At 43.1% G+C, this 65,208-nt stretch overlaps 4 protein-coding genes across 7 annotated transcripts; 2 read left to right on the top strand and 2 right to left on the bottom strand.

The window, feature by feature from the left end:
• Nucleotides 1-10,368: 10,368 nt before the first annotated feature.
• On the bottom strand, nucleotides 10,369-42,568 carry LOC112266865 (gap junction delta-2 protein). Its single transcript, XM_024444752.2, has 2 exons — nucleotides 41,381-42,568; nucleotides 10,369-16,955 (listed from the first exon to the last, which is right to left on the bottom strand). Exons 1-2 carry the CDS (start codon nucleotides 41,449-41,451, stop codon nucleotides 16,112-16,114), a joined length of 915 nt encoding a protein of 304 aa, XP_024300520.1. The 5' UTR covers nucleotides 41,452-42,568; the 3' UTR covers nucleotides 10,369-16,111.
• Nucleotides 42,569-45,601: 3,033 nt separating this feature from the next.
• Nucleotides 45,602-53,554, bottom strand: LOC112266864 (ribosome biogenesis protein NOP53). Of its 2 annotated transcripts, XM_024444750.2 has the most exons (14): nucleotides 53,349-53,554; nucleotides 52,743-52,822; nucleotides 50,365-50,651; nucleotides 49,776-49,852; nucleotides 49,578-49,674; nucleotides 48,852-49,051; nucleotides 48,703-48,758; nucleotides 48,453-48,548; nucleotides 48,204-48,305; nucleotides 47,951-48,094; nucleotides 47,674-47,849; nucleotides 47,277-47,343; nucleotides 46,952-47,028; nucleotides 45,602-46,353 (listed from the first exon to the last, which is right to left on the bottom strand). In XM_024444750.2, exons 3-14 carry the CDS (start codon nucleotides 50,568-50,570, stop codon nucleotides 46,293-46,295), a joined length of 1,359 nt encoding a protein of 452 aa, XP_024300518.2. In that variant the 5' UTR covers nucleotides 50,571-50,651; nucleotides 52,743-52,822; nucleotides 53,349-53,554; the 3' UTR covers nucleotides 45,602-46,292. The 2 variants fall into 2 exon arrangements, with proteins under 2 accessions (XP_024300518.2, XP_042153166.1); XM_042297232.1 differs by lacking the exons at nucleotides 52,743-52,822; nucleotides 53,349-53,554 and having other exon boundaries at nucleotides 50,365-50,664.
• A 547-nt stretch (nucleotides 53,555-54,101) lies between these two features.
• On the top strand, nucleotides 54,102-56,932 carry LOC112266862 (histone H3.3A). The gene is made up of 4 exons (XM_024444747.2): nucleotides 54,102-54,243; nucleotides 55,464-55,607; nucleotides 55,735-55,888; nucleotides 56,363-56,932. Exons 2-4 carry the CDS (start codon nucleotides 55,480-55,482, stop codon nucleotides 56,489-56,491), a joined length of 411 nt encoding a protein of 136 aa, XP_024300515.1. The 5' UTR covers nucleotides 54,102-54,243; nucleotides 55,464-55,479; the 3' UTR covers nucleotides 56,492-56,932.
• Nucleotides 56,933-57,309: 377 nt separating this feature from the next.
• LOC112266863 (histone H3.3A) lies at nucleotides 57,310-61,103 on the top strand. Of its 3 annotated transcripts, none has more exons than XM_042297231.1 (4): nucleotides 57,310-57,619; nucleotides 59,077-59,220; nucleotides 59,436-59,589; nucleotides 59,800-61,103. In XM_042297231.1, exons 2-4 carry the CDS (start codon nucleotides 59,093-59,095, stop codon nucleotides 59,926-59,928), a joined length of 411 nt encoding a protein of 136 aa, XP_042153165.1. In that variant the 5' UTR covers nucleotides 57,310-57,619; nucleotides 59,077-59,092; the 3' UTR covers nucleotides 59,929-61,103. The 3 variants fall into 3 exon arrangements, with proteins under 3 accessions (XP_042153165.1, XP_024300516.1, XP_024300517.1); XM_024444748.2 differs by lacking the exon at nucleotides 57,310-57,619 and adding an exon at nucleotides 58,104-58,243; XM_024444749.2 differs by lacking the exon at nucleotides 57,310-57,619 and adding an exon at nucleotides 58,141-58,239.
• The last annotated feature ends 4,105 nt before the right edge of the window (nucleotides 61,104-65,208 follow it).

The following is a 65,208-nucleotide window of genomic DNA, read 5'->3' as shown; positions in this document are numbered from 1 at the left end:
ATTGCACTTGATTCTAAGAAATGCTATTTTTATTGACTTGGCCAAAGCTTTTGATACGGTAGACCATTCCATTCTTGTGGGCCGGCTAAGGAGTATTGGTGTCTCTGAGGGGTCTGGTCTGGTTTGCTAACTACCTCTCTCAAAGAGTGCCTGTCACCAAGGTTGTACCCCAAGGCTCGATCCTCGGCCCCACGCTCTTCTCAATTTACATCAACAACATAGCTCAGGCAGTAGGAAGCTCTCTCATCCATTTATATGCAGATGATACAGTCTTATACTCAGCTGGCCCTTCCCCGGATTTTGTGTTAAATGCTCTACAACAAAGCTTTCTTAGTGTCCAACAAGCTTTCTCTACCCTTAACCTTGTGCTGAACACCTCCAAAACAAAGGTCATGTGGTTTAGTAAGAAGAATGCCCTTCTCCCCACAGGTGTGAATACTACCTCTGAGGGTTTAGAGCTTGAAGTAGTCTGGACAAATACTTGGGAGTATGGCCAGATGGTACACTGTCCTTCTCTCAGCACATATTAAAGCTGCAGACTAAAGTTAAATCTAGACTTGGTTTCCTCTATCGTAATCGCTCCTCTTTCACCCCAGCTGCCAAACTAACCCTGATTCAGATGACCATCCTACCCATGCTAGATTACGGAGATGTAATTTATAGATAGGCAGGTAAGGGTGCTCTCGAGGGGCTAGATGTTCTTTACCATTCGGCCATCAGATTTGCCACCAATGCTCCTTATATCATCACTGCACTCTATAATCCTCTGTAAACTGGTCATCTCTGTATACCCGTCGCAAGACCCACTGGTTGATGCTTATTTATAAAACCCTCTTAGGCCTCACTCCCCCCTATCTGAGATATCTACTGCAGCCCTCATCCTCCACATACAACACCCGTTCTGCCAGTCACATTCTGTTAAAGTTCCCCAAAGCACACACATCCCTGGGTTGCTCGTCTTTTCAGTTCGCTGCAGCTAGCGACTGGAACGAGCTGCAACAAACACTCAAACTGGACAGTTTTATCTCAATCTCTTCATTCAAAGACTCAATCATGGACACTCTTACTGCCAGTTGTGGCTGCTTTGCGTGATGTATTGTTGTCTCAACCTTCTTGCCCTTTGTGCTGTTGTCTGTGCCCAATAATGTTTGTACCATGTTTTGTGCTGCTACCATGTTGTGCTGCAGTCATGTTATGTTGCTACCATGTTATGTTGCTACCATGCTGTGTTGTCATGTGTTGCTGCCACGCTATGTTGTTGTTGCCTTAGGTCTCTCTTTATGTAGTGTTGTCTCTCTTGTCGTGATGTGTGTTTTGTCCTACATTTTTATTTCATTTATTTATATTTTTAATCCCAGCCCCCGTCCCAGAAGGAGGCCTTTTGCCTTCTGGTAGGCCGTCATTGTAAATAACAATTTGTTCTTAACTGACTTGCCTACTTAAATAAAGGTTAAATAAATCAAAATAAAATATTCCCTTGCGTTGTATTATTCACTTCCTTTCCCACACTCTCTCCCTCTGCCCTTGATTTGTTTCAAATCTCTCTCAATCTGTTCTTCCCTCTTTCGTTCCCCCATTTCCCATATACCTTTTTTGTCTCTCTCCCACAACTTTTCCCACAACAAGCCCTAAGTCCCATTCCTCTTTCTTTTTCACATCCTTTCCCCACCTTCCCCAACGTGTAAATTCAGCATCACTGGGATATCGTTTTCTTTTCCTTTCTCCTCAGTCCCCCTCTATCTCAATACTCTGCTAGTCAGCAGGATCTATAATGCACCATGCTGCTTCTAGTGTGAAGTTGGCTGTGTGAAAACACTCTAATGCACACACACACACACACACACATCTTTATCTCTCTCTCTCTCTCTCTCTCTCTCGTACACACACTGACACACACACACCAAACGTGTATATGGCCAAGTTATCGTTACTCACTGTGTATTTATTATTACTTGTGTTATTATGTGTTATTACTTTTGTATTATTTCTCAATGTTATTTCTCTCTGCATTGTTGGAAAAGGACCTGTATGTAAGCATTTCACTGTTGTTTACGAAGCATGTGACAAGTAAAATGTGATTTGATTTGACACACATATTTAGGAAGCAATACAAATGACATTGGCTAATAAAATGCTTTATGACATATTAATGTTCTATCAGGGTATGCCAGGAGTCATCGTCAATCATATATGCTGTCTTCTCCTAGCTGATAATTGTTTTTGTACGGCCAAGAGAAGACTGGCTCCTCCTATGCTTAGTGAGCAATTTCACCAATCTGATCTGTCTATTCAAAGCGTCTTAGCGAAAAACCCAATGGTTAAAGTGCATGCTTTGTTTTACGGAGTCAAATCCCATTTTCAAAGTCCCTTGGCTTTACTTATTTAAAGATATTCAAAATGCCCATTTCTAATATCTTCATCTCTACGAGGCCTATATATCACAATATGGCATTGACCTGTTATGTGAGAGCAAGTGTCATACTATGGATTATGGATTTGTTGTATAAGCCTCCAGTCTGAACTCTCATTCACCCGTCCCTTGTTATTGGGCGGCCATGTGCTCTCTCAGGTGATAAGCTGTTTAATGACTGTCTAATTACAGTAAGGTAGCGGAAAGGTCAGGCGATTAACAGCAGCCTCATTAGGCCATCTTGACATCCTGCTACTGTCATCCACCCAGATATTACTGTCACGGGATTCATCCCAAGTGGCACCCTGTTCCAATGTAGCATAGTGCACTGTAAAAGCCATAAGGTGCCATTTGGGATGCAGACACACTAACAGGAAGACAGGAGGATAGTCAGTGCCCCTGGCTGCAGACTGGCTGGCCTTTCTGAGGGGCCTTTCTGAGGGGCCATGGTGGTGAGGGGACAGACTGACAGATACAGCCTTCACTCACTTTCTTATCCATAGTTGTGAAAGTCAACCCATACCTCTGGTGCTCCCTGCCTTTCTCCACTCTCTATCTCTTCTCTCTCTGTTTTCTCTTCTTGTCACGATCGTCGTATGAAGCGGACCAAAGCGTGGCGTGGTATGAATGCATTCCTTTTATTGAATGACAAAAAACCCCACGTAAACTGAACAAGCTAACAAAACAACAAACGAACGTTACCGCTAATGAAACATAGTGCTAACATGCAACTAGACATAGACAATCACCCACAAACAAACAGTTAAACCCAGGCTACCTAAGTATGATTCTCAATCAGAGACAACTAATGACACCTGCCTCTGATTGAGAACCATACTAGGCCGAAACATAGAAATCCCAAAATCATAGAAAAACAAACATAGACTGCCCACCCCAACTCACGCCCTGACCATACTAAATAACGACAAAACAAAGGAAATAAAGGTCAGAACGTGACACTTCTCTTCTCTCTCTGCAGCTTATTGTCTCCCCACTCTCCTCGACTACTCATTAATTCACTCTGACACAACCATAATGTCCTTCCCTCCTTCCCGCCACCACCCATCTCTCTCTGTCCTCCTCTCCTCCATATTTGCTGTCAGGGGTGTACTCTGTCATGTTGAAGGGTCTTGGTTGAAATGTAATTAGCTTTACACATATTTCATAGCAATTCCTAATGAGAGTGGTAGGTTGATGTCATTAAATCACCAAGGATTGGACTAGAGAGTAGCCTAGTAGCCATCTCCTCCTCCTCCTCCTCCACTTTGAGATATGGATACCCAGTCACAGACTGGAAATAGACTGGGGTTAGGATCATTATCTTTCTATTAGAGAGGAAAACAAAGACAATCTATTCTGATTTTCCAGAATGGGGCTAGTATCGAACCCGGGAAAGACAAGAATACACAAAACAAAACAAAACAAATGTCTCAGAGGTCCATCTTTGAGTACCCCAGAAAGCATGTCCGTGTTTTAATTAAGCACGGCCCTCCGATGCTCCCCGTTGTTTCTGATGTGACTGACCTTCCTATTGATTTTGTAATGATGTTATCTGAAGCTGCTCTCGGCCAAAACCACTTTAAGCTTGCTTCGCTGTATTTTCAGTATTTCTCTCATCCTTAGAAACAACCACTATATCAAGCCTTATGCGTTTTGGTGTGTATATGTGTGTGTGTGTGTGTGTGTATGTGTGTGTATATGTGAGAGATAGATACTGTTATTGAAATTGACTGTACATACAAGGAAAATGTAGAAACCGAGCTTTTTCTTAATCCATTTATGATCCCTCTTGAAAAATGAAAACACTCTTGTAAAATCCTCAGTTTTACCATAACCTAATAAAGCCAATAGACAGACAATATATTCATGAAAGATTATGGTAATGAATACTATAACTGCATATTCAGCAATGGAAAAATGGAAAAGACTATTTTAAGGTGAAAATGGCAGGATGTTCTGCTTCGCGTGAGTAGTCTTAGAGATAGGCACGTTAACAAAGAATGTCTATCAAATGCAACACTTGGAATTGTGTTGTAATACATCAAATTGAAGCTGACCGTTCAACTATTCAAAAAATATGGATTTGTTGTCATAATTTATGAGTGGGGGGGGGATTATTCTGTGCTACCGTTAATGCATAGATGCGGATTTAGTTCCTGCATTTAAAATGATACAAAATCCATGGAGAATGTAACTACAGCCATTGTGTTGAATCATGGAACGCTGTATCAGGTCTGCTTGAGTAGTGCGTTTGACTCTGTGTGTCACATGTGCTCCCGCTTCGGCCTCTAGGTCACCAGGCTGCTCTTTATGGCTCGCACACCTGTCACCATCGTTACGCGCACCTGTCACCATCGTTACGCGCACCTGTCACCATCGTTACGCGCACCTGCGCGTCATCAGACTCCCCTGGACTCCATCAGCTCCCTGATTACCTTCCCTATGTATGTCACTCCCTTTGGTTCCTTCCGCAGGCGTTGTTGTTCCTGTGTCAGTTTTATGCCTGTGCGTTTGTTCGTGTGTTCTTGTTTTGGATTATGTTACGTTTGTTTATTAAAACACTCCCTGAACTTGCTTCCCGACTCACTCCTTACACTGTGGACCCTATTAATCTACAGTATGATTTTGGTGAATATTGTATCTCTCCCGTGGGTTGTTATGTAAACTCGTAAATCCACAATATTCAATTCCTTGCGTAAAACTTTATGGATTGAGGCTTATTTTCAATGGAAGACAATTCAACCCCCCAACAGCACAACAACAAGACACAATCATCACCCATCAAACACTCTCAGATCTCCTGTTTCACAAGGACTATCACCACTGTCTGCCATAGTATTCCCTATGGCCCTAAAGACTTAGCAAGGCAGCAGAAGCGGTTCTATAAGTGAGGGGCCAGCCTTAAAAGCAGAGGATCTCAGAGGATCTAAGAATTACATAAGGACTGTACAGCTCTCAGAGTTATTATGACAGAGAGTCCAGTGGTCTTTTGGGAGATAATGTAGGCCTATATTGTCTCCCCCTGTTCCTTCTGGTTATGTAAGGACTGTCTTGTTTACAATGGGTTAGAGTTGGGTCGGTTTTAGGGTCAGAGGAATACAAGTTATGGAACCTGATATACAGGATGTAAACAGATCTTTTTATTAGTGTGACAAATTGTAAGATGCAAAGTGTTTAGGGATTTTTCTATCCTTGTGTTAACTTGTAGATGTGTAGCCTATAGTATCTGTAGATGTGTAGATGTGTAGCCTATAGTATCTGTAGATGTGTAGATGTGTAGCCTATAGTATCTGTAGATGTGTAGATGTGTAGCCTATAGTATCTGTAGATGTGTAGATGTGTAGCCTATAGTATCTGTAGATGTGTAGATGTGTAGCCTATAGTATCTGTAGATGTGTAGATGTGTAGCCTATAGTATCTATAGATGTGTAGATGTGTAGCCTATAGTATCTGTAGATGTGTAGATGTGTAGCCTATAGTATCTGTAGATGTGTAGATGTGTAGCCTATAGTATCTGTAGATGTGTAGCCTATAGTATCTGTAGATGTGTAGATGTGTAGCCTATAGTATCTGTAGATGTGTAGATTTGTAGCCTATAGTATCTGTAGATGTGTAGATGTGTAGCCTATAGTATCTGTAGATGTGTAGATGTGTAGCCTATAGTATCTGTAGATGTGTAGATGTGTAGCCCATAGTATCTGTAGATGTGTAGATGTGTAGCCCATAGTATCTGTAGATGTGTAGATGTGTAGCCTATAGTATCTGTAGATGTGTAGATGTGTAGCCTATAGTATCTGTAGATGTGTAGATGTGTAGCCTATAGTATCTGTAGATGTGTAGATGTGTAGCCTATAGTATCTATAGATGTGTAGATGTGTAGCCTATAGTATCTGTAGATGTGTAGATGTGTAGCCTATAGTATCTGTAGATGTGTAGCTGTGTAGCCTATAGTATCTGTAGATGTGTAGATGTGTAGCCTATAGTATCTGTAGATGTGTAGATGTGTAGCCTATAGTATCTGTAGATGTGTAGATGTGTAGCCCATAGTATCTGTAGATGTGTAGATGTGTAGCCCATAGTATCTGTAGATGTGTAGATGTGTAGCCTATAGTATCTGTAGATGTGTAGATGTGTAGCCTATAGTATCTGTAGATGTGTAGATGTGTAGCCTATAGTATCTGTAGATGTGTAGATGTGTAGCCTATAGTATCTGTAGATGTGTAGATGTGTAGCCTATAGTATCTGTAGATGTGTAGATGTGTAGCCTATAGTATCTGTAGATGTGTAGATGTGTAGCCTATAGTATCTGTAGATGTGTAGATGTGTAGCCTATAGTATCTGTAGATGTGTAGATGTGTAGCCTATAGTATCTGTAGATGTGTAGATGTGTAGCCTATAGTATCTGTAGATGTGTAGATGTGTAGCCTATAGTATCTGTAGATGTGTAGATGTGTAGCCTATAGTATCTGTAGATGTGTAGATGTGTAGCCTATAGTATCTGTAGATGTGTAGATGTGTAGCCTATAGTATCTGTAGATGTGTAGATGTGTAGCCTATAGTATCTGTAGATGTGTAGATGTGTAGCCTATAGTATCTGTAGATGTGTAGATGTGTAGCCTATAGTATCTGTAGATGTGTATATGTGTAGCCTATAGTATCCCAGCTCTGCTCTAAGTGGTCCGTCCCCGGCCTTCACTGCTTGTCAGCCTGATGACTCTCTGCCACGTCGATATGCAGGCTGGCGTGCGGCGCTGAGGAGAGGGCCAGACATCGCCCGTGTCATTCCACGGCAACCTTGCCAACCCATCAGTGTGTGTGAGAGTGAGCGAGGGCGCCAAGGAAGGCTGGTGTTTGGTGTGTGCCGCTAAGATCTGCTGCTTCCTATTAGGGCACACTTCACTTCCTCTCAGCCACCCCACAGCGACGGCCTCTGTCTCTCTTTCTCTGTCTCAGCCTCTCACTTGCACTTTCTTTGTCTCTCTCTTCCTCTCTCTTACATTCACATTCTCTCTCCCTCTCCCTCTCTCTCTCTCTCTCTCTCCTGCTCAGTTTGTCTCCTCTCCTTTCTCCTCGGTCTCTTAATGACCATCTCACCGCTTCTACCTTTTATCATTTCCTCTTTTCTTTGCTTGTCACCCTCAATGAAGTTCCCCTTAATGCTCTTTGTTCTCCTCACCTCTCTCTCTGAACACCCTCTATTGGTTCCTGTAGTAGTGTCCCCTCCCCTTCCTCCCTCCTTCTCCCCTGTCTTGTGGCCCACCCCTCCCTGCTTCTCAGCTGCTCCCCTGAAGACAAGGCAGGAGCACTCAGGCAGAACATCCAGCTTGTTCCCAGCTCTGCAGCCCTCTAACCCTCTTCCTCCACCCCTCTCCTCCTCCTCCTTCCCTGAGTTGTCCTCTAGCCCTCTACTGCATCCTCACACTGCCCCTTTCTACTCTCCTCTACCCCTTCCCTTCTTCATCTGCTCACCCTGTTACTTTCTTCCCCCATTCCTCTCCTCCTATATCTTTAACCCTCTCTCCTCTTCGAACCGTCTTACCCGCAACCCCCTCTTCTTCTGTCCTTGTTCTCAGTCCACTAATCCTCTTCTCCTCCTCCCTTTCTCATCAGCACCAGGAAACATGCTTGTTTTCATCAGGGTACATTGTAACATTGATGGTAATGTACTTGTTTGCACATAGAGTTTTTGTTTCTCTTTGTTCTATGCACACATTTGATCATCCATATTAGATGCTGCTCTGCAGTGTATTGCATCATATGTATTTTTTAAGATAGATGACAGATAAACCTACATGGGCATATTACTGGGATAGTTGTAATGATGTAATGATTTGCCAGCTGGTGAATGTATTGATTGTTATTGATTGTTATGAAGATGGTTTTGATCATGGCGATGATGATGATGATTACATTTGTGATGAATGACACGGGGAGGGTGAGGATGATGATGATAATAATGATGATGAAGATGGCGGAGATGTTTATGATGACACTAGTCTTGATGATGATGGGTAGGGCAGTGATGATGAGGATGACGATGAAGATGACGAGATGGCTGCTGATGTTCATTATGATACTAGTCTTGGTGATAATGATGATGAGGACGAAGGCCATATTGCTGATGGTGATGACACTGGCTGTCACAGTGGTCAGGAAGTGACGCTGTCCCCCGGCCATCTGTCTGCAGATTAATCCTTGCTGCGCTTAGAGATATTACTGCCAGGCTTATCGCCATGGCAACCGGCCCTCAATCCCAATTCAGTATGGCGACATCAGAGACACACACATACACACACACACTGCACACACTGCTTAGTGCAACAGACATAAAAGAGGAATGCACACACACACACAAATGTACACGCAAGCTCACACCGAGGTTATAATAGTTTTGTGTTTATCTATTTTTTATTTAAGTTGACCAGAGCTAGCTGCTATCCCACTGGTGCCAATGCGAAAGCCGTAGGATTTTGCCGAATATTAAAGGTTGTCCATAAAAAAACACAGTAACTGTAGTACACAACAACCTCTCCCTCAATGTGATCAAGACAAAGGAGATGATTGTGGACTACAGGAAAAAGAGGACCGAGTACGGCCCCATTCTTATCGACGGGGCTGCAGTGGAGCAAGTTGAGAGCTTCAAGTTCCTTGGTGTCCACATCACCAACAAACTAACATGGTCTAAACACACCAACACAGTCGTGAAAAGGGCCCGACCGAACCTATTCCCCCTCCGGAGACTGAAAAGATTTGGCATGGACCCTCAGATCCTCAAAAGGTTCTACAGCTGCACCATTGAGAGCATGGTATGGCAACTGCTCGGCCTCCGACTGCAAGGCATTACAGAGGGTAGTGCGAATGGCCCAGTACATCACTGGGGCCAAGCTTCCTGCCATCCAGGACCTCTATAACAGGCATCTACATGTACATACTACCTCAACTAACCGGTGCCCCTGCACATTGACTCTGTACCGGTACCCTCATGTATATATTGTTATTTTTTACTGCTCCTCTTTTACTTGTTACTTTTATCTCTTATTCTTATCCATATTTTTTGAAACTGCATTGTTGGTTAGGGGCTTGTAAGTAAGCATTTCACTGTAAGGTCTACTACACCTATTGTATTTGGCACATGAGACTTTTCTGAGCATTCTGAGCCCAAATGGACATTTTTCCAATAAATAGATTAGGAGGAAAAACAACTTAGTTGTCAAAGTGCCTGAAGCAGTCGTCTCTGCCTGCTAGTCGCTAGGCTACCCGAGAAAGCAAGCTCATGGGAGAGGGGTAACGCCCACTTACACAGACCTGAACCGTGACCCTTTTTTTCAATGGGAAACTGCCTTTCTGCCTCATCTCAATTCCTCCATAATCTCTGGTGATAGCTAGTGATAGTGATGCATAAACTAGATTCAGTAGTTTGAAAACCCCATTGAAAACCTAGATTGAAAGTTTAGGGAAAAACACTCAAACTGAACATAATTCATGTGCTTTTTATTGATTTTAAGTTTGTTTTGGAGTCAAAGATAATAGTTTCAGTATAGTTTTAGTTTTTCCAAACGTGTTTGTTAATTATTTAAATGAATTTAGTTTGCTATGATTCGTTTTTGTTTTAGTTCCCTATAATAACCTTGCCCCGCAAACACACACAGCATTCTCTCCTCCCTTTCCCTCGCTATTATCACGGATGCCATAAGTGCGAGCAACGATTTGGAATTGTTATTGTTTTTGGTCAGCTTTACCATTTCACCAGCAGCACATGTTGATGTGTCATGTGATAATATTATGCTTTAGTTTTTTCGATTCCATTCACCTGGACATTCTGACATCTCAGTATCCCATCTCTCTCTCTCTCTCTGTCTCTCACACACACCAACACATGCAGAACATTGTTTTGACATTTTGACACCAACATCCCTTCAGATAGGGGCTGCACACTATCAATCACCATAAGGTCAAGCTCAGCGTGTGCAACATTCAAGGTTTTATTCAGTCTTCACATACAAGTACACAAGTCAGAAACAATGGTCAAGAAGCCTTCAAATAAGGTCAGTTGGATATAAAATTAAATCTGCAGTCAAAACAACAGATTTTCCATTAAAAATCACAAACAAGTGGTTTTTATTTTATTTCTTGGCATATTTAATTTTTTTAAATCCATGTAGATGTTGGAGATATACAGAGCTATGATGAAACAATTAGATGTTCTTCTACAGCTTATACGTCTCCCTTTCTGCTCCTTTAAGGACACACATACCTGACGTTCAGTCATTTTAGTACCCTGTGGTTGCAACCGAGCCAAATATAGACATTACCTCGTCCTCGACCCACTCTCGTACCCGAACGCGTTCTTGAAATGATTTTTTATGCCGGAACCGTAACAACCACTCCTGTAAGGAAGCCTAAATTCATTTTACAGTGCAGCGGTGTTGTTGATCAAGAATCAATAGCTTTTTAAAAAATCGTTTGACTCTAGCTCGCTAACTATGCTACTTTATGACACATAGGGCCACTGTGTCAGGTGAGGGGACTGCTGCGGTACACGTAGGCTATACGAACTAGTAGGCGTTTTCCCCACACTAAAGCTTCCCTTCTGAAAAACCTCACAGCCTTAGCCCCGTCCTCACTAGATCTAGTAGCTCTCGGTTGAATGAAATGACCTCATCACTATTGAGATTAAAGGGTTGGAAATTGCCCCCATAAACTAAATAAATATGCCTAATCCAGCTCGATGTGGCTGTTTGTCGACTACATCAGCACAATGCATCGAGTGCACTTATAGCACGTCGAAGCCTCGGACCAGTGGGTGTCATGTCCTTCACATAACAAGACAGAGTTGGCTTCATCATGGCTCCGACTCTCAGAGTGGAGAGTGGGATGCTAAAGGAATGTAAACAAGTATCATCATTCGTGGGGGGACGTCATGTTCGCTGTTGCCTTGTGTAGATATTCCTGAGCTAGAGTTCCGATGTGTTCGTCTTTCAGGCTAGTGAAGTTGACGGCACCGCGTATCACCCATTGGCACAAGGATAAAGGTTTGATTAAGTCCTTGAGCAACAGACACCACGTCCTCTTAGGGAGATAAATATTGGGATAGCGGTATGTTATGTTTCTATGGCGAAGGGGGATGAAGGAGACCAAGACACTCTCTGTGCTGAAACTATAAAGCCCTTGTTTATAAAACCTTCAACACAGCCGGTCTCGTTAAAATGTTTAGACGGGTCCCTTTGTCTCCAGAGTGGGCGGTGCCAGACCTGATGACTTTACCCTGGGTCTGTTACCTCTCCACACCCCCCATGCCACTGGTTTGATGCAGCCCTACATGTGAGGTTAGGACAGGAGGCGCTGGTGGAAGTAGTGCGCTAGAGTGACAGTACAGCAGGTATTTAAAAGTGTCACAACTTCCAGGCTTTGCTCTCTGCCACCACAGATGGTGTCCGTTCCTGCCAATTGGAAGAGTTGTCTGTCCTTGCTTGAGAGGTCCTTGCTTCCATCTCCTAGGAAATAGTTATCTGAACTTGCCTGGTAAATTACGTCACTGATTCAATGCATCACAGGGTGAGGGTAGATTAGCACCAATGTTTCAGGCTAGAGGGCTGGTTGAGGCTTGGATACAAGAAGTTATGTAACAATACTAATGTGTGTACTGATTGACAATACTTTATATGCCCGTTTGAGCTATATGCTGTTTCCTGTTTTAAGAAAGGATGCAGGTGTTGTCTGATAACGTTTAGAAAAGTTTTGTTGAATTAATTGTAGAAATATGAATAAAAACCTAGTTTTAAAAGATTGCTAATCATTTAGAAGTGCATAATTCCTGAGACTGTTTGTATGATGTGCAGTAGCCCTCAATGTGTTGACCTGAAGCAGAGGGCTACACAGTCCCCATAATGTTACTGTGTCGTAGGGCTTCACTGATTCATTCATCAGAGCTAATTAATTAGATCGTAATTCATTTACATTACTCTGGATTGTTGTTTCCTCTATTTTGTCAATGTAGTGTTTATTTACCCTGAAACATTTGTCTTACAGTACACAAAAGTATAATTCAGAGTATTCACATCTTAAGTGTTGTTATTTTAAATATTTTATAGCAGGTAATTCAAAGTATCTCAAAATGGTGGTAAAAAACAGCAGGGCTGAACCCTACGCTACTCTGTTTAGAAATGACAGTTGGTACTGACTTGTAAAAGAGTTGGAAATTAGAGATTCCTGACATCAAGACTTAATACACGTTTTATCTCAAAAGCTTGGACAACGACTAAAAAAACCTCTTCTTTTTTTAAGAGAGTTTTTAAAAAACAGGTAGAAACATGCTTATTCTAGCCATTGTACATGCCTTAAAAAAGAATACATTTGAAAGCCCATGTAATTTGCATATCACTTTGGCAAGGGAGGGATACAATACTAGTGCATTACATTTCAACACACCGTCCCAGTTTGCACATTTCAAATGTTTTGTTCTTTACATAGGGAAAAAAAAGACTTTTTCCAATTTGTCTTTCAATTACATCACTGTACAAAAAAAAGAGCAACAGACAATAAAATGAATCCACAAGTCAGGAAAAAAAGGAAACAAATCAAAAAAAGAAAATTGCATAATTTTCACATATAGACTGGAGAGACCATTGGACCGCTAGAACCCTGTGAAGTGTTCACTTTGGGACGTGTCCTCATCCCAACCCTGTTATATACCCCTCAATGAGACCAGACAGGAGAGCAGTGGGGAGAGTCCTGTATATCCATACTATACTTCAGACCAACCTTACCAAGCCATTTCTTAAAGACAAGGGCCCAGGATCATTTAAAGAAAGCCCGGCCTTAACCTCCTATTATTACACCCTCTCAGCGGTCTTCTGAGAACAAGGCTCCGCCACATCCAATCCCACGGACATTCAACGAGCTCTGAAGAAGGGGACTAATTCTATACTAGAGATTACCGACTGGTATCAGAGGGTGAATCACAGACGAGCCTGAATGAATAAAGAGTCTTCGTTGGCCACTTCACCAGTCACACCTCAATAAGACTATACCACCACGTCAGTAGTGTGCTCAGTGAGGATAGAGAGGAGGAGCATGGATAGCTGGACTCATACATAGAGATACAACACTAGAGGCTGATTTCATAGAGCCCCAAAGCTCTAGAAGGGAACAATTTGTCAGCCATCTTACATGGGGACAGTTCTGAACCATTCTATCTCCATAAACTTGGTTGTAAATCCTCTGTAATTGAATGACTAGACTAGACAAAGGCAAGGCCTTTGTTTTTAGAGGCCTTGGCTCTGTCTGAGCGATGTCATGGCTTTCTGTCGTTCTGTTTAGGACATTGTTCATTTCCTGTTCTTTTCAAACAAATGTGCAACTAAAGGCTTTCTGGCTTTCCATATTCCACTGGTAGTGGCATCCATATTTCCCCTATCATGTCTGTTTTCTCTGCTTGGCTTGCGTCATATACATTTTGAGTGGTGTGAAATGCATGCTGGGACTGTTCCTCCCTGTCCTCCCCTCTCGGCTGGAGTTAGTTTGGCCCGGGCCCAGTCGGTGTCACTGTAAACTCAAACATCTCCAACCTGGGCTGTCTACTCTGTTTTACAGTGTACCAGACGCAAGTGCCAAAAGAACACGTAGTGTTGATGTCAATGTCTACCAGCAACTCCCCCCTCTCCCTCTTCTCTCTCCTGCTCCCTACAGAGTGTTTCAGAGATTACACACTCCAGGCTGTGTGTCCCTTGGCAGTGCTTGGGGTGACCCCCATTACAGGGTTCCCATATGATCGTGGGGTAGAACACAAGGAGAATGTTCCGGCCAAAGCATTTCCATTCAAGCAGAACCATGCTGATGGGGATTCTGTCTCTGGATGGGACATAAACCAAGGAGCACACACGCATGCAAGCACACACACTCAGGCACAGTGTACAGTATGGTGAAGCACCTCGCCGGTCATGTTTGGCCTTATTATTATTTCATCGCCATGGACACTACTACTGCTCAGTGTACAAACCACTCCCTCAATATATCCACAACAAGGACCCCCCTCACCTCCACCTCCCATGTCTGGCCTCACTGCAGGGTCAAAGGCCATTGTGCTGTAAATGTGGGATCCCTTTTAGAGCGTACCACTATTGTAGAAAAGCTGAACCCTGTGTTCAGTGGCGTTGAGCGAGTGTGTTGGGCTTTTATTGCTGGTGCTACAGAGCTTTTCCCAACGAGAGTTCCTTTCTCTCTCCCGTCTGTCTTCAAGGATCATGGTGCAGCGCTTATTGTCCTTGGTACTTTCCTCAGTCTCTTAAAGGCATGCCTGCTGATCACCACATATGAGAGAGATGCAGCACAAACCAGTAGATGAACATTGTTCTCTGTCAGGAGCACCATTCATGACAACACTTAGTTCCTTTTAGAAGCACTGCTTGTGTACATGCCTTTTTCAAATACCTCTTGCAATCCTCCTCTCAGACACGAATTCAGTTCCATCGATCGGAGGCAAAATGCTTTGAAATGAACAAGAACAAAGTAACCTCATAAAACCCAACCATGTTTTTTTGGCCTCCCCTCCCTCCATAAAGACAAATACATCTATTTTGACATACTCTCTCACCTAAAAGAGGAAATACTATGCAGGAACTTTCAAACAAGAAGTAAATCCAAAGGACGGTACCAACTTTGTCACGAACAGAATAAATCAGCTCATAATAATGATATCATAAACATATAAATTAGTAATACAATGATCTGGTCCTTCACCATAGAGATTGCAAGGAGAAGATTCCTCTTTTACTCTCTCTTATTACCTATTTCTCGCTCTCATTTTATTTCTATCTTTATTTCAGTCAGTCACAAACACACGCAACACATTGGAATGCTGGAGAGATGTTGGTGGGGGGTGTTGGTGTGGAGGGGAACGGTTTGTGACTGTGGAGGTGTCGTTTATGCGTGACCTCCTTGGGTTTATCTCTAAAGTTTACACCAAGGAGAAAGAGGAGAAGACATTACTGTCATCCACCCTCAGTCTCAACGGTGCAGGTGCCAGCATTGGAGAAGTAGAGGAAAAATGTTTTCAATATTCCTTCATGGTGTTTGTGTTAATAATTGTTTGCCAGGAGACAAAATGTAAACAGCAGTTTCTTCTGGCACCTGCTCCAGGAATCCCGAACACTGGCTCTCTCCGTCATCGTCATCTCTGGAGACTAGCTTGAGAGGAACATCATTCTCTCTCCACACCAGCAAAGAGGGGCTAGAGAGTCGACACCGTGTGTGCTGCTTGTGGAGAGTCGGATCATCGTTGCGACAGCTCTTCCGCTCCTTCTCAGTTAACGACCCCTCCTCACGACCCCTCCTACTCTCTTCATCATGGATGACATAAGCCAGAACAGCATCATGACATAGCCTACCCTTCGGTCCCCTTCTCCACCCCACCGCATCTTGCCCGGAAACCCTACAACAGCCAGAAGCCTCTCCTTGAAGACTTCCGTACAGCACTTTGGGAACGTCCCAATAAAACAAAATCACATGACAAGGTGACAAGAACAGGTGCAGCTGGTCTCATAATAAATAAAAAATACAGCAAATATTCCTTGGCAGCTTTTTTTCACGTCCCCCTCCTCCTCTTTCCATTACAACTCTAAAAAGAGAGAGTGGAATGGAGTGGTCGCCCCACTCGTTCCCTACCCTGCCCCCTCACTTACCCAGAGTATAGCCCTGTCTCCATCAGACGTAGGCGGATTCGCTGGACTGGGTCCTGCCCATGTTGGGGGGCTGCGACATGTGGGTCATGTCCTTCTTGCGGATCTCGCAGATGGACTTGCGGCGGGCCTGCACGCCCCGGATGGCTGCCTTGATCTTCTTCCAGCCCAGGTGGTTGAGCTCTGCCAGGTTGAGCAGCACACAGATGCCGCTCACGGCGAACATGAAGACCAGGAAGACCGTCTTCTCGGTGGGCCGCGACACGTAGCACTCCACCTCCTTCACGCAGGGGTAGCGGTCGCACTCGAAGATGCCCGGCACGCTGAAGCCGTATAGGAAGTACTGTCCCACCAGAAAGCCGATCTCCAGTGCGTTACGGAACACCACCTGGATAATGTAGAAGCGCGAGATGCCCTCCTGCTGGCGCTGCTTGGACTTCTTGCCATGTGTGAGCCCCCGCGGCACATTGGGGATCTCCTTGACCTCCATGCAGTCATGCTCGTCCTTCCCGCCAGCGTCGCCGTGGTGCACCAGGATGCCGTTGATGTTACGAAGCTTCCTGGTGCCACTTTGCCCGTAATCCGAACGCTCCAGCAGCGGGTAGAGGAAGGAGTAGCGTCTGTCACGCTGCTTGGCCGACTGGTGCACAGAGTAGGTGATGAAGCACAGGCTGGGCGTACACACCAGAATGATCTGGAAGACCCAGTAGCGGATGTGGGAGATGGGGAAGGCCTTGTCGTAGCAGGCCTGGTTGCAGCCCGGCTGCAGGGTGTTGCAGATGAACATGGTCTGCTCGTCCTCGTACACCGTCTCGCCAACGATGGCCACGATCAGGATCCGAAAGATCACCACCACGGTCAGAAGAATCCTGTATGAAAGAGGCACACACAGAGAGACAGAGAGCGACAGAGACAGAGAGTGAGAGAGAGAGAACTTGGATAAGAGATGTGAAGTTGTGGGAATTATGAGTAGTGAGTGATAGGTAAGGATGTCACTGTTCCTTTAGATGAGGTAGAACAAGGGATTCATCTGGAGCACATTCATCTGCTGAGCACAATATCTACAGAGCATTCAGAAAGTATTCAGCCCTGTTTACTCTTTCCACATTTTGTTACGTTACAGCCTTATTCTAAATTGGATTAAATCGTTTTTTCCCCCCTCCTCATCAATCTACACACTATACCCCATAACGACAAAGAAAAAACAGGTATATTGATGTAGAACAACAATTATTTAATCAATTTTAGAATAAGGCTGTAAAGTAACAAAATGTGGAAAAAGTCAAGGGGACTGAATACTTTACGAATGCTTATAGTTGTCTATAACCTCTACTTCACTCTTCCTATTCAAGTTCAACCCATATCCTAAAGCACATCAAACCAGACTTCCCAGAACACTGCACTTTGTTCTCCCACCATCATTCACCTTTTGTGTACAGGAAGTAAGCACAGCATGTATGAAATACTGTTAAACCAACTTAAAATACAATATCCAAAAGTGTTGTGGGGAGGGGGGTAAGAGTGTAATACATTTTACAATGAGGCTGTAACGTAACAAAATGTGGAAAAGTCAAGGTGTCTGCATACTTTCCGAATGCACTGTATATTAGAGAAATAACAATTATTACGTGAATATTTTTTCTGTGCGACTTCCAGTCATTTTATCTCCAGCGCAACAGTCATTTAAAACAGGGACATGACACATCTCTCTGCTTCATGGTCTAATTTTAGCATCAGGCTCATTTAACACGTAACCCTCATCCCAGTCCCTGCTAAAGTGGATCTTGCTGTAATTAATTTTGTAACACACAATCTCTGTCTTCCCATTTTTCCTTTCCCCTTAGCAACCGATGACACTATGCACCTCGTCGGTGGTTTACATGCTATTTCTGTGCGTGTGACAGCGGGGGGAGAGAGAGATTACTGTGGTATTGGGGGTGTGAAGCAATTCACTGTGATTTTTCAGCGGTGTGCTTAATGTGACATGTTGAGACGTATGTATACAAGCGCGTGTGCGCTGCTTTTGTATAGCGTAGGGCTACGATTTCATTATGCGTGTGGGCTTCAGAGGCACCCTCCTTTTTCACTGTCAATGGAACTCAGACACTCTCACTCAAAGCTCTCTTCTCATTCATTTTTCATACAAACACAGCAGGCATTTTTAACGCAAGCCTTTTGTGTGGCGTAGCCTGCAGCTCTCGAAGAGTTCAGAGCAATTCACACTCGAATTGAACCTGTATTATAAATGATCATTTTTACTCCGCGGGCACAGATTTACCCACCTGCGTCTGACAATACCAATCCATTGGTCCTGGAACTCATTAACAATATTGTGACAACTTTTATGAAGTGATGACAATAGAACAAAGTGGGATTGTCACCTTAGTTGCCAAATAGTTGGATGCGGTTCGGCTGATGTGGGTGAATTGGTAACCTACCAATCGGAGCGGTTTTACTAGCCTGCACATGCCACAGCTGTGGTTTCAAGGGGCATATTTCATCTGACCCAAAGTCAGCCGCTACTCACATGTAGGCCTACCTCTCATCATAGACAGAGACTGCAGAGGTAAAAAAAAAAAAATGTGCCTGGAAATAAATGATTATTAATATTTAAAGAAGACATGCTCTCAATCCGCCCACCTGTCATCTGATGTGCCGGATGGAAACGCAGTAGAGAAAAAATGAAATGCTTTTCCCCTTGGCGCCAGTTTAGGGCTGAGTATTCACTGTAGCAGTTCTAGAGCATTGTGCCAGCTAGCGCACTGTATCAGTCACAGGATGTGAAAAAGGTATGATACGGTACAGAGGAAAAACATCAAGTTACTGTCAAATTAGTTACAGACAGAGATTAAAAGTCACAAAAAAATGCAGAAGCTAGAGATTTCCTTGAATAAAAAAATGCCATGAGAGAACAAAATCTCATCAGGGAGAATGAATTATATAATGGCTTCCACAGGCAACCCCACAACCTTAATCTGCACCAGGGCCAATGGAGGATTCTTGCATTAGGCCTAGTAGTTTGTTTAATGCCATCGAATAGCTTTAGATTATCTATGCCCATAACCCCCACCTGCTTCTTCTCCTCTTTTTCCCTCACTATCTCTCTTTCTGTCTTTTCTCCCTGTCTTTCTGTGCTCCTGCTCCTACCATCCCACTCCCTCCTAACCCCCCTCTCTTTCCCTCCCCACCTCTGCCTGGCACTACAACAGAATCAGCTCCAAATAGAGACTATTTCCCTTTTTTTTGGGAACCATTTTTGCTACCATTGTCGGCAGACCCTGTTTAACATTAAAAGGAAATCTCCTTTGTGAATCTTGCAAAAACGTCCAAAACGATCTGAGTTGTCCTCCGGTCCTCCCCCTCAACAGCCTGCATTTGTTTGTCGTTAAATGAACACCCTGTCTGTGTTTTCATCAAATCCCCAGTGATTACATCAAAACATTATGCCCAGAACCCAAACTGCTTCTTTTAATTTGATCACGGTTTCTCTCTCAAATTTGAGGACAAAAGCCAGGGGGAGGTTTATTTGTATCTGCAGTGATCAGTAACTAACAGTGTGCACCAACATGTGGAATTATACATTATTTTTCGGAGTGAAGCGTTGTCACAACTGTCTGCGCACAAACCACTGAGCAGCTTGCATTGTTTGCCTGCTAAAAAAGAAATACAGAGATGCCATTTGAAGTGATGCCGCTGTACCATTGTTGTTATGGAGGAAGAACAGCCCCTGTTATACCGTACGGTCATGAATGTCGCTCTTCCCTAAGTGTGACTTACCGATTCAACAGTGTTTCAACAGTAACCCCTGGAGATAATATGTTGATTGAGGAAAGTGGGTACGAGAGGAAGGAGGGGGGGGGCTACCTGGTGCCTTTACCCACAAATCCCCTCCCTCCCCTCCTCTCTCGCCTCGCACCCAACTTCCTCTGCCAGTTACCATGGCAACAGCCGATGGGAAGAAAAACGAGAGGTGCTCATGAGCTCTGATTTGAGCCAAGGACCAGCTAAAGTGAAGAAAGGCAACTTAACTACCCAGCAAGCGGAGAGAAAAAAAAACACCAGCAATAACAATGCTACCAAATCAAACTGGAACTGTCATCAGTGGATGGAAGCCAGACAACAATCATTCCACACCCAGGTGAGAACATCTCTCACAACCTGTTGTGTAGAATGGTGCAGACATGGTTGATCTGTGATGGAATCTTATTGATAACCACGAACACGACCGATATATACTAATATAAAAAGACACGAGAAGTGTATGTGTTCCATCTGTCTTGTCCAATGCATAGGCTCCCGAGTGGCGCAGCGGTCTAAGGCACTGCATCTCAGTGCAAGAGGCGTCACTACAGGCCCTGGTTTGAATCCAGGCTGTATCACATCCGGCCGTGATTGAGAGTCCCATAGGGCGGCGCGCAATTGGCCCAGCGTCGTCTGGGTTTGGCCGGGGTAGGCCGTCATTGTAAATAAGAATTTGTTCTTAACTGACTTGCCTAGTTAAATAAAGGTTAAATAAATAAATTGGCTAGGTCATGTTATTAGAAAGTATTCAAGTCCTTTTCAGTAGGTGATGGCTGAAAAAGCGATCCATACAAAAGAAGCTGTGAAGAGTCAAAGCTGGCTTGTTTGCCCTATGATTTAAGCGTTCCCCATGATACTGCTGTGTAATCCTCTTAAAGGGCTCCCTCTTTCCCTGGCTTCTGCTGCTGCTTTACCTGGTCTCATCCCTTTAACTCTCTCTATAAAGTATTTCCCTCGCTTCCCCATGTCTGTCTTGTGTCAGGCTAACAAGGTTGAGCATCAATAGGGCCTGGTTGACTTGACAGCAGGCCATTTGGCACCTTGCCCACAGCTACAGTACGTCTTGCTTCAGGTGAGGTCAGAATCTTGTCCGTTTAGCCAATACTGTATTGACTCTCCCCAGAGAATGTAGCCTATTTCCTCAGCTGCTCACACACGTCCCCACACGTCCACACACGCACACGCCCCCCACACACACACACACACACACGCCCCCCCACACACACACACCCACACACACATACACATCCCCACACACACACATACACACACACACACACACACACACACACACACACACACACACACACACTCACACGTCCATACATATACACACATGCAGTGTATGAAATCGTACACACATGCTTACACACGTACTGTATATAAAACATCACCATCAGCACAGACACACTTATATTAATACACAGCCACATACCCAGTCAAGCATACACACAAAATACATGATGCAAATAGTCTGATATAATTATTACTGGGCTGTCCATTACCAATCCACCCACTTTAGAGACCACGGGAAGAACACAGGAATGTCAGACATTACAGACACAATCAGCTTTCTAATGCTCAGCAACAGCTGTGTGTGTGAGTGTCTTTGCGTATCTGTTTACTTGGGTGTGTCTTTGCGTATCTGTTGGCTTGTGTGTGTTTGCGTGTGTGTGAGTGAGGATGGCACTCTGTTGGCAGGGGAGCAGCTCCCCTCTGCTCCTTCTGTCACCGACTGGAATGTGACAGAGATGGAGGAGGTCCAGGATAGCCCTCAAGACCGGAACACACCCTCCGTGGCAGAGCCAGTACACACTGCTCAGTGCTAAGTGTGTGTGTGTGTGTGTGTGTGTGTGTCACTGGGTGTGGGTTTTTGTGTGGTTTGGTGTGACAGATATAGAGCCAGTATTGTATGTGTGTGTAGATGGGTAGAAGGTAATGATCCGTGTCTGTGTTTTTTGTGTGTCTATATAGGTCTACAGTCTATGCCGTACGGATGTAAATCTCATTTGTAGACCTCTGACGCGAGACAGTACCCACTATCTACTTCTCATTAGGTCCTACTACTGGCCTGAAAACAAACACACTATCCCTGTGCAGCTGATCAGTACTGAGAGACAGACTGGGGTCATGGCACAGTGGTGTCCTCTCTCGATGGACACACAAGGGCACTAGAGTGACTGGAGCTTCATTTTGTACTGATGATTTAATTATACACAGCACAGCCGTGATTAATCCATATTTACCACACGAGTAGCTCCAAGTACACTCACAGTCTCACGGCAGTCCTTTACAGAGTCCCAGAGACCTCCACTCCACAGTAATCAACTGGTAACAGTATAGGTGTGCTATAGGACTGGTATCGTCATGGCAACACAGACATCAGAGTAGAGTGCTGGGTTTGGGAAGGTCATGAGGTGTGAGCTGGGAAGAGAGCAACAGTCAGCGATCGGGGTGGGAGCACGGCTATAATCCACATTTAATCTGCTGTTTTGGACAATCCAGTGTGGCCCATGCCAACACCAAAACCCAAATCACTCTGTCACACATGCTGGAAGCATTCTCCACTGACTCCCAGCCACACATGGTTAGCACACACTCCTCTATCGCTCCTAAATCTATTCTAAACATGTACAGTACAGAGAAGTATTATTCATATATTCTAAACATGTACAGTACAGAGAAGTATTATTCATATATTCTAAACATGTACAGTACAGAGAAGTATTATTCATATATTCTAAACATGTACAGTACAGAGAAGTATTATTCATATATTCTAAACATGTACAGTACAGAGAAGTATTATTCATATATTCTAAACATGTACAGTACAGAGAAGTAAGCAAGGACCCCAGACATTATGATTCACGAGACATGTCACATCAAGATTGATGTGTACAGTTAGTGAATCAATGTAAAAATAACAAATTGCTAGTTGTGCATTTCAGTGTGATGAACGTCTACATTTTGGGTGAAGGTTGTGCATTTTAATGCTTGTGTGTTTACCTGTTTATAGGTGGGGGGAGAGAGAGGGAAAGAGAAAAAGAGTGGAGGAGAGGTCAGTGACTCTGGCTGTTGAAGGGCTGTTAATGAGGGTTCAGTCCATGAGTCAGCGCTTATGACTTCCAGGGGTTATAAATGACCGTAAGACTGACCTTAAATGACCGTAAGACTCACAGGGAGAGAATAGAATAGACACAGTGTCCCAGACCACTCTTAGGCCACTCTTAATTATTATCTTATTAACGCATGTCAACAACTCAAACAGTCATGGAGCCATAGATTCAGAGAGAGACATACCATGGTTTAGGCCTCACACTAGTGTTGGGCTCTCCACAACAGAACAGTGAGTTTTCATTATCTTACTTAGCAAGAAGCATATGAAAGGTTGTATCAGTTTGTTAAGAGCCTTTTCCCTTTGTTCTAAGCTTCCATAGACTCATAATGAGATCCACTGATTGTACAAAGGCACCAGCGCTCTCGCTCTATCTGTGAGGTTGAGATGGTTGAAGTGTCTGTGGGTATTGATTTGCACCTGGTGCAGATCATATCTTTCCCATACATCTCTGACACATTGTCTTATACCGCCTCTCAATGTTTATCTATTTTAATAAGGTCTCTCTCTCTCTCTCTCTCTCTCTCTCTCTCTCTCTCTCTCTCTCTCTTTCTCATTCCCTGAACAGATAGAACTAGAAGGCCTTGAGAGGGAGGGCGGAACTGAGACAACCTGCATCTTATCATTCTGCTGCAATGTTTGGGCTATAGGCATGATGAGGGCAGATATGGCATTGGTCTCTCTCTCCACCTTCTCTCTCTCTCTCTCTCTGTATGTCTCCTTCTCTCTCTCCACCTCCCCTCTCTCTCTCTGTATGTCTCCTATTTCTCCACCTCTCTCTCCCTCTTTCCCTCTCTCCCTCTCTCTCTCTCTTGCTCTCTCTCATTCCCTGAACAGATAGAACTAGAAGGCCTTGAGAGGGAGGGCGGAACTGAGACACAACCTGCATCTTATCATTCTGCTGCAATGTTTGGGCTATAGGCATGATGAGGGCATGGGGAGATATGGCATTAGTGTGTGTGTGTTTGTCCACTGTGTCCAACGTTGTCCCTCAGGGCTGACAGTAGCAGTTGTCAGGCCTGTGAGAGTGAGCCAGACAGCTCAGTCACACACGCACACACTTAATCACGCACACAAACACACACAAAAGGTGTGATGACAAAAGGTGTGATGCTCCCATCTGAGGCCTAAGGAGATCAGACACATGAACCACTGCTCTCTCCCTGTGTGTGTGTGTGTGTGTGTGTGTGTGTGTGTGTGTGTGTGTGTGTGTGTGTGTGTGTGTGTGTGTGTGTGTGTGTGTGTGTGTGTGTGTGTGTGTGTGTGTGTGTGTGTGTGTGTGTGTGTGTGTGTGTGTGTGTATAATACATGTCCCAAATGTTTGTAACACAATTTACTTGGAAAAAGTGGAAATCAATTCAGTATATTCTTGCCAGTCAAATGACCTCTCTCTCTCTGCAGCATGGTGAAGCTGAATAGTTAATGGGAAGATAAGTTAATTTGATAACGTGTTAGGTGGAGTGTGAAGTCATTGTCACATTTAGCATGTGGTTATTCATATTTGGCTGCTAACAGTGTGTGGCTTACTCAGTTTTGGCAGTGTAAACATTTGCCTGAGAGTGTAAGGGTAAATATAGCATCCGCACTGCAATTTGCTTACGCTTGTGTTTGTATGTTTGGCCAGCCATCTGGCTGTATGACTGTGTGTGTGTGTGTGTGTGTGTTGGGGGGCGAACTTGTGAGTCAAATGAGGATCTGTTTCACAAGTGTCTGTTTATGTTTGTCTATCTGTGTTGGAGGGAGCGTGGTCCTTTATTGGTCTGTGTAAGGTGTTTCACTGGTGTTTGTGTGCGTGAATAAGTCTGTATTTGTGTGTGTGTGTGTGTGTGTGTGTGTGTGTGTGTGTGTGTGTGTGTGTGAGCTGTCTGGCTCTCTCATCAGCTTCTATAACTTTGACTCAACCACACACAGCAGCTGCTGCTGTCAGCCCTGAGGGACAATGTTGGACACAGTGGACAAACACACACACACTGTAAAGGTTCCCTTGTGGTGAAGGAGAGGCGGACCAAAACGCAGCGTGGTGGTTATTCATGTTCTTTAATAAAGACACTAGACATGAATAAACTAACAAAAACAATAAACGTGGAAAACCAAAAACAGCCCTATCTGGTGCAAAACACAGAGACAGGAACAATCACCCACAAACACACTTTGAAACCCAGGCTACCTAAATATGGTTCCCAATCAGAGACAATGACTAACACCTGCCTCTGATTGAGAACCATATCAGGCCAGACATAGAAATAGACAAACAAGACATCCAACATAGAATGCCCACTCAGATCACACCCTGACCAACCAAAACATAGAAACATAACAAAGCAAACTATGGTCAGGGTGTGACACACACACAAATGCCATATCTCCCCAAGCCCTCATCATGCCTATAGCCCAAACATTGCAGCAGAATGATAAGATGCAGATTGTGTCTCAGTTCCACCCTCCCTCTCAAGGCCTTCTAGTTCTATCTGTTCAGGGAACAAGAGAGAGAGAGAGAGAGAGAGAGACCTTATTAAAAATAGATAAACATTGAGAGGCGCTATAAGACAATGTGTCAGAGATGTATGGGAAAGATATGATCTGCACCAGGTGCAAATCAATACCCACAGACACTCATGGATGCTTAGAACAAAGGGAAAATGCTCCTAACAAACTGATACAACCTTTCATATGCTTCTTGCTAAGTAAGATAAAGAAAACTCACTGTTCTGTTGTGGAGAGCCCAACACTAGTGTGAGGCCTAAACCATGGTATGTCTCTCTCTGAATCTATGGCTCCATGACTGTTTGAGTTGTTGACATGCGTTAATAAGATAATAATTAAGAGTGGCCTAAGAGTGGTCTGAGACACTGTGTCTATTCTATTCTCTCCCTGTGAGTCTTACGGTCATTTAAGGTCAGTCTTACGGTCATTTATAACCCCTGGAAGTCATAAGTGCTGACTCATGGACTGAACCCTCATTAACAGCCCTTCAACAGCCAGAGTCACTGACCTCTCCTCCACTCTTTTTCTCTAACCCCCCCCCCCCTCTCTCTTAGGATTCCTAATCATCTGTTGATTGTTTACCCAGCTGTTTGGGGTACAGTAAATAGTCGAGTGGAGCCTTCACACCTGGATTAATCCAGTCAGATAGAACCCCATTGAGAGAAAATCACTCAGAAGTCTCTGAATGTAACAGCTGTGTATAGGATATCTTCCGGCTTTTTCAAAGTGACATGGTTTATCCAAACACTCATCCATACACCCATACACAAAAGACAAGGGTTTATCTGTATGACTTTAACAGTGATGACAGGGAGCTTAGCGTTAAAGGATTGGAAGGATGAGTAATTGGAATAATGGATAGAAAATAAGAAACGGTGAGAGAGGAGGAATGAGTTGTGGGAGGAAAGGGTGAAAAGAGAGATATGGAATGAGAACAGAAAACTGGACAAATCAAGAAAGAAACATCCAGTGGAGAATAAGGGAAATGAGAATATATTTGCATCGAAATGCATTTGTACACATTTTTATACGCCATGGTGCATGTTGATAGACACATTTATTGGCTGTAGGGCAGGGGTCAGCAACAGGTGTCCCGACCAACATTAAAATGTTGGTGCCCCAACGTTTTTTGGGGGGGTGGATTTTATACTGAACAAAAATATAAACGCAACATGTAAAGTGTTGGTCCCAAGTTTCATAAGCTGAAGTAAAAGATCCCAAAACTTTTCCATACGCACAAAAAGCTTATTTCTCTCAAATTTTGTGCACAAATTTGTTTAAGTCATTGTTAGTGAGCATTTCTCCACCTGACAGGTGTGGCATATTAAGAAGCTAATTAAACAGCATGATTATTACACCTTGTGCTGGGGATAGTAATAGACCACTCTAAAATGTGAAGTTTTGTCACACAACACAATAATACAGATGTCTCAAGTTTTGAGGGAGCATGCAATTGGCATGCTGACTGCAGGAATGTCCACCAGAGCTGATGCCATTGAATTTAATGTTAATTTCTCTACCATAAGCCACCTCCAATGTTGTTTTAGAGACTTTGGCAGATCATCCAACTGGCCTCACAACCGCAGACTAGGTGTAACCTAGCCCAGGACTTCCACATCCGGGTTCTTCACCTGCAGGATAGTCTGAGACCAGCCACCCGGACAGTGAATGAAACTGTGGGTTTGCACAACCAAAGAATTTCCACACAAACTGTCAGAAACAGTCTCAGGGAAGCTCATCTGCATGCTCGGTGTCGTAACCGACTTTGGTGGGCCAATGCTCAACTTTGACGGCTACTGGCACGCTGAAGAAGTTGGCTCTTCACAGATGAATCCCGGTTTCAACTGCACCGGGCAGATGGCAGACATTGTGAACAGAGTGCCCCATTGTGGTGGTGGGCTTATGATATGGGAAGGCATAAGCTACGAACACAATCAGCTTTAATATTGCAGATAGATTGTAGCTTCCATCAAAGTAATTGTCTGCATCATTTCCAATCCCCCATATGCATTTTTTGTAAATATATATACAGTACATTTGGAAAAATATTCAGACTGCTTGACTTTTTCCACATTTTGTTACGTTACCTTATTCTAAAACGGATTAAATAGTTTCTACACACAATACCCCAGAATGACAAAGCAAAAACTTCTTTCTTTTTTAAAAATTTTTGCAAATTTATATAAACTCTGAATCTGAAATATCACATTTACATAAGTATTCAGACCCTTTACTCAGTACATTGTTGAAGCACCTTTGGCAGCGATTACAGCCTCAAGTCTTCTTGGGTATGACTCTACAAGCCTGGCACACCTGTATTTGGGGAGTTTCTCCCGTTCCTCTCTGCAGATCCTCTCAAGCTCTGTCAGGTTGGATGGGGAGCATCGCTGCACAGCTACAGTTGAAGTCGGAAGTTTACACTTAGGTTGGAATAATTAAAACTCGTTTTTTCAACAACTCCACAAATTTCTTGTTAACAAACTATAGTTTTGGCAAGTCGGTTAGGACATCTACTTTGTGCATGACACAAGTCATTTTCCCAACAATTGTTTACAGACAGATTATTTCACTTACCATTCACTGTATCACAATTCCAGTGGATCAGAAGTTTACACACACTAAGTTGACTGTGCCTTTAAACAGCTTGGAATATTCCAGAAAATGTTCATGGCTTTAGAAGCTTCTAATTGACATAATTTGAGCCAATTGGAGGTGTACCTGTGGATGTATTTCAAGGCCTACCTTCAAACCCAGTGCCTCTTTGCTTGACATCATGGAAAAATCAAAAGAATTCAGCAAAGACCTCAGAAAAAAATTGTAGACCTCCACAAGTCTGGTTCATCCTTGGGAGCAAGCCGTCATACCGCTCAGGAAGGAGACGCATTCTGTCTCCTAGAGATGAACGTACTTTGGTGCAAAAAGTACAAATCAATCCCAGAACAACAGCAAAGGACCTTGTGAAGATGCTGGAGGAAACTGGTACAAAAGTAACTAAATCCACAGTAAAACGAGTCCAATATCGACATAACCTGAAAGGCTGCTCAGCTAGGAAGAAACCACTGCTCCAAAACCGCCATAAAAAAGACAGAAAACAGTTTGAAACTGCACATGGGGACAAATATCTTACTTTTTGGAGAAATGTCCTCTGGTCTGATGAAACAAAAATAGAAGTGTTTGGCCATAATGACCATCGTTATGTTTGGAGGAAAAAGGGGGAGGATTGCAAGCCGAAGAACACCAGCCCAACCTTGAACCACGGAGGTGGCAGCATCATGTTGTGGGGGTGCTTTGCTGCAGGAGGGACTAGTACACTTCACAAAATAGATGGCTTCATGAGGATGAAAGATTATGTGGATATATTGAAGCAACATCTCAAGACATCAGTCAGGAAGTTAAAGCTTGGTCGCAAATGGGTCTTCCAAATGGACAATGACCCCAAGCATACTTCCAAAGTTATGGCAAAATGGCTTAAGGACAACAAAGTCAAGGTATTGGAGTGGCCATCACAAAGCCCTGACCTCAATCCTATAGAACATTTGTGGGCAGAACTGAAAAAGCTTGTGCGAGCAAGGAGGCCTACAAACCTGACTCAGTTACACAAGCTCTGTCAGGAGGAATGGGCCAAAATTCACCCAACTTATTGTGGGAAGCTTGTGGAAGGCTACCCGAAACAATTGACCCAAGTTAAACAATTTAAAGGCAATACACTCAATTAGTATTTGGTAGCATGTAAACTTCTGACCCACTGGGAATGTGATGAAAGAAAATAAACCTGAAATAAATGACTCAACTATTATTCTGACATTTCACATTCTTAAAATAAAGTGGTGATCCTAACTGACCTAAGAGAGGGAATTTTTACTAGGATTAAATGTCAGGAATTGTGAAAATACTTTAAATGTATTTGACTAAGGTGTATGTTAACTTCCGACTTCAACTGTATTTTCAGGTCTCTCCAGAGAAGTTCGATTGCGTTTAAGTCCGGCTCTGGCTGGGTCACTCAAGGACATTCAGAGACTTGTCCCGAAGCCACGCCAGCATTGTCTTGGCTGTGTGCTTAGGGTCGTTGTCCTGTTGGAAGGTGAACCTTCACCCCAGTCTGAGGTCCTGAGCACTCTGGAGCAAGTTTTCATCTAGGATCTTTCTGTACTTTGGTCCGTTCATTGTTCCCTTGATCCTGACTAGTCTCCCAGTCCCTGCCGCTGAACAACATCCCCACAGCATGATGCTGCCACCACCATGCTTCACTGTAGGAATGGTGCCAGGTTTCCTTCAGATGTGACACTTGGCATTCAGGCCAAAGAGTTAAATGGTGGTTTCATCAGACCAGAGAATCTTGTTTCTCATGGTCTGAAAGTCCTTTAGGTGCTTTTTGGCAAGCCCAAGCGGGCTGTCATGTGCCTTTTACTGAGGAGTGGCTTCCATCTGGCCACTCTACCATAAAGGCCTGATTGGTGGAGTGCTGCAGAATTGGTTGTCCCCCTGGAAGGTTCTCCCATCTCCACAGAGGAACTCTGGAGTTTAGCTGTGCAGACAGCTCTAGGAAGAGTCTTGGTGGTTCCAAACTTTTTCCATTTAAGAATGATGGAGGCCACTGTGTTCTTGGGGACCGTCAATGCTGCAAAACTTTTTTTGTATCCTTCCCAAGATCTGGGATCCCGAGTGGCGCAGCCGTCGAAGGCACTGCATGTCAGTGCTAGAGGGGTCACTCCCGACCCTGGTTCGATTACAGGCTGTATCACAACCGGCCGTGATTGGGTGGTGCACAATTGGCCCAGCGTCGTCTGGGTTAGGGTTTGGCCGGGGTAGGCCGTCATTGTAAATAAGGATTTGTTCTTAACTGACTTGCCTAGTTAAATTTAAAAAATGTGCCTCGATACAATCCTGTTGCGGAGCTCTACGGATAATTCCTTCAACCTCATGGCTTGGTTTTTTCTCTAACATGCACTGTCAAATGTGGGACCTTATATAGACAGGTGTGTGCCATTCCAAATCATATTCATTCAATTGGATTTACCACAGGTGGACTCCAATCAAGTTATAGAAACATCTCATGGATGATCAATGGAAACAGGATGCACCTGAGCTCAATTTCGAGTCTCATAGCAAAGGGTCTGAATACCTCTGTAAATAAGGTATTTCAAAGTTTTAAAAAATGGTATTCATTTGCAAACCTTTCTAAAAACCTGTTTTCGCTTTGTCATTATGGGGTATTGTGTATAGATTGATAAGGGAAAAATAGAATTAAACCATTTTAAAATAAGGCTGTAACGTAACAAAATGTGGAAAAACTGAAGGGGTCTGAATACTTTCCGAATGCAGTGTATACATATATATATATATATATATATATATATATATATATATATATATATATATATATATAAAAATAATAGTGAAGACATCAAAACTATGAAATAACATATATGGAATCATGTAGTAACCACAGTGTTAAACAAATCAAAATATATTTTAGATTCTTCAAAGTTGTCACAACGCTATTATCAAGGAATAAGGTGGCTACTTTGAAGAATATAAAATATATTTTCATTTGTTCAACACTTTTTTGCTAACTACATGATTCCATGTGTTATTTCATAGTTTAGATGTCTTCACTATTATTCTACAATGTAGAAAATAGTCAAATAAACTAATAACACACAAACAATTATACGTTTTCATGTTATTGAACACACCGTGTTAACATTCACAGAGCAGGGTGGGGAAAGTATGTGAACCCTTGGATTTAATAACAGGTTGACTCTCCTTTGGCAGCAATAACCTCAAACAAACGTTTACTGTAGTTGCGGATCAGACCTGCACAAAGGTCAGGAGGGATTTTGGACCATTCCTATTTACAAAACAGTTTCAGATCAGCAATATTCTTGGGATGTCTGGTGTGAACTGCTCTCTGGAGGGCAGGCCACAGCATCTCAATCGGGTTGAGGTCAGGACTCTGACTGGGCCACTCCAGAAGGCTTATTTTTTTTCTGTTGTTGATTTACTTCTGTGTTTTGGGTCGTTGTCCTGTTGCGTCATCCAACTTCTGTTGAGCGTCAATTGGCAGACAGATAGCCTTACATTCTCCTGCAAAATGTCTTGATCAACTTGGGAATTAATTTTCCCGTCGATGATAGCAAGCTGTCCAGGCCCTGAGGCAGCCCCAAACCATGATGCTCCCTCCACCATAGTTTACAGTTGGGATTAGGTTTTGATGTTGGGGTGCTGTGCCTTTTTTCCCCCACACATAGTGTGGTTTGTTCCTTCCAAACAACTCAACTGTAGTTTAATATGTCCACAGAATATTTTGCCAGAAGCGCTGTGGAACATCTAAGTGCTCTTTTGCGAACTTCAGACGCGCAACAATGTTTTAATTGGACAGCAGTGGCTTCTTCCATGGTGTCCTCCCATGATCACCATTCCTGGTTAGTGTTTTACGTATATGGTACTCATCAACAGAGATGTTAGCATGTTCCAGAGATTTCTGTCTTTAGCTGACACTAGGATTCTTCTTAACCTCATTGAGCATTCTGCACTGTGCTCTTGCAGTCATCTTTGCAGGATGGCCACTCCTAGAGAGTAGCAACGGTGCTGAACTTTCTCCATTTATAAACAATTTGTCTTACCGTGGACTTATGAACATCAAGGCTTTTAGAGATACTTTTGTAACCCTTTCCAGTTTTATGCAAGTTAACAATTCTTAATCTTAATTTTGTTCGAGGCATGGTTCACATCAGGCAATGCTTTTTGTGAATAGAAAACTCAAATTCTTGAGTGTTTTTTATAGGGCAGGGCAGCTCTAACCAACATCTCCAATCTCGTCTCATTGATTGGACTCCAGGTTAGCTGACACCTGACTCTAATTAGCTTTTGGAGAAGTCATTAGCCTAGGAGGTCACACTTTTTCCAACCTACACTCACTGTGAATGTTTAAATTATGTATTTAATATAGACAAGAAAAATACAATAATGTGTGTGTTATTATTTGAAGCACACTGTGTTTGTCTGTTGTTGTGATTTAGATGAAGATCAGATCAAATTGTATGACTCATTTATGCAGAAATCCAGGTGATTCCAAAGGGTTCACATACTTTTCCTTGCCACTGTCTCTTTTAAAAATATATTTTCCTTTATTATGTTCCCCTAACTGTACCACCCATCCCCCTAATTGGAGTAAACTAACGGGCAACAATACTTAGGCTTCTACTTCCAGCTTATACATACTATATACATTTTACAGACATAATGTCTTTTTCTCTTCTTTTTTTATCCCATCCTTCAGCTACCCTCATCCCCTCCCATCTATCGCTGAAGACCATCCAGTTTTGCTTTCTAGCTGGCATATATTTTTGACTGTGCCGTTTCACAAAAATTCTGAACCAATTTTACGGACCCAGTATATTTTACATTAGTTAACTTGTTGTTTTTAGTCCCACCCTTCAGCTCCACTCAACCCCTCCCATCTATCTCTTAACACCATCCAGTTTTGATTTCTATTTGCCATATATTTTTCAACTGTGCTGTGATGTTTCACAAAAGTTCTGAACCTTTCCAGTTGCGTTTTATTGATGGCAATTTGATACCCTGACGAGATTCTGAGGCCCATTGTCGGGCCATTCATCCGCCGCCATCGCCTCATGTTTCAGAATGATGCATGGCCCCATGTCACAAGGATCTGTACACAATTCCTGGAAGCTGAAAATGTCCCAGTTCTTCCAGACATTGAGCATGTTTGGGATGCTCTGGATCAACGTGTAAGATGGCATGTTCTAGTTCCCGCCAATATCCAGCAACTTTTCACAGACATTGAAGATGAGTGGGACTACATTCCACAGGCCACAATCAATAGCCTGATCGACTCTATGCGAAGGAGATGTGTCGTTGCTGCATGAGGCAAGTGGTGGTCACACCAGATACTGACTGGTTTTCTGATCCACGCCCCTATCTTTTTTTTAAGGTATCTGTGACCAATATGCATATCTGTATTACCAGTCAATGTGAAATCTATAGATTAGGTCCTAATGAATTTATTTCAAAATATTGATTTCCTATATGAACTGTAACTCAGTAAAATGAACTGTAAAATCTTTTAAACTGTTGCATGTTCCATTTATATTCTTGTTCAGTGTAGTTTTTGGTTTAAAAAAAGACCAGGAATTCAGCTGGAAAAAATATGTAATTTAGGAAGTCTGTTCCCAAGTATTCCCACTAATAAAAAAAGAGACATATATATATATATATATATATATATATATATATATATATATATATATATATATATATATATATATATATAGTGTACAAATTCTCATTATTTTCCAGCCCTCCTACCATTCGCTCCGATCTAGTTGCCTACCCATGCTGTAAGGGGAATAAGCGACTGTAAACACTAGGGGCCAATGTATCTGAAATGAGGACGGTAATAAATAGACCTGTGTGGGACTCCGCAATGACATTACCCTGAGGCAAGGCACAGGGTATGCCATGCCATGTAGGCTTGCTCCTCTACCTACAGTGCCTTGCAAAAGTGTTCATATCCCTTGGTGTTTTTCCTATTTTGTTGCATTACAACCTGTAATTTAAATGGATTTTTATTTGGATTTCATATAATGGACATACACAAAATAGTCCAAATTCGTGAAGTGAAATGAAAAAAATAACTTGTTTCAAAAAATTATAAAAAATAAAAAACAGAAAAGTGGTGCGTGCTATGTACACTGCTCAAACACTTAAACAACACAATGTAACTCCAAGTCAATCACACTTCTGTGAAATCAAACTGTCCACTTAGGAAGTAACACTGATTGACAATAAATGTCACATGCTGTTGTGCAAATGGAATAGACAACAGGTGGAAATTATAGGCAATTAGCAAGACACCCCTAATAAAGGAGTAGTTCTGCAGGTGGTGACCACAGACCACTTCTCAGTTCCTATGCTTCCTGGCTGATGTTTTGGTCACTTTTGAATGCTGTCGGTGCTTTCACTCTAGTGGTAGCATGGGACAGAGTCTACAACCCACACAAGTGGCTCAGGTAGTGCAGCTCATCCAGGATGGCACATCAATGCGAGTTGTGGCAAGAAGGTTTGCTGTGTCTGTCAGCGTAGTGTCCAGAGCATGGAGGCGCTACCAGGAGACAGGTCAGTACATCAGGAGACGTGGAGGAGGCCGTAGGAGGGCAACAACCCAGCAGCAGGACCGCTACCTCCGCCTTTGTGCAAGGAGGAGCAGGAGGAGCACTGCCAGAGCCCTGCAAAATTACCTCCAGCAGGCCACAAATGTGCATGTGTCTGCTCAAACGGTCAGAAACAGACTCCATGAGGGTGGTATGAGGGTCCGACGTCCACAGGTGGGGGTTGTACTTACAGCCCAACACCGTGCAGGACGTTTGGCATTTGCCAGAGAACACCAAGATTGGCAAATTCGCCACCGGCGCCCTGTGCTCTTCACAGATGAAAGCAGGTTCACACTGAGCACATGTGACAGACGTGACAGAGTCTGGAGACGCCATGGAGAACGTTCTGCTGCCTGCAACATCCTCCAGCATGACCGGTTTGGCGGTGGGTCAGTCATGGTGTGGGGTGGCATTTCTTTGGGGGGCTGCACAGCCCTCCATGTGCTCGCCAGAGGTAGCCTGACAGCCATTAGGTACCGAGATGAGATCCTCAGACCCCTTGTGAGACCATATGCTGGTTCGGTTGGCCCTGGGTTCCTCCTAATGCAAGACAATGCTAGACCTCATGTGGCTGGAGTGTGTCAGCAGTTCCTGCAAGAGGAAAGCATTGATGCTATGGACTGGCCCGCCCGTTCCCCAGACCTGAATCCAATTGAGCACATCTGGGACATCATGTCTCGCTCCATCCACCAATGCCACGTTGCACCACAGACTGTCCAAGAGTTGGCGGATGCTTTAGTCCAGGTCTGGGAGGAGATCCCTCAGGAGACCATCCACCACCTCATCAGGAGCATGCCCAGGCGTTGTAGGGAGGTCATACAGGCACGTGGAGGCCACACACACTACTGAGCCTCATTTTGACTTGTTTTAAGGACATTACATCAAAGTTGGATCAGCCTGTAGTGTGGTTTTCCATTTTGAGTGTGACTCCAAATCCAGACCTCCATGGGTTGATACATTTGATTTCCATTGATAATGTTTGTGTGATTATGTTGTCAGCACATTCAACTATGTAAAGAAAAAAGTATTTTTTTTGGTTGTTGAATTTTTACCCCTTTTTCATGGTATCCAATTGTTTTAGTAGCTACTATCTTGTCTCATCACTACAACTCCGTACCGGCTCGGGAGAGACTAAGGTTGAAAGTCATGCGTCCTCCGATATACAACCCAACCAAGCCTCACTGCTTCTTAACACAGCGCGCATCCAACCCGGAAGCCAGCCGCACCAATGTGTCGGAGGAAACACATCGCGCACTGCGCCCGGCCCGCCGCAGGAGTCGCTGATGCACGATGAGACAAGGACATCCCTACCGGCCAAGCCCTCCCTAACCCGGACAACGCTGGGCCAATTGTGCGTCGCGACCAGTTACAATAGAGCCTGGGCGCAAACCCAGAGTCTCTGATGGCACAGCTGGTGCTGCAGTACAGCACCCTTTTTTAAACTTTTTTTTTAACCTTTATTTAACCAGGAAAGTCAGTTAAGAACAAATTCTTATTTTCAATGACAGCCTAGGAACAGTGGGTTAACTGCCTGTTCAGGGGCAGAACGACAGATTTGTACCTTGTCAGCTCGGGGGTTTGAACTTGCAACCTTCTGGTTACTAGTCCAACACTCTAACCACTAGGCTAGATCATTCAGATCTAGGATGTGTTATTTTATTGTTCCCTTCATTTTTTTGAGCAGTGTATTTGCTATGAAGCCACTAAATAAGATCTGGTGCAACCAATTACCTTCAGAAGTCACATAATTAGTTAAATAAAGTCCACCTGCGTGCAATCTAAGTGTCACATGATCTGTCACATGATCTCAGTATATATACACCTGTTCTGAAAGGCCCCAGAGTCTATAACACCATAAAGCAAGGGACACCACCAAGCAAGCAGCACCATGGAGACCAAGGAGCTCTCCAAACAGGTTAGGGACAAAGTTGTGGAGAAGTACAGATCAGGGTTGGGTTATAAAAAAATATCTGAAACTTTGAACATCCCACAGAGCACTATTAAATCCATTATTAAAAAATTGAAAGAATATGGCACCACAACAAACTTGCCAAGAGAGGGCCGCCCACCAAAACTCACGGACGAGGCACGGACGAGGCAGGGAGAGCATTAATCAGAGAGGCAACAAAGAGACCAAAGATAACCCTGAAGGAGCTGCAAAGCTCCCCAGCGGAGATTGGAGTATCTGTCCATAGGACCACTTTAAGCTGTACTCTCCACCAAGCTGGGCTTTATGGATTGACTTTGGGGGGTGTGAATAGTAATGCACGCTCAAGTTTTCTGTTTTTTTGTCTTATTTCTTGTTTCTTTCACAATAAAAAATATTTTGCATCTTCAAAGTGGTAGGCATGTTGTGTAAATCAAATGATTACAACCCCCCCAAAATCCATTTTAATACCAGGTTGTAAGAAAAGGAAAAATGCCAAGGGGGTGAGTACTTTCGCAAGGCACCGTATGGTAAGTATGGTAGACCCTGTTTCTGGAAGCCATCGTTTGGGCTGGTTGCTTCAGCGCAACTATGATTAGTAAGTAACTATAACAAATCCATCAGGTTAAAATATCATACTAATTGGTGTCCAACCACATGGTTTCCATCAGGTTTAACCTGACTGGAGCGTGGGTTCCCTCGCATGGGTTCCCTCGCATGGGTTCCCTCGCATGGGTTCCCTCGCATGTTCCATTACCTACTCCTTTATCTAAGTCTAACCCAACTCAAAATAATAAGTTAATCAAATTGTATCTAATTCAAAACAAGAGGTTTTACCAACTCCTACTCCCTTTGTCTGTTGCTGTCTACAATGTTTTCCCACCAACTGTCCATAGCGCTCATCAGTCATGAAGCTGGGTTATAGCCAAATCATTATGATCTCTGCCTGTTTTGAGGCTCTTCCTTCCAACAATGGGCATCAGTGTCGATCAAAGGTTGGTTCAATAGGAACCCTGGTATGTGGCCAGTGTTCAGACATGCTCTCTCCCTCTCCAGCCTGCCTATCAGTGGAAGGAAGCTACTATCTGAGCTCAGCCAGGAATTCTATTTCCAAGTGGACGACGTCTGATAAATCATACGCACACACACACTGTCTTGAGAAAGGAATGTGGCATCTCTCCTGCGTGTGTTAATGCTAATGTAATGAATGTGATTCATGTTGAAAAGCAGCCCGTGTGTTTTCGTATTGTCCTGAGGGAATGCACAGTGGCATCACCAGGGGGAATAAGGGAGCCATGATGCTTCCTTCCTTATTCCCTCGCATCTTCAGACAGTGACCAATGAGGTGCCCCAAACCACAGTATAAGGACCAATCAGGGACTTGTGCTCAGGGGAATTTCCAGTTTCCACAATGTTTCTAAACAGCAATGATGCCAAGGTCAGATGTCATGTCATGGAGAGCCATCACTGTCTACCGCGGCTGAACAATAGTGAAGGCAATTGCCAGATAACATGCCAGCTACTTACAGTACAATCTTAGAAAAAAGGGTTCCAAAGGGTTCTTCATTTGTCCCATAGGAGAACCCTTTTTGGTTCTAGGTAGAACCCTACCCAAAAGGGTTCTTCAAAGGTTTTTCCTATGGGGACAGGCAATGAACTCTTTTAGGTTCTAGATAGCACCTTTTTGTTCTAAGAGTGTAACAGTGGATGAAAAGCAAACATGACAAAATGAGTCAGCTACAAAACAGCTGCTTTAACTCAAACTCTAATACTCCTCTTGCTTATGTTTATATTATCATCTTACTCTTTCACACCATTGTCAGAGAGAGAGAGAGAGAGGACAGTTCTTACACTGATACTGTAACCATAGAAATAGAACTACTACAAGACACTAGAATGGGTAAATCAGAACATTACTTGAATATCGGATTAACATTCTAGTAATTACATTTCTATGACTGTAACCAGCCTCTGCAGACTGACGCGATGACGCCTGCCTCTGTCAGAGTGTGAATAACACTTTGCTCGCACTCCTTCTAGCGTTGGTGACTAATTCAGATGATCAGTGTGGATCATGAATGAGTAGGGGAGGTGTGATCCTTCATAGCACCACTACTGCTACCAGATACAGGTTGACTGGACTGTCTCCTAATGGAGGCACAGATCTGTGGAAGCCAGGGGTCAGGCAGCTTTGGCACTATGCATAATATACTGTAATTCTATAGCGCTAGTTCTGGAGGAACATTCATATAGACATAGCGATGGACACACGGATTATGATAGTGTTACGAATGTGTTATGAAGTCGTTATGTAGGTACCCTTCAAACAATGTGTCACCCTATAATGAATGTGCTGAATAGTTGATCATGTAATGTATACACTCAAAGTATCTACTCTTGTATGACAAATTATGGACAACTAGCTATAGGGCCCAGTACTGTATTATGAGGTAGCCTACAGTCGATATTGGATGTTGGTTTTAATCTCTCTTTCTCTCTAGGCTTACAGTAGATTTGGCAAGACATGATTTTGTGATGAGAAAACATCAACAATGACTGACAGTGACAGCTCTTTTGTACTTCGCTGTGCTGCAGTTGCACTTTTAAGCTTCCACTGCAATAGGACAACCAATGACATAAGAACCTTACAATTCATTTGTGATATAATTCAAAACATACACTACCGTTCAAAAGTTTGGGGTCACTTAGAAATGTCCTCGTTTTTGAAAGAAAAGCACATTTTGTGTCCGTTAAAATAACATCAAATTGATTAGAAATACAGTGTAGACATTGTTAATGTTGTAAATGACTACTGTAGCTGGAAACAGCTGATTTTTAATTGAATATTCATAGAGGCCCATTATCAGCAACCATTACTCCTGTGTTCCAATGGCATGCTGTGTTAGCTAATCCAAGTTTATCGTTTTAAAAGGCTAATTGATTGTTAGAAAACCCTTTTGCAATTATGTTAGCACAGCTGAAAACTGTTGTTCTGCTTAAAGAAGCAATAAAACTAGCCTTTAGACTAGTTGAGTATCTGAAGCATCAGCATTTGTGGGTTCGATTACAGGCTCAAAATGGCAAGAAACAAATAACTTTCTTCTGAAACTCATCAGTTTATTCTTGTTCTGAGAAATTAAGGCGATTCCTTGCGAGAGATTACCAAGAAAATGACAATCTCGTGGAACGCTGTGTAGTACTCCCTTTACAGAACAGCGCAAACTGGCTCTAACCAGAATAGAAACGGGAGTGGGAGGCCCCGGTGCACAACTGAGCAAGAGGACAAGTACACTAGAGTGTCTAGTTTGAGAAACAGACGCCTCACAAGTCCTCAACTGGCAGCTTCATTAAATAGTACCCGGAAAAAAAACACCAGTCTCAACATCAACAGTGAAGAGGCGACTCCGGGATGCTGGCCTTCTAGGCAGAGTGCCTCTGTCTAGTGTCTGTGTTCTTTTGCCCATCTTAATCTTTTCTTTTTATTGGCCAGTCTGAGATATTGCTTTTTCTTTGCAACTCCCGGAGTCGCCTCTTCACTGTTGACGTTGAGACTGGTTTCAGAAGAAAGTCTTTGTTTCTGGCCATATTGAGGCTGTAATTGAACCCACTAATGCTGATGCTCCAGATACTCAACTTGTCTAAAGAAGGTCAGTTTTATTGCTTTTTTAATCAGGACAACAGTTTTCAGTTGTGCTAACATAATTGCAAAATATTTTTCTAATGATCAATTAGCCTTTTGCCATATGTCAGGGAGGACCAGTGACCACACTGCCCATAATGAGGACACAGTCAACCCCACAGCCTTCTGTAGAGACTTCCCAGAAGACACCATAGCAAAGGAGACCACTTTCTGCTGCATGCAGCTCTGAGAAAACACGCTCTCTGATGCCTTCTACACTTAGGACATGACACGCTATCAGAAAAAGAGAAAGTGTGAGAGGGTGTGAGAGTGCAAGGGAGAGAGAGAGAGAGAGAGAGAGAGAGAGAGAGAGAATAAAGAGTGAGAGGGGAAAGTGAGAGGAATGGACTGGGTGAAAGTCAAATGAGGTCTCTGCATCCTCGTGCTGTTTCAAACTCTGACATCTGAAGCCCCTTGGACCAATGGCATCTCTCCTCTCCCCATTCTCCCCCATCCATTCTCCACTCCCTCCATCATACATCCCATCACTTTGTCCACAGGATTAAAACAAAGCCTCTCAGCTTCTGATCAGCCACTTTGGACAGGAAGCCACAGACTCAATCAGACCATATTTGCAACACATAGAGATGACACACAGAGGGGAAGGTTCATTGAGAGCCTCAAATTGACCATGCAGAAGAGAATATCCTTGCAATAAGCCCCCTATCCAATACCTAGCCTACAGTATATTCTAATCATCCCCATCAAAACTGATGGAGGATAGAGTGCCCTTTGCAGCCAACACCAGAGACATTTATTAACAATCTGCCCTTTTAAAATGGTCATGTAAGTTCTTATTTTTATATCATTTTAATGTTATGGCCAATGTGTTTGCGATTGAGCCTTCGGAATGGAATCCAAAGACAAAGTGAATGTGACATTAAAGCTTTTGAATGTAATGTAATTTAACCTCTAGATCAGGTCAATTCACATCTGGACTTTGAAGCCAGTTCCACTACTGATGTTCAATATTTCCCTCTAACCAGGGACTGATAATGACCTGGGACACCAGGGTGCAAATCATTATCAGGTAGAACACAACCGCAGTACTCTGGACCTGCAGGCTCAGATTTGAATACCTCTGCTCTAGATATCAGTATGCTGCTTACCTTCCGATCATGGTGGAATGCTGCTGGACGGCAGCCTCCAGAAGGCGCTCCAGGATGGTCCACTCCCCCATGATGGCCGTGGTTCCTCCTCTGGGTACAGGAAACCCGCTGTAGGCCCTCCTTCGGGGCTTCGAGGTGCCCTAGGCTCACCTTCGTCTGCCCACCGGAGGGGAAGCGAGAGTGCTGCTGCTGGGTGGGACTGGGGGCAGAGGGCGTCCTCTACTACAGCTCACTGGGCCCCCATGGCTGCCTGGTGGATATCCATGGACCCTGGCTCCACCCCCACCGCGCTGACCTGAGATGACTGGAACGGTGCTTCTTCTGTGTGCCGCCGTGCAGACGCGCGTGCACGTACAAGCACTGTATCTGGTGGCAGAGTTGGTGTCCCTGTTTTCACTAGTTCTGCCCTCACGTGGGTTCTCTCTCTCTGCGATCCTGCCCTCTAGGTGTACCTGGCCTTTCTACCTATCTCTGTCTCCAGCTGCTTTCACACACACACACACACACCTGCTCGCTACCACAACACACATAGAAGAGCCTCACACTCTCTCCCCAGCTGTCATAATCCCTCAGCCACTGTGCTGTGTCTGGTAAAACACAATGAAACCAGACTCACACACTAAACGCCCTGCCATGCACTGAGACTTACAGTGTGCAGGAACAGTGATCCATCGCACCCAGTCTCACAAGCACACTTCACGCTCACACGCTCGCACATTGTCCTCAACAGTCAAAGATCAGCTTCTCGCTCCACTCCTCCCTCATCCTCCTCTTCCCTCCCTCCACTGTCTCTCCTCCGTCCTCTCTCTCTCCTTCCCTGTGGCTAGTCTTGTGCTTCTCTGCCTCTCTCTCCACCTCTCCCGAACAAGCTGCTACCTACCGCTCTCCCTCCACATTGTCTAGTTTTCTGCTTCACCCTCCCTCTCTCATCTCTCCTCGTTCTGTTCACACTGTCAGCGGAGTAGTGTACCTCTCTCTCTCTCGTTTATCGCTCGCTCTCCCCCTCTCTCACTCTGGCAGAGAGTGAATAGCTGCTTCGCTTCTGCTCGTAAGGAACGCTCCCCACTGGTTTCTCTCAGCGTGCTAGAGGAATAATAGCTCTTCTTCTCCTCCTCCCTCCCTCAGCCTTCATCTTACTCCTCTCACAGTTTGACTTCACACTCTCTCCGTCTCCACCTGCCCACTCCCTCTCACTCTCTTACACTCTCGGTCTGTCTGCAGCCACCCGGTTTGCGCGTGTCCAGAGGATTAGAGAGGAATCATGGCTCTGCTCCTCCCTCCCTCCCTCCCTCCATTGCTCTGTTTATCCCCTCCTTTCTCATCTCTCATCTCTCACTGTTCCACTCCAAATACAACACAACTGACACACAAACCATTTTCCATTATCACTCTCTTCCAGGCTTGCCTTTCATCCATCCCTCCATTTCCCCCACCTCCTGGTGTGCCTGTTCTACCTCTCCTCTCACCTTCTGTGTGTACACAGAGCGTTCACATGGACAACTGTGTTTATTGGCACTGGCATGGTGTTGGGGGATGCAAATGTAGAAGACTTGTCGTGGTCACCTTTGCTGTTATGGTCACTCTCAAATGCACAAACACTTGCTAATTCTCTGGTGGAAGATGATATTCGACGTTTGGAGCAACGTGGGAAAAGTCTAATGCTGCATTGACTGTGTGAGCCTGTTGGATCTGGAGTGATTTACTCAGGTGATGCACCCCCGTCTTCAGGATCCAGACCCGTATCCTCCCAGATGAATACAGCCGTGGGACTGACTTGTAAAAGCTACTGTATTGTACACAGTTCATATCACTGTTACCCATCCTCTCACGTTCAAGAAAGCATCCACTGTGAGGTTCAGGTGAAGACCATAAATATCTCCCAAGAGGGTCTTTGACATAATCATGTCCTGAATGAGTGACCTATGGCCAGTACCTGTGCAGTCAGTAGGGGAGGGGATGAGGTACTCACCTTCACTATTCGTGTGTATTTGAGAAAGGACAGCTCGAAGACTGGTATATAAGGACTATAGGTGAGAGGACTGATGGTTGCTGACTCAGCACATCGATGTGCTCAGGGAGCCGCGTCGAGACACACTATAATGAAGTGATGCAGGTGAGCAGTGAGAGCGTTCATAGTGTGTAACGCTCTGCTCCACTCACGGCACACCACTGTCATCTACCTCATGCTAATGCAATCTGACTCCATCAACGGCTCGCACATGTATGTGGTGAGGGAGAATAGGAGATAAACATGAAAACCATCGCTCTCAGACACACACGTAAATCTATACACTCAGAATGACTGAAGGTCATGGTGAACCAAGATGGCTGGTAGCATCGATAGATTAAACGAGAACATTATTGTCCATTGCGTTGTGAAATAGCCATACCATAGGTATGGTTTACTACAGGCACAGTCTCAGAGGCACCAGTGTGTTGAGTGTAACTACTGTGGGTAGGGGCAGGGCGATGTGGGCACCGGAGGTTGCCTGGCTGGAAGGCACAGGGATTAGCGTTGTGGGGAGGGATCAGAGGCGGGTGGTGGGCCACTCTTTAGGTAAAAGATTACATTTGCACCCCGATTAAGGGATAAGCAGCTTTGTCGGAGCTCCAGGCACCCACGGGACCTGGGGATACTTCCATACTGCCTGGGGTAATTAAGGTTTATGTAATTAAGGTTTAAGGTCTCCCCTCCCTGTCGGTGTCCTCCTCCTCCCCAACTCCATATTAATGCCCATGATTTTGGAATGAGATGTTCAACGAGCCTGGTGTCCACATACTTTTGGCCATGTAGTCTACATTATATGGACTCCGTGTAAAATAATAGTGGCGGACATGATTTTTTAATGACTACCCCTTCCTCTGTCCACCATACATCTGTAAGGTCCCTCAGTCAAGCATTGAATTTCAAGCAGATTCAAGTACCAAGACCAGGGACCTTTTTGACAGCCTCAAAGATGGGCAGTGATTGGTAGATGGGTAACAATAAATCAGACATTGAATATCTCTAAGATATTAATTATCAAGTTAATATTCCTTCCTGTCAAGTTAATAATTCTGCTATGGGTGATGTATTAAACCACCCCGACACAAAGATGCAGTCGTCCTTTTGAACTGAGCTGCAGGACAGGAAGGAAACTGCTTAGGGATGTCACCATGATGCCATTGGTGATTTTAAAAGTTGGCTGTGATGGAAGAAAACTGAGAATGGATCAACATGTGACTCTACAATAATGACCAAAATGACAGTGAAAACTATACATAATAAAAAAGATTCCAAAACATATATATGCATGCAACAAGTCACTAAATACTGACAACAAAAACAGCAAAGGAATACTCTTTTTGGCCTAAATGCAAATTCAACACATTACTGAATAACTGCCTCCTTATTTTCAAGCATGGTGGTGGCTGCATCATGGTATGAGTATGATTGACATAGGCAAAGACTGGGGAGTTTTTCAGGATGAAAAGAAACGGGATGGAGCTCAGCACAGGCAAAATCATAAAGGAAAACCTGCTTCACACCAGACACTGGGAGATAAATTCACCTTTCAGCGCGACAACCTACAACACAAATCTACACAGGAGTTGCTGACCAAGACAGTGAATGTTTGTGGCCAGGTTACAGTTGGCTTAAATCTGCTTGAAAATCAATGGCAAGACTTCAATTTTGTAGTCAGGAATTGTGAAAAGAACAGTCAAATATCTTAAGAGACTTTCCCAAAACTCACAGCTGTAATTGCCATTAAAGTGTTAACATGTATTGACTGAGGGTGATGAATACTTAAAGGTAGTGTTATTTTCCATGAATCTTAAAAAATATAATCTCATCCACTTTTACAGTATTTTGTGTAGACAATGGACAAATATGTACAATAAAATCCATTTGAATCTCACTATGTAACACAAAATGTGAAGAAATCCAAGGGCCGTGTACTTTCTATAGGCACTGAATAATACATTTGAGACACTATTTTCGCAAAGGTCACACGACCACTAAGATATTTCTATATACCACAAGCACCATGGATACACTATGTAAACTAGACCCTTTAAACATTGTAGAAATATTTTTGTAAGCAATGTATTGTGTTTTTAAGCTGTTGAATAGACTTCTGGTGACAAATTCAAATTTCATCTGGAGACTTATGCTTGTGGTCTTGAGACAATTTTAAGAAATCGTATGAAACTTCTTTGCAATCATACTAGACACCTTAATAATGCATGACTTATTTATTGAGAAGCACAAACAGATTTAAATAGCATAATCAGAGTAAAAATAAAAACAATTTCATTAATTAACTTGCTTTAATGAAATCAAGTCAGATTACAGCAAATCAAGTGATTTTGTACACAACAGATATAACTGAAAGAATGTACCCAAGTCCACATGTTGACAAGTGGCTTTAAACGTTTTTCTTCCATTAACAGCCTTGTTATTCACTCAGGAATCCACTCCTAATGAGGGCATTAATCTTGGTTTTGCAAGAACAAAAGACAAGATCACCAACTGGGAGAGAGGGACAGGAGAGAGCCCCCTTTCTGAAGCCTTTAACATTCCCAACTGATGCCGACAGACCCAGAATCAGTGTATTTAAATATCCAAATGCATTAGAACTGACCCTGAATCTGACGGGCGCCATCTGGATTGGGCTGGTGCGTGAAAATAACAATGCACAGCAAATAATGTTCCAAATCGTGGTGACTTGGATCTTCAACATTTTCCAACAACACAGATTTAAAAGGGTGGCAAATCCATCACTGACTTAAAATGGGCTGAGTTGATTGGAGACATTTGAGGGGGCAAATAGTAGCTCTTTGGCTGGCTGTCGCCCAGTGGCGGTGGGTGAGGCTGTGTTGTGAGTGACATCACAGTCCTGAACAGTTCCATAGGTTGGTTGTTTGGTCTCTAGGTGATCTCCCTGAAGGCCCTCTTCTCAACATACTTCACCTTGTGTCTCCTCTTGAACCTGCGGGAGGAGGCGGAGCACACAATCAAAGCACTTCAATGGCTTTATCAAATCAAGACTATATTCTCTTGTATAGTAAAGACAAAAGGAGATGTGGAGGGGAAACAGCACATTGCCCTCAGTTCCCAGGAGGCTGTTTACACAACAGCTCCCTGAGTTCCATGATTGTCTTCACATTTCCGTGGAAATACTGTGAGCGCAAGGATGGGTTCATCACCGGACATAGTCATGCTTATTAAGCTGACAACCAAAAGAGAGGTATACTACAACGCATGTTAGCCAGCTAACTTTGATAAAACAACAAAAGTAACTATTTTCTGGTTCATTAAGACAGCTAAATGTGTGTTTGGTTGTTGGGTCAATTAGACCAAGCCAATTTAAAGCTCATCTAAAAAAAAAAGTTAATTCACAATATTATGGGCTAACGCATAGATCCTGCTTTGTAGTATACCTCTCTGGAAACAGACAATAATACAAACAAATCTAGAATGTTCTACTATGAAAGTTATGAGTTAATGACATGCACAAACTACTATGTATAAATATATACCTGACATGAGATGCTGTTTGTTTTACAGAAAGGGAGAGAATAACTTACTTGGCTCGTTCTCTGGGCTCAATCATGTTCCTCTTTTGCATACTCTTGAAGCGGTCCTTGAGGACACTGCCCTCTGGCTGCAGGACACATAATTACATGTGGAGAAGGGAAACATGTCAGTACACATCCGTAAATCCATATAAATAAATAGTGCTCTGATGAAGGACCTTGCTCCAAAACGGGTCAGCATGTGACATGATTGTGAATTAAGTTGCTATGCTGTAACTTTTTCAGCATTTCAGTTCCACACACATGTACATGGGTTCAAAAGGTCAGCCCAGTGTGAATGCATTGTAGACGATGAGAGGGATGGTCAGTCACAAACCTTGAGTGTCCGCAGGGATCCAGGAATCTCATCACTCAGCTGGATCTCTAGATCCTGAGCCTGGAACCTGGGGAGATATGTGGGGGCTAAGTTCAGACAGAGTATGGAGATCACAGAGAGGACAACTGCACAGACGAAACTCACACTAAGGGGAAAGCAGCACTATGGAAATCAGGCTAAATTATTTGGTTTGGAATGGGGTATAGGTTTTTCTGGAGCCCATTGTTATTGAAATGTCTACGGCTTCTTCCAGTTCATACTAGGATGCGTTTTACCTGCTTTTAAAATTGGCCAGGAAACTCTATGGAGGACCTGTTGCATCTCGCCCTAGATATAAATTGTAATAAACAACCAAGATGGTAGATGAGAATAGTGGCATTCTTGTGGAGGTACTGACTTGAGTCTGCCGAGACGTCGGGGCATGGACTTCTCTGCCTCCTGGTTGGCCTTCCGCTGGGCCACCCTCTCTCTGGTCCGCTGCTCCCGCCTCTTCAGGGTCGCCTGGATGGAGCGCAGCTGGAAGAGCTGCTGCTTCTTGTCAGTGAACACCCTTGCCGCCTGCTTCTGTTGTGACTGAACAGCAAAAGAGACACCGTCGGTCAGATCCTAAGCTAGCACATGGAGGGGAAAGGCTAGAGCACATTAGGGGGAAAAGGCTTTGTAGTCTTGCATGCCTTTATCTTGTCGGCTCGCTCTCTCTTCCTTTCTTTCTCTGTCTTTTTCTCCTGCTGCAAGCCACCACGAATAGAAACAACATCATCCTCCTCCTCCTCTTCCTCCTCCACTAACCCTTCCACTAGTTCCTGGAAGACTGTCTCCTGCAGAGAAACAACAGAAGAAGGTCAGGCAAAATGGAGCCGAAGGACCACATACAGGTCTGAATTGTGTAATGATGAACAGTGGGTGGGGGGGGTTCTGTTGTCGTACCTCAGTGGCAGTATCCTCTCGTTTGACAGCCAGCTGTCTCTCTATTCTCAGCTCCGCTCTCTCCCTCGTCACCTCCACCTCATGGGCCTCTAGTAACAAGGCCTGGGAGAAAAAGGTCAGCACTTCAATACATCAACCACGGCATTACTCAACATGAAGAGACAGAACACCACACACACATCATGGGAGCAGAAGCATTGATAAGTTGGCATTGGCATTTAAAATCACTGTTTACGTGTATTAAGTTACCTGATGGGAGAAGAAGTCTGGGTTATAGGAGCCTCCAGGGGCTATGACCTCCACTGCCGGGAGAATAGAGGGCTTTGCGTTGAGCTTCTCTGGTCGCTAAGAATGAACAAGACAGCGTTTAAAACTTAAATACAGTAAGACAGTAAATATACAAACACTCCTATTTGCCTAAGTATCCCTTTTCACGATACAGCACATACAATACTGAGAGACTATAAACTTTAAGGCAGTGACAATGCTGCAGTCTCACCTTCACACGCCGTTTCCCCGTTTGCTCAAGGTAGTAAGGATCTGCGGTCTCTTTGGCTGCAATATGAATAAAATGTGGTCACAAACACTGACAGAAGAACTCCAACTATTTATTTGACTTAGTTTAGCATTTTGAATAGCCAAACTTACCCTCTCCTCCCCACAAGTCATAATAGGGTCTGTCTGGGAAGTTGTTGGCTGCCGTCTTTGCCTTTGACGTTTTAGTTGCCGGTCTGCGGTTCAAGAGCCGTTTCTGTCTCCGTGGCAACACACCCATGGCCGCCAATTTCTCGGCATTCTCTGCAATGCGGCGGAGTTTCTTTGCGTTTGGTTGCTGGTAGGCCAAAACACTGGGGGAGAGAGGGAACTGAATTTTAAATAGTGTCCTAGACTTCAGTGTGTACAATCACATCTTATTATGAGAAATAAGCTAACCAGAATACACTTGTGTACTTATCAAAATACAGCCTTGCTGCATGACTCCAGTTTACAAAGTAGGGGAAAATCTGCGTAGTATTAGTTTGTGCACATTAGCAAAACCTTTCGCAACAGAAAACAAAAACAAGTATTTCTTATTGGACAAGTTCAGGTAGTACCTTTCCCGTTTGTTTCCATTTCTTTACTAGTAAATACGACCCAGTAGAGGGGAAACAGCACATTGCCCTCAGTTCCCAGGAGGCTGTTCACACAACAGCTCCCTGAGTTCCATGATTGTCTTCACATTCCCAAGGAAATACTGTGAGCGCAAGGATGGGTTCATCATTGGACACTGTGCCATGCGCAAGCTGACTGAACCGGGCCAAACCATCTCCAGCTAAGGGCCAGGGAAGGATGGGGGTGAGAGGGCAATTGACAGGGTATATCAGAGAAACTCACTCTTTAGGCGGAGGGACAAGGGAGTCATGCTGCAGGATCAGGTCTATCCTCAGGGGCCGTGACTTTGACTTCTTCCCCTTCTTTCTCTCTTGGACTTCTAGCAGACACAGAAAACACAAACTTCAGTGATTTGACACTCCAAACATTAACAAAGTTGAAGCGGAAAATATATTTGAAGTAAACAATGATATTGCTTACCTGGCAGGACACTTTTTTTCTGCTCTCCGATGTCCACAAAGAACAGGCTATCATCTGGCTTCTCGGATATCAGTCCTCTGTCGAATAAAACATTTAAAAAAAAGTTTAACCAGGTAATTCAATTTGAATCAAAATGTAGCCACGGCATAAAGCATGTGTTAAACTCTAAATATAGCTAGCTAACGTTAAGTAACGTTACATAAAAGCAGCCGAATCATAACGTTACTAGTAAACAGAAACGATTCAGTTTAGGTGTGTTGCTCAAGGTTGGATAATTATGAGGGTGATTATAGTTTGGAACGTAAGTAGGACATTGTTTTTTTAAACATGTAGTTATCTAGCCAACTCCCTTGGTTAACCAGCTTAGCTTGCTTGCTAATTAGAATAAACAACCCAACGTGTACATTAGCATTGTAAGGTACAACTTCCATTTCTGCAAGATGTTGACCTGGACTGATTGACATGCAAACCTAGCTTGCTAGAATAATCAGATGTTTGATAATGTCGCAATACCTGCTAAATATACGCTTATTAGCAGGTAATAAAAGCTAGCAAGACAGCTAGCTCTGTTGGCAAACATGCTGCTCACCCTGTAGCTCTTTCCTGAAGTCTCACGTCATCCAAAAACTCTTCAACATCTTGAATATCACTGTGTTTGTTCCAATTCTTTTTCTTATTCTTATTCACACGCTTCCTCCGGCCACTGTTCAAGTCATCTGATTCGGCCGACGATTTAAAAGATATGAATCCTGGCTGCAACGCTGCCACGCGTTTGAGTCTCTTAACCGCCGCCATGATGGATCAGCCTTCTTTTCTTTGATGAGGTTTAACGGCAGTTGGTATCCAATAAATGTTGCATTACCGCCACCTACTAGACTGGAGTATAACTCCCTTAAACCTTGCTTGAAAAAAATACTAAATAAATAAATAAATACATACAACAAATACCCTACCATCTAACACTACTAAAAACATAATAATAATAATGTCTAAATAAACTACCATACTCCACTATTTAAATCTATTTAGTCCTACTTCAGGCCAACAGCCTGAAAGGATGGGACACCACCACTTAACAAACCCTGTAACTCTTCTGATGTCAAGTCTCCAACACCCAAATACTTATCTGCAGCTGACACCACAACCTTTATTTTCTTGGACTTACATTCCATCCCTGCAGTACAGTTGCTAACCATTGCCATAAATGCCAAAAATCCAATCTTACTGAAACGTATATCACTTGTTGGTTTATCCCTCTGTACTGGTACAGATCTACAACTCACACCACTCTTCTCAGGATCCCTCCCCCTTGACCCATCTTCCTCTACTTTCTTCACTGCCTCAGCATATGACAACTTCTGCACTACTCTAACCTTGGAAACCTCAACCTGCCTCTCTCGCACAGGACATTACTGATCCCCTGCCCAATGGGCACCCCTACAATTAACACATTCCACTACTTTCCCCAATGCTACGTATTCCTTTCTCGCATGCCCTTCTGCACACTTCTCACACCTAGGACCCTCCCTCCTACACACCGATGCCACATGCCCAATGCCCATTGACACCTGTAACAACGTAAAGTATTCGGGACAATAGCTCGTAACATCACTTTGTCGGAAAAAGACTCAACATCAAAACTCAAAAGAACAGACAATGACTCTTCTGTTCCTCCACTCACGCCACTGTCTGCATCACACCAAACAATGAGCAACACAAACACCGGGAATCTTCCCCTTCAGTTGGTCAGCTTTCAGATTTACCACTACCCCATTAAATCACTCCTTTCAATGGCGCCCTGTTCTTGAGTGCAAAACAATTCCCATCTCTTGCCCCCATTCACTTAACACAGAGCACCTGCTCCCTCTGACCAGCAGAAACACATACAATTATCACCAGACCACTTCTGGTTACATTCACCGATTCCACAGCACCCAACTCTGTTTTCACCTGCCCTGAGACCAAAAATGGATCTGCCAATAGGCAAGGGTCCACGTTTTCCAAAAACATCACTCCTACTGTCACAGACTCATCTTTATCCTGACCCTCAGTGCAAGCCTCAGGCTCCGAGAACTTCACCACACCTACCACATCCAACGTTATGGTGCATTACCGCCAGCTACTGTACTGGAGTGTTCGGCCAGAAACAGGCATTCACTAAATCCTACCTGCCAGATCCGTTGCTCTTAAAAAAGACAACAAAATATTTGAGACGATATCTAATGACGTTCTACTCAATATACACTTTAAACTAAATTTCCTGTATCAATTTCTCCCTCAAATTAGATCTGAGCCTCTCTCTTTCCCTCTGATACTGCCCACATGGTAGCAATATATGCTCCACGGTCTCGTGTTTCCTGGCAATAATCACACTTTCCTGTTGGATGATTTCCTCCCACATTTAAGGATTTATTCAACTGGCTGTGTCCCACCCTTAATCTTTTAAAAAATAGCATCCTCTCTTCTGTCCCTTCCTGCCGTGGGTTTATAGTACCTCATAAAGCAGGCCCGGTCTGCTACGTGACCTAAAGGACTGGAGACTCCTTAGCACTGCACATGAATCAGAGCGAATAACTACTCTGTCTGTCTTGACTTCCTCCACCCACTGCAAGGCCAACAGTATGGCCATCAGCTCTGCCATTTATACAGCCAGATGATCTGTAATGCGTTTCCTGACTCTCACCCCCACATTCCTGCACTGCAAATGCTGACCCAGAACGTCATGTCCTCAGATCTTTTGAACCATCTGTGTATATGGCAACAAAATCCTGATGCACTGTATCCAGACGTCCATTAAACAAATCAGATGGATCAACACCCTCCCTATCTTTCTGTAGTCTCTCCAACGCTTCTAGATCAACTACTGGAGGCGGGAGTAGCCATGGTGCATTTACAGGAATAGCTACCGTTGGACTAAACTCCCTTCCATACAGTCCTATCTCCTTCGCCTGGGTATTACACACTCACCCAAAGCTTGTGTTCTGTCTTCGCTCATGTTCCCAGCATGCCTGTAAAATCCCTTTTGCAGGATGAGACACCCCATGTCCCTGTAGGGTGAGACAATAATTCATTGCCAGCTGCTGTCTCCTAATCTGCAATGGCATATATCCCCCATCTCCACCTGTAGTGCAGCCTCTGGGAGATATCCGAAAGGCCCCACTACATATTCTGAGTCCTTGTCCCTGTATGGCATCTAGCCTTTCCAATGATGTCGGGGCTGTCGAACCATACGCTATGCTACCATAGTCTATTACAGATCGGATCAATGCAACATACATGGTCCTCAATGAGGAACGCCCAGCTCCCCAATCCTTCCCCGCTGCTCGACACCACCATACACTTCCCTATTTGCTTCCCTCTGCGCCATGTCCTTACAGTACACCAACAAGCTCCCATCTCTTAATACATTAGCATTACAACTTCCCCAATCAACTCCTTTATCACAGCCGTCAACCTTATCGGACTCATCTCCCCAACTCCTCTGTCCTCCCTAAACTTCAGAACCACTTTATGTTCCTCCTGACCTCCATGCTCCATACTTGCTTCGCTTTCTTCTCCATCACTATCTCTTACCATATCTCACCCAGTCTCAGCATAGCGGTGCCAACTGCCGCCACACCGAGTAAAGTTTGATTGTTTGTTAATCAAAGATTAACCACTAGACACCGCTTTCAGCCTCTCTGGCCAAATCTACTACCAGAGCAGTACCCGTGAGTTCAACGAGCGTCTGCGTAGCCCTCCGACGTCTCTAGTCCATGCTCTGCTGGATCAGCTGTAGAATGTTTTTTCTTTTGAGGTTCAGCATGAGCTGATGGGCCTCTATCGCCACCTCAAGGAGGGATTGTGTAAAAACCACCCCTGGAAATAAGATATTTGTAGGCCCAAAATGTATAAAATGAAGATTTTTGCTATGTATTTTTGCTAGGTATTTTAATACTTTTGTGATTTAAAACTTGTTTATAATACTAAAGCAATGTTTGTCACAATACACAAACCTTCCAAGAAATGTCATCTGAGAATCTAAGTTGTTTGATTTCTTACATTAACAAATTTGGTAACAGAAATCCAGTAATTGCTAATTTTGTAAGTATAAACATTTTGTCTCGTGCACTCACGTGGAATCACGTGTCCCATAAAACACCTTCAATTATTCCATAAATGTCATACATTTAAATGGTCAATATCTGCCAATGCAATAAATAGACATTTTAAAAACATCGCACATTATGTAGTATATCACGCTTTTCTGAATGTATTGATCATATTTTTCAGTTAAGATGATTGATAATTGATTGAATGGGTCAATTGATAAACGTGTAGAAAAGTTGGTCTCTCTTGTCGCAGCAGATGCATTGTGGGTAACCTGCCATTTTAACCCAATATAGGACTCCATTCTGTTGTGGGAACAACGCAATAAATAAGGACACGAGACCAGTTTCACATTTAAACATTAGCTGTTGTATCAAAGGTAAGTGTCGTGTTTGAAATATATTTTTTTAATTGTGTATTTGTGAATTTTCACTTTTTTTGTTCTTTCGATAGTATCTTTTTGCAACTAAATCCGCGATCATAGGGAAACCCAAGCTCGACGACCGAAAAAGCAAGCTATTATCTGCTTGTAGTAACTAGAGACCAAAGCATTCCTGTCGAATTTGACACGGTTATGCACCGGTTCTGAGTGATCTTCTGAGTACTGAACTTTTTCAATCGATTCCTAGTGGTGTTTAGAACAATCTTCAATGTGTTTGTTAGTATAAAGCGGCAATGTCATCGTTTAAACGTCGTTTTAATTGTCACCCTCTTGTAAAACACATTCGAATTTTCCTTCCCGTTAGTACGTTCCTGTTACAGCAGCCATCGTCTCCAATGCGTAAGAGGCGGGGACCTATTTGGTGAAAAACATTGCTCATTGGCGAACAAGGAAGAAAATCCCGCCCATCTGATCACTAAACAAGTCCCGATTGGTAGTTGTATGAAACCGTTACGCTCTAATTCGCTCAATTTGATGTTCATCTTTGCGTAATTGAGCCACAGATTTAGATACAATCCGTGTTGTAAACAAATATCAAATTGTAAGCATGTTGATTGGTAGGTTACTTTAAGTGGTATCGGCTACTAGTTACCTGTCAAATTGTACTCTAATATAATTTTTGGATTAACCAGTACTAACGTAATCTGATTACTTCCTTTTACATTTGGATTAATTTTCTTTTAGAATCGTTAGACAAAAGTTCCATCGAACGCTTTGTGTCATTCTAGTGGTCTCTACTTGTGATCAGGTGGAACAAATTTAAACTTGTCTTTTTCCAATGATGAATTGAGTCTGAGATTAGAAAAGTGGTTATGTATTTTGTCATAACAGTATGTCTAAATGTAACCGTCTTGTTTTTCAAAAGTATCTAATCGGATGACAATATTTTTGCTACGGTAACATTAGTTAACTTTGTAATCAGATGACATCTAACAGATTAATCCAAACCCCATTGATTGGATAGTGTATCCAATCATTAATAGACCAAACAATGCACTTTTTTTATGGGTTCATAGAGCTGAAATGTGTCTCACCTAAAATCAAATGCTTCATGAAAGCTTGGCATTTATCAGGCTAACATGGTTTTACACTGCAATTTGATATCTAGTTGGTTACACTTCCATTAACATTCCTTTCTCAACTTTGCCTTTATTCAGGTAATTTGTAGGAGCCATGGCCCGTACCAAGCAGACAGCCCGTAAATCTACTGGAGGCAAAGCCCCACGTAAGCAGCTGGCCACCAAAGCTGCCCGCAAGAGTGCCCCTTCTACTGGTGGGGTCAAGAAGCCCCATCGCTACAGGTGATGGAGAGTGATGAAATGCATAGTGCCTGAACAGCCTTTCACCCACCTAGTGTCGTGGTCTCCTTTAATAATTGTGTAGATGGAGTAAAGGACCACAGTGGTTAATTACTGTGTTTTACTCCAGGCCTGGTACTGTGGCCCTGCGTGAGATCCGTAGGTACCAGAAGTCCACTGAGCTGCTGATCCGCAAGCTGCCCTTCCAGCGCCTGGTGAGAGAAATCGCTCAGGACTTCAAGACTGACCTGCGTTTCCAGAGTGCAGCCATTGGAGCCCTGCAGGTCAGGGTTTATGATTTCTGTTAACCTGCCAAATAACACTAAAACTAGACCTATCGGGAATCTGTACACTCAAAGGGAAACTTCATAATTTTGGCAATGACGCCCTTTATCATCTTTTGCTGAGTCGGCTGAACTACTGAATGCCATATGTCTGTCCAGTATGAAGAAAGTTAGTTAGGTTTGCGAGCTAATGCTAGTTAGTATTAGCACAATGACAAAGCCTATGGGTATCTGCTAGCATGCTCAAAGATTTAAACTTTTAGTCATTGCACTAATGCTAGTTAGCATTGGCTCAAACTTTCTTCATACTGACTCAGGGGAAGTAAATAAAGAGCCTGATTGCCAAAATCCCAAAGTATCCCTTAAAAGGTGGTGACCTACTGGCAGTCATCTCCCCAAATGTTCAAAGAATTCATTGGTCCATACCAAGAGAGCTTATGCATGTCAGCTGAATTCAACTTTTTTTGTCTGCAGGAGGCCAGCGAGGCTTACCTGGTTGGTCTGTTTGAAGACACCAACCTGTGCGCCATCCACGCCAAGCGTGTCACCATCATGCCCAAAGACATCCAGCTGGCCCGTCGTATCCGTGGGGAGCGTGCTTAGACGCCTCCCTTTTATTATTTTTTTATACCTCAGTCTGTCTTTTCCTCCCTTCCCACTTATCCTTATAAGGAGCTTGATTTGAGTAATGATGTGACACAAGTAAACTGTAGTCTTGTCCCCCTTAGTTCTCTTAGCAGCAGACTTTTAGGGTACTTTGTATCTGTTTTGAAGCTGATCTGAGTCACACCTTTGTGTATGCAACTCGGCACAGCAAAGGGTGCATGCATGAAGCATCTTGGGCAAGCATTTCCCCCTCCTACTATTACATCATGACAGGGTTGGTTTTCTAATTGGTAAACATGTGGTGTTTTTACATGTACCCTTTATTATAATTTTTTTTACAACTAGTGTTTCTACTGTTTACATGATACATTTACAAATGGTTAATTGTGTTCTGAAATTGATCAATAAAAATATGACTTTGCATGATTCAAAATATTGCATAGGCCTATGTAGCACAATGTTTATGTATTTCTCTAATGCTTTTATCCAGGTAATATTTTAGTTCCTTTCTCAGGTTGATGCCCTTTTCACACTGATTTTTTTTTTTTTTTTTACATTTTTAAGCAGACATTTGTAAAAATCCAGAATTCTCATACAAAGGTGATAAACTACTGTTCCACAACTGGTTGAGTGACGTGATTGGCCTGTCCTGAGTTGTATGCTGCTGGCAATGGTATTTTAAATAGTGAACCGTTTTAATGTTATTTGAACTGTCATATTCAATGGCAAAAGTACCCACTTGTTTTACTTGCCAAGTAAAGATATTCTTTAAAGTGAAAATCACCAGTATAATACTACTTGACTTAAGTATTTGGTTTTAAATATACTTTATCAAATTCCTTACTAAGCACACGGCACCGTTAACTTTTATTTTTTTACGACTAGCCAGGGGCACTCCGGCATCATTTACAAGCATGTCCAACGTCTTTACATCACATTTAGACTTTGCTCGTCTTAATATATTTCTTATAATGGAATTAAGATGTGTGAATTGTTTAGCTATTACTGCATTGTTCGCGCTAGGAACACATTTCGCTACACCCGCAATGACATCTGCTAAATATGTGACTGAGGAGTGAGTCTGCCTGATCAGAGGGAGTAGGGATGACCAGGGACGTTCTCTTGGTAAGTGCGTGAATTGGACCTTTTTCTTGTCCTAAGCATTCAAAATGTAACAAGTCCTTTAGAGTGTCAGGGATAATGTGTGGCGTAAACACTTTGTCCAAAATATAATTAAAGTACAGATACCCCAAAAAACTAAAGTAGTACTTACGTATTTTTACTTATACTTTACACAACTGATTGGAAACCAGACCTTTGACATTGCAGGCTGACATTTGCACAAGACTTGTGAATGTAAGGTTGTACGATGATATAGAAATGCACAATAACTTCAGCATAATAGCTTTCTTGAGCATGGCAAATTGAAAAGCCAAAACGTTTCCACAACATCTTGAGAAAAATATTGATAGCAAGTATGCTATTATGTTCGCATATGAAATTTGGAGACTGATATAAAGTAACATTCAGTGGCGCACAAAGAAATATCCAAACATTTGTCTGAAACACCACAAATGAAACGAAACTAGAAATGTTTGTATACACTATGGCATTCTGGGAGAAATGATTGACATAGCGGCCATTTTCCCGCTGGACGGTTGTTCCCATTGTGGATACGAGGAAGAAAATACTGACACCGCCAGACAAGCTAAACACTTCTCACATTCTTTTTAACCACTTTTGGTGTAGGTAAGTCAAACACTCGACTGCTTTTAATTTACGCGATCTTCACATTCGAAAAGTTTCAAATTTCTTCAATTGTGGTGTAATTTTGTTGGAGATCCATCTCGTTTTCGTCGTAGAGGAAAATAACAAACCCCACTGTCGAAACGGCACAGAATTGCAGCCTTTTCTACAGCTAGTGCAACTGGATGAAAAAAAATTCAAATTATGCGCGGGTTCGCTTCGGTTGTACGCAGGCATTGGTGGTCGAAGTCCGTTTCTGTGCCTACATACGAGTTCTCTGAGATGTCTTTTATATATATATTAGTTGTTTGATGATATTGTCAAACAGCTGTTTATTTAAATATCAAAGTTTTAGTGGTACTCCTTTGCTCTTCTGCCTATGGTCTTTATCCCGGTTGCGCATCAAGCAGCCGCCATCGTCACAGCGGAGTGGGCGGGGCTACCAACGTCTAGGAGCTGTAGATTGCGCCTCCTCGTGACAGAACATACGCTGATTGGTCTTAGTCATATGTTTACACAATAAGATTGACTAACCAACCAATGCCTTCGTTTTCCCCCATTGATTGATTGATTGATTGGCCCACTCGACTTTGATTGGGAAAATTCATGTTGTAGACTCTCAACACTTTTTTTGGTTCTAGATGTGTTCAATGACAGTGAGTGGAACACCCAATTACTGTACAGAAATAATCTTGTTTCACAGGGATTTTCACATTTTGTGAAAGTTTTGAATCAGCTGAGGTAATGGATGAATACAAATCCAGTTACTTATTATCAGGTATAATTGCAATGAAAGTTTAAGCTATAGTAATTTTGTGGTTCTCCCCTTTGTTCAGGTGATTTGTAGGAACCATGGCCCGTACCAAGCAGACAGCCCGTAAATCTACTGGAGGCAAAGCCCCACGTAAGCAGCTGGCCACCAAAGCTGCCCGCAAGAGTGCCCCTTCTACTGGTGGGGTCAAGAAGCCCCATCGTTACAGGTGAGAGTGACAGTGAGGCTGAAAGGTCTTGCCAAAGCTGCCCTCTGTCCCTGAGCCACACTAATGTTCCTTATTATGACTCCATCACCACCTGACGCAAGAGAGAAGGATTTAGGCCTAAAGAGTTTGATGACATGTTTGACTCTGGATTTCTGTATTGAATCCATACAGTGGTGTTAGTCATGGGATTGTTCTAACTGTGTTTTTCCTTCCAGACCTGGTACTGTGGCCCTGCGTGAGATCCGTCGTTACCAGAAGTCCACTGAGCTGCTGATCCGCAAGCTGCCATTCCAGCGCCTGGTGAGAGAAATTGCTCAGGACTTCAAGACTGACCTGCGTTTCCAGAGTGCAGCCATTGGGGCCCTGCAGGTCAGTGCTAACCCCAACTAAGGGACACAAGCTGTCATAAACCACATATCTCAAGTTCGAGGCAGGAAGACTATAATTGCATTATTACTTTTTTTTAAATCACACACTAAAGAGGAATGCTTCGATCGTGTGCCTGAATGTATGACAAAATAGAATTTTACAGGTTGATATTGTGAGCCGTTTCTCCATCCTGTTCTTTGTTGTCTGCAGGAGGCCAGCGAGGCTTACCTGGTTGGTCTGTTTGAGGACACCAACCTGTGCGCCATCCACGCCAAGCGTGTCACCATCATGCCCAAAGACATCCAGCTGGCCCGTCGTATCCGTGGGGAGCGTGCTTAGATGCCTACCTGATTTACCTCTCCTCCCCTCACCAGTCTGCCCTCCCCCTCTCCTCTTATGTTGGTAGTGATTTAGAGAAACAATGATTATGATAAGAATAATGTGTATAGTGGTGTTTTCTTAGTACTCTCGACAGCAGACTATTATAGGGTACTCTTTTGTGCATGTACCTGCTTGTTGCTGGTCAGATCCCCCACCATCACACCATCAAATCAGATGTTCCATTGTCATGATGCCGTGTGGAGAGATCAGATAAAACAAGACAGGGAATCTGACATAGGTTGTGGTCGCAGGAGGATGGGTTTGGGTTTTTGTCTGCAGAGTGGAGTACCTCTTTCTCTGCAGGGTGCTAGAACAACTGCCCTAGTCCCCTTCCTCCTTCCCCACTCTTCCAGTGAAATAGAGACTGAGCTGGTATCTTTCATGGCAACACATGAACGAGAGTCCAGCCCCCCCCCCCTTTGTGTGTGAGCGTGTAGATTCTGATCAGCACAGCAAATTGTATACAATTCAAAAACATCTCTGGAGCAATTGTTTATTACAATATTGATCATTATCATGGGTATTATTTTTTATGCTTACGCACATTTTTCATAGTGGATAAAAGATTTGTGAATGAAATGGAGGTGGATTCGAATAAAATTTTGTACAGAAAACAAAATTGACGTAAGCTATCGTTTCTACAGGTGTTGAAGCTTGTGATTTGTTTTAGCTGTCGAAGGGGATTCTAGATTGTTCATTCTCATTTCATTGCCTCTTATATTGGCACTATTTTCCCTTTGTCTTTGAATTCTCAAATTTGGCTTCTGCGATAAATAATTGGAGACAGCATTTAAAGGCTTTTGCAAACAAATAGTGAATCCAGTGTTCTTTGTGATCACTCCTGAGGGGCCTTGTTGTGAGGTTTATGGAGCTGGTGGTCAATGCTCTCTTGCAAACCAAAAACAGTCTATTTGGTAAAGTGATCATGTATGTTAATGTTATGTGAGCTGTAATTGGAATGGTCACGGATATTTAGACCTCCCCCTTTGCTTCTCAGGTTGTGTCACCCTTTTGATTAAAATCATTTTTGTTTCTTAATTGGAATTTGAAATGTTAAGATGTTTAAATAAAACAATGTTTGTAATTTCCAGATTTCTCATATGTGGTAATAAATGGATGTTACACACGTCTCAGTTTTGTTTAGTTCATTGACTGAATCAGTTACTACTAACAGATATTTAATATTATGGCCAGAGCTGTAAAAAGCACACATTTGATTAAATATTGTCATATACATATGTTATTGCGGGTATAGCGAAATTCTTGTGAACAATCCTGAATTAGGTTTGTTTGCTATTACCATCACAATCTGGTGTTTTTCTGAAAGGGCTAAATCCTTGTGTAAAGGAGTTACACAGAAGTGTCCAGTACTGAGTTGAGGCAATGAAAAAACACAATACAAATTAAAACATGGTTTGTTCTCGTAATAATTTAGAGCTAAAAAACGACCAATAGAGGGCAGTAAAGTACCACATTTCAACAATGAGCCATATAGACAAGCCATACTCTGAATGACGTGAAGACTATGGATGGAGGGGTATCCTTAGAGCCCTATACTAAACATTATTTTAGGTATCCCTTCAACAGTATTCAGACCATTGGAGCTGTGCTGCTCTATCTGAGATAAAACTGAAGCCTTACAGAAACAGCATTGTATCAGATATTTGTTCCCCGCTGTGGTAAGTTAGGCCTAGAGCACAGTGTCATTCTATGTGTCCCTGTTTTTATGTGACGTCTTCAGATCAGAGAGAACATCCCTATAGAGAATGTTCAAAAAGTGCTGTGTTTCTTTATTTGATCAGTCATCACATTGATAACTACATTAACACTAGCAGAACAATTGGGCTCAGCCTCAGAGACCCATGCATTCTCTTCAACATTCACACCAATTTAGATTCTGTTTTATTGTAGAAGTTGGGAAAGTCTGTCCTAATGAACTGCTAGAAGTGAACAGTTAAAGTGAAAATATATGATCGAGACAATAAGCATGCAAGGGCCTCAGAATAGCACATCTCTCACAGGGGTGGACACGGGACAGGACAAATCAACATAAAGATCAAATCAGCCTTCTTGACTTTTAGAAATCCCCCCTGAACAAGTATGTCTGTTTTCCACCAAGTTGCTTAGCTTGTTCAGGAAACTAGTAGAAACCTGTTCATTATGGTAATTCAGGCATTGTCCACATAATTCCTATGCACATACCTATGTTATATCGTAGGTGTAGTTTGCAGACATGTTAATTTTAACAAGTCTGCAAACAAATCTGCTAATAATATAAAAAAGTAGCACCTGATTAGAAATGCTTAACCGGGTTGTTGTCCTCTGAAGTAAATTAGGGTAATTATCTATTGTGTACATCAATTTGTGTGCGAGTGGGTCAGGCAGCAGGACAGAAAAATCTTGGTCTATATATATATATATATATATATATATACAGTATATTCTCCAGTTCAGGAATAGCTGTCCCTCATTCCTAGTTTCCACCCACACTGACCTAATCTAGACACCGGATCAGTGTCCTTGTCAATTACACACCTTTCAATCTGTACACACAGACGCACACTAAAATATATACAGTACGTATAGCTTCCATACAGATTAACACCAGCATAAACACACAGTAGGCATTCAATAGGCATTCTACAGACAGGAGAGACCAATACAAAAGCAGGCATTCTACAGATTTATTAAATAAACACCTTTGGAAATATTCAGACCCCTTTAACTTTTTCCACATTTTGTTAGGTTACAGCCTTATTCTAAAATGTATTAAATTGTTATGTTTCCTCATCAATCTACACTAAATACCCCATAATAACAATGCAAAATATGTTTAAAAAAAGTTTTACTCAGTACTTTGTTGAAGCACCTTTGGCAGCGATTACAGCCGAGTCTTCTTGGGTGTGATGCTACAAGCTTGGTACACCTGTATTTGGGGAGTTTCTCCCATTCTTCTCTGAAGATCCTCTCAAGCTCTGTCAGGTTGGATGGGGAGCATCGCTGCACAGCCAATTCCTTCGACCTCATGGCTTGGTTTTTGTTCTGACATGCACTGTCAAATGTGGGACCTTATATAGACAGGTGTGTGTCTTTCCAAATCATGTCCAATCAATTAAATTTACCACAGGTGGACTCCAATCAAGTTGTAGAAACATCTCAAGGATGATCAATGGAAACAGGATGCACCTGAGCTCAATTTTGAGTCTCATAGCAAAGGGTCTGAATACTTATGTAAATAAGGTATTTCTGTAAATTTTAAATTTTTAATACATTTGAAAACATTTCTAAAAACCTGTTTTTGATTTCTCATTATAGGGTATTGTGTATAGATTGACGAGGAACATTTAGTATTTAATCCATTTTAGAATAAGGCTGTAACATAATTCCACATAACAAATGTGGAAAAAGGAAAGGGGTCTGAATACTTCCAGAATGCACTGTACCTAGAGATGAAGTGCACCACTACACAGTACATCAGAGATAGTTGGATAGATGTGCTATTATTTTATAATTTTTTTCACTATATACACTGAACAAAAATATAAAATCAAAATGTAAACTCTTGGTCCCATGTTTCATATACTGAAATAGAAGATCACAGAAATGTTCCAAATGCACTAAACGCTTGTTTCTCTCAATTCTTTTTGTTTACATCCCTATTAGTGAGAAGTGTGGCATATCAGGTGTGGCATATCAAGAAGCTGATTAAACAGCATTATTATTACACAGGTGCACCTTGTGCTGGGGACAATAAAAGTCAACTCTAAAATTTGCAGTTTTGTCACACAACACAATGCCACGGATGTCTCAAGTTTTAATGGCGCGTGCAATTGGCATGCTGACTGCAGGAATGTCCACCAGAGCTGTTGCCAGATAGTTGAATGTTAATTTCTTTGCCATAAGCTGCCTCCAACGTCGTTTTAGAGAATTTGGCAGTACGTCCAACCGGCCTCACAACTGCAACCACGCCAGACCAGGACCTCCACATCTGGCTTCTTGACCTGCGGGATAGTTTGAGACTAGCCACCCGAACAGCTGATGAAACTGTGGGCTTGCACAACCGAAGACTTTCTGCACAAACTGTCAGAAACAGTCTCAGGGAAGCTCACCTGCATGCTTATTGTCCTCACCAGGGTCTTGACCTGACTGCAGTTTGGTGTCGTAACCGACTTCAGTGGGCAAATGCTCACCTTCAATGGCAGCTGGAACACTGGAGAAGTGTGCTCTTTACTAATTATTTCCGGGTTCAATTGTACCGTGCAGATGACAGACATCATGTATTGTGTTATGTGGGGGCGAGCAGTTTACTGATGTCAAGGTTGTGAACAGAGGGCCTCATGGTAGCGGTGGGGTTATGGTATGTGCAGGCATAAACTACAGACAACAAACACAATTGCATTTTATTGATGGCAACTTGAATGCAAAGAGATACCGTGACGTGACGAGATCCTGAGGCCCATTGTCGTGCCAGTCATCCGTCGCCATCACCTCATGTTTCATCATGATGATGCACTGCCCCATCTGTAGACAATTCCTGGAAGCTGATAATGTCCCAGTTCTTCCATGGCCTGCATACTCACCAGACATGTCCCCCATTGAGCATTTTTGGGATGCTCTTGATTGACGTGTACGACAGCGAGTTCCAGTGCCCGACAATATCCAGCAAATTCACACACCCAATGAAAATGACTGGGCAACATTCCGCAGGCCACAATCAACAGCCAGATCAACTCTATGCGAAGGAGATGTGTCGTGCTGCGTGAGTAAAATGATGGTTACACCAGATACCGACAGCTTTTCTGATCCACGCCCCTATCTTTTTTATAAGGTATCTTTGACCAACATACATATTTGTATTCCCAGTCATGTGAAATCCATAGATTAGGGCCTAATGAATATATTTCAATTCACTGATTTCATTCAAATCAAATCAAATTTTATTTGTCACATGTACCGAATACAACATATGTTTGCCACATGCAATACAATTTCACCTTACAGTGAAATGCTTACTTACAAGCCCTTAACCAAAAATGCAGTTTTAAGAAAAAATTCCCCCAAAAAAGAATAAGAAATAAAAAGTAGCAAATAATTAAAGAGCAGCAGTAAAATAGCAATAGCGAGGCTATATACAGGGAGCACCAGTACAGAGTCAATGTGCGAGGGCACCGGTTAGTTGAGGTAATTGAGGTAATATGTACATATAGGTAGAGTTATTAAAGTGTCTATGCATAGATA

Source organism: Oncorhynchus tshawytscha, linkage group LG14 (assembly GCF_018296145.1).
Source record: "Oncorhynchus tshawytscha isolate Ot180627B linkage group LG14, Otsh_v2.0, whole genome shotgun sequence".
Lineage (NCBI taxonomy): Eukaryota > Metazoa > Chordata > Actinopteri > Salmoniformes > Salmonidae > Oncorhynchus > Oncorhynchus tshawytscha.
The sequence above is the reverse complement of the archived record's forward strand: the minus strand, read 5'-3'. Positions and strand labels throughout refer to the sequence as shown.

Bases quoted from the DNA above. Each gene is read 5' to 3' on its own strand.
- LOC112266865 (XM_024444752.2), bottom strand. From the start codon at position 41,451: ATGGGGGAGTGGACCATCCTGGAGCGCCTTCTGGAGGCTGCCGTCCAG. The intron at 16,956-41,380 runs GTAAGCAGCATA...TCTTTCATACAG, and splicing joins CATTCCACCATGATCGGAAG to GATTCTTCTGACCGTGGTGG.
- LOC112266862 (XM_024444747.2), top strand. From the start codon at position 55,480: ATGGCCCGTACCAAGCAGACAGCCCGTAAATCTACTGGAGGCAAAGCC. The intron at 55,608-55,734 runs GTGATGGAGAGT...GTTTTACTCCAG, and splicing joins AAGAAGCCCCATCGCTACAG to GCCTGGTACTGTGGCCCTGC. The intron at 55,889-56,362 runs GTCAGGGTTTAT...TTTTGTCTGCAG, and splicing joins CAGCCATTGGAGCCCTGCAG to GAGGCCAGCGAGGCTTACCT.
- LOC112266863 (XM_042297231.1), top strand. From the start codon at position 59,093: ATGGCCCGTACCAAGCAGACAGCCCGTAAATCTACTGGAGGCAAAGCC. The intron at 59,221-59,435 runs GTGAGAGTGACA...TTTTCCTTCCAG, and splicing joins AAGAAGCCCCATCGTTACAG to ACCTGGTACTGTGGCCCTGC. The intron at 59,590-59,799 runs GTCAGTGCTAAC...TGTTGTCTGCAG, and splicing joins CAGCCATTGGGGCCCTGCAG to GAGGCCAGCGAGGCTTACCT.
- LOC112266864 (XM_024444750.2), bottom strand. From the start codon at position 50,570: ATGGCGGCGGTTAAGAGACTCAAACGCGTGGCAGCGTTGCAGCCAGGA. The intron at 49,853-50,364 runs GTGAGCAGCATG...TTTATTCGACAG, and splicing joins CTTCAGGAAAGAGCTACAGG to AGGACTGATATCCGAGAAGC. The intron at 48,549-48,702 runs GTGAGACTGCAG...GTTCATTCTTAG, and splicing joins CGGGGAAACGGCGTGTGAAG to CGACCAGAGAAGCTCAACGC.